Raw genomic sequence first — 72089 nt, 5'->3', positions numbered from 1 at the left:
AACGCAGGGATGAACGCACGGATGAACGTGGTGCGGATGCACGAACAGACGCACGCATGAACGGGCGGATGGACGCACGGATGGTCACACAGACGGACGCATGGACGGACGGAAGCAAGAATGAATGAACGGACGAATGCTTCACCCCACTCTCCGTCATTCACCCCGTGGATATGCTGCCATTTTTTTTTTCTAAACACAAAGTGATAAGCACAGGGCTTTCTGTTCATTCATAGTAGAGTACTAAATTCCTTGAATCGTTAAATACTTTTTGTTAGCACTGTGACGAAGGGTTGACCGCTCATTGTGAACTCGTTCAATGCATAATTTTTGTCAAAAGGGCCTCGTCAAGCGTGAGGTCTACGGGATGGCTTTATGCTCTGCCATTGTAGAGTGCCGAGTACTCTAAATCGTTACCCAGCTTTAGGGGCGAAGCTTCTGAATCTGTGGGTCGCGCGTCCACGATGTATGTAGTAGTAGTGGTAGTAGTAGTCATCCTATTAGTAGTAGGTAGTCATCTCCATGGCAGGACTAGAGGAGTGGCACACGCGCACTCTAGTGGGGCCGTGGCCGCCTCTCATTTAGTCCTTGAAATTTCCGCTAGATGACGGTACTTCTCTATAATGAATATATGATGAAAATATACGAGATGGTGGTACCTAATGTGTTCTCTAGATAGACGAACAGGTAAACTGATGGACGGACGCACGGACAGACTGATGAACGAGTGCACGGAAGCATGAACTGACGTACTAACGGACGAACGGATAGACGCACGGGCGGACGGAAGCAAGAACGAACCAACAGACGGACGGAAGCGTGGTAGGAGTGACGGATGGTTCGCCCCACTCATAAGCATGCACTCCGTGGATGTACAGTGATCTTTAATGACGATAGTCTTCTTGGGGACCTTCGACGCAAAACGTTTGGTCTGTTTGTCCATTTGTCTGTTTGTCCACCCTTAACGCAAACCGGAAACAACAGCACCAGATCCGAACAGCCGACCCAAATTCCAGCGCCCACCCAAAATGCTCAAGCTTCAGCGCTCATAGTTGTGTATTTGTCAATTGAAAAGCAATTATTGCGCATAACTGAGGCACCGTAACATCACGTAAATATTTTTTTATGTATTGCTTTTACTACAAAAGGCATACATAAGCAATTATAAGGAACGTAGCGTTTAGCACTCTGCGCTGACCATGCAACGCTTTCACGAAGAAGCGAGTGTTTCCAACGCTTTGATAATACGACACGACTGTAGCACCTACTCGTCGCCTTGCGTTCTACGCCATATCACTTGTGAGTAGTGCGTGCACATCTGTCTCAGGCTCACGCGCTTATTCTTTCAAAAAAGAAACTGTCAGATGGTGCTCATGTCTCACGTGTGAGGTGACTTGATGCGCTTGTTTGCCTTCACGGCACGCTCGAGGCACTCTAACTACAGTGTCTATAATTATACTGCCGCGCCTCCGGAATACTACTTATAAAACAAGTGTTTCATCAAATAAACATCAAATAAATGTTTTATCGGCTCTCTCCACACGCAAGACTTTCGTTTTGCGGCAACATTTGCCGATTGAATGCAGATACGGGGCCAATTTTTTTCTTGGTTCGTATGTGAGTTCAACATCCCAAAACCAACATATGATTATGAGGGACGTTGTAGTGAAGGGCTCTAGAAACTTTGGTCACCTCGGGTTCTTGAACGTGCACTGAAATCTCGGCACACCGCAATCTGAGCCTACAGCATTCTCGCCTCCATCGGAAAAGCAGCCGCCGCAGCCGCGATTATCCCTCGACCTGTGGGTCAGCAGCCGAATAACCCGCTTCTTCTAAACACTACAGGGTTACAACTTCTCTGAGTTTTGGAACTCTTTTTGTAAACACACAAATGTGGCGACTTGTACGTGCATGTGCCTAATTAGTGCAATGATATGAGCGTTTTTTTACATAGTGCAACCAGACATTTCCTAGACAGCTTAACACTAATAACAGAGCATACAATGCTCTTAATCATAAACTTTTTTTCGAAACACATATTCGTGCTCTTCCGGAGATGAATACAGAGTAGCTTGAAAAACTGCTTTATTCAGGAGAAACATATATATGTTTCATCAAGTGCGAAAGTGTTGCATTTGGCGTCAACGCGAGTGATGGTACAAAGCTTGTCACGTGATGACGTCAGAAATCAACAAAATTTGTGTCCTATCACGAAGACGCCACCGGATGACATCGTTTTTGTGTCAAGTGTGCATCCAATCACGAAGGCTGTGGAAAAGCTTGTGAGGCGCAGAAAGCTACCTGTGCCCCCGATTTTGAAGCCAGTGCTAATCATGTAGAATCCCGAAATATTTCGCTGGGTGGCAAGGGAAGATACATATATGCAGAGCTGTATATTGATCAAGTCTCGCGAATGTGCAGGGGGCACTGACGCCGTAGTGCGGCGATTCTGTCCTTACGTCGTTGGGACGGAATTTCAGTGAGATGTATGAGTACTTTTTTTTAAGTGGTTGCACTTATGCTTACTTATTCTATTCTTATCATGTCCCGCGTCAGTTAGATGAAGGTATTCTCAATTCTCGTGCAAGAGCTGCAGAGTTATTGTGTGTTTCGTTCTCAGAGAGCTCAAGGAGATGAAACTAGAAAAATACACTTGCGTTCCCATTCTTTGATTTTTCAAACAAACTGCCATTTTTGTTGACAACCCAGCATTTGGTAAAACATCACAGGGAAAGCAAACGTGCAAAAGAGCCATCAAAAATAAAACGCAATACAGACACAGGAATCAACTGCACTCCATGTTTGAAGTGCCGCGCTTCGGAATGAAGCCGAGAATGCTGCAAAACGATGCACGACAAACGAAAAAAGCGTGGCCCCCGCGAATAACTGTTCACCATCACCGGAAAAGCATTCATCAGCTTTATTGATGACAAAAGATTTCAGCTGATTAATTTTTTTCATAATTTAGCAAACAATATATGCATGGCATTTAAAAATCATTCGACAGGCATGAAAACTGAGAACACTCGAGCCACGCGTACTCATTAAATCCGGTACAGTCTGCGAGTACACAAGAATAAGTGGCTTCTCAAACCAGCTTCACCGACACAAAAAAACTGGACGACCGTTGCATATCAAGAAGTCAATCACGTGTACTTTATTGTGAGACAGCCGTACGTGATAAAAACACACCTTCTTGTCCCGAACAGAGTTCAAAACGGGCGATACTTTCTCATATACTTTTAAAACGATAGCCTTACTCTTTCTGAAAGAATTGAAAACATTTGCAAGTGAATTTTATGCTCTCGAAAACAATATCAGAAATGCCTTTTGTGATTATTTCCTAATTTCATAAGATATTGTTGCTGAAAATTACGCCTGCATTTTAGTTAGTGCTCCAAGTTAAACTTCGAGGTAATTAGTACTTTAGAGTTTGTGCTTTTGCGGGCTGTCTTTAGGAAAAGCGTACCATCATTCTAGATATCCTTTGCAGAAACAGTTTCCAAGAGAAGTTGGCGTTGTTCTTGTAATTCGCACTGCCCAAACAATTTTGATACTGGTTGCAGTAAACATTTTAAATGCGAAGTTTTTTTTATTAAACTTCAGTGACTTGGACAGTTTCTATCTCTATCTGCTCATCTAGCAACCTACTACTTTAAGCTTTCCAGGCCGTTTCTATAATTGTATTTGTACAATTGCTATGGCATAACATGACTGTATGACGAGCTTACGTGACTAGTCGTAAAATATAAATCATGACATGTATGTCGTGAATATCCTGATTTACATGTCTTGGTCTACCTGCTCTTGTGGTGATTTCGTTCATATTACATGTTGAAAAACTGGTATGGTATGACAGGACTGCACGGCGAACATAGGTGGCAAGCCCTAATGCGGAAATTATGATATCCATGTCATGTGTTTCATGACTACATAATACGCTTATACCTAGCTCGCGGTCATTTCTCTAGCTTTGCATATACCAATTGGGTGTTATGTGACGTCAATCAATGAAGAAGGCATATGACTGGTGCAAACAAAATAAGCATTACATGCGTCTCATGTCAAAACAAGACTACATGCTATGCTCATGGTGGGCTCGCGGCCCTTTCGCTAGCTTCACAAATACATAATTGGGTGTTACAAGGCGTGGATGAATGAAGATTGTATATCACTGGTGCAGACATGATACTCATGGCATGCGTTTCATAGAAATGCATATCATACAGACCTTGTTCTGCAAACTTGCAAGAATATGTTAAAACAAAAATTCAGACATAATTGCGTTGCAGGAAACCCACACAGAAAATCAAGTTCCCTGGCTACAGCACTTTCGCATGCTCATTCGCACCACAATTCCAATAAAGAAGACTCCAACCGCACAGGTTCATGAAATTAAAGACATTGGCGTCAAACACACCGACGTGGAGATAATCCCCACTCGGAAGACTCAACAAAGCTTATACCTGTCCAACCTTTACAGCCCTACGCGGGAGCACTTACACCAATACGCCCACTTCGTCCACGAAGTGCGTCAAATGGTGAACGGCAACCAACTTGTTATAGTTTGGGGCTTCAATGCTCCACACTTGACCTCGGGCTATCACAGCACCACCAAGAAGGATCGCGTGTTCACGACGCTGCACAGCAGCGTGTTCTGACACTGTAGACTGACTTGCTCTATTTAACCTGAGTGGGCAACAGCGTAACAGCGTGTCAAGGAATACAAATCCTGATATCACGTTCACTAGAAACGTGCACAATGCAACGCGGACAAGACTACCGGACACTCTAGTGAGTGACCACCACTTCATTCATAAAGAGGTCAAAGAGGCTCACCGCTCACTCAAGATAGGAAAAGTTCGGCTCACGGACTGGACCACCTACAGGAATGACCTTAATGATGACTCGACTATCGAAGACATTGAAGTCTGATTAAAGGTATTGTAAGTCTTGCTGATGGACATACCCAAATGATACTCTTGAACGAGGAAAAATCCGGCAGCCAATAATAATCATCTTCACCAATGGGAAGCTCGAAGATCGCTTATCAAACGATGGCAACGGCAAAAGCTCAACCACAAACTCAAGCGCCGCATCGCCGTATTCACTAGGCAGGCACAGGAGTACGCCAAAAACCTGGCGAGCCAGAACTGGCAGTCCTTCAGCCACAACCTTCAAGGGACACTGAGCATAAAAACGACTTGGCGCATTCTTCGAGCCCTTATTGACGATACCCACACCAAAACTAATCAAAGAAATACAATTCAGCGGCTCTTGCACAACTATGAGGCCACAGAGCACCAATTACTCCAAAAACTTCAAGCAAAGCTGCGTGGCTCTGCTAACCAGCAAGCTACCTCAAATAATGCTTCTACACCAAGAGAGTACCGAGAACCACCGAACGAAGCACTAGACAAGCCTTTCACGCAAGCAGAGCTTCACGCAGCCCTCACTAAGCTTACGCGCAACACGAGCCCAGGAAAAAAACATAGTGACCCATAAGCACCTACGACTGCTACCGCCCCAGGCGTCGACGGCACTCCTTCAGCACTATACCGAATGCTGCAGGAAGGACGAGCTACCACAAGCCTAGAAACACTCGGAGGTGACTATGGTACCCAAGCAAAACAAGCCCATCTCGAGTGCGAGTGTTCGTCCCATTTCCCTTACGTCTTGCGCTGGGAAACATTTTGAGCACATGGTAAACTAGCGTCTCACCATACACCTCGAAGACAATGGTCACTATCCGAACACCCTGTTCGGCTTCCGCCAAATGCTCAGCGCACAAGACCTCCTCTTGCAGATAAAGGAAGCTGATCTTCTCCGCTTGAGCAAGCCCAGTAAGTCGTCTGTTCCAGCTCTGGACGTAAAGTGTGCATTTGAAGATGTGAACCACGAAGCCACTCTGCGTAGCCTTTAAGATGTCGGCTGCGGTGCCAAAACATACGGTTACATGCTGGCTTTTCTCACTAACTGTATAGGCAGTGTAGGGATCGCCAATATCCGGAGCGAGCTTTTTCAACTCTCTAACAAAGGCAAGCCACAAAGCTCAGTGATATCACCAGTACGTTTCAACTTAGCCCTCCTTAAGCTCGCACGTCTCTTGGACGCTGTCTCTGGGATACATCACGCGTTATACGCTGATGATATCACTATGTTTACAGGAGGTGCAAGCACGGGTGAACAGGAGGACCGACTTCATGAGGCGGTTAACATCACTGAAGACAATCTCAAGACCTGCGGCCCCCAATGTGCTCCAAAAAAGTCTGAACTGTTAGTACTTGCGGCACGCACCCGTGGTAGACTACCAAGCTACGATGCATCTGACAACGACGAAGCACCTGCCTTTCTACAAGGAGTCCGAATACCACAAGTTGAGACACTTGGAGCCCTTGGACTACATATACATAAAAATGGGTCTGGCTCCGCTGCCCAACCCTGGCTGCAGAGCACTGTGACACAGTTCACTTACCTAATGCGAAGGGTGGCTAACCACCTTGGTACCCCCTCTCCTTTACAGCCGTATAACGTACGGAACTCCCAACCTCAGCCTGAAGACAGCGGAGAAACAAAACCTAATCTGCTGACACGAAAGGCTACAAAACTTGCCCTAGGACTGTCGCCAGCCGCCTCCGCTGACCGATTGCTTCGCATGGGAGTTCACAATACGTGAGAAAAACTCACCGAAGCACACCTCATCAACCAGGTCCAGAGACTCAAGCTGTCACTCACAGGGCAAGCCGTCCTTTGACGCACAGGATACGAGACCACCCTAAAGCCCAACGAAGAACGCAAAGACGAAATACTGTCACAGCTCCGAGAATGCCTTGAAATTCAGCAGATCCTTCGAAACATGCACCCTCAACATCACCGAGCAAGGTGGCTCACTAGGGTTAACATGATTCGAAAAACCATGGCAATGACCCGCAGGTGTGATACGTGGACGCAGCCAAATATCCGGGACGTCATGTTTTCGTGATTACCATCACAAATCAAAAAGGCGCGGTACCAGCATCGGCGACTATCCTCGCCAAACACGCGGAAACAGAGGAAGAGGCTGCTATAGCATTCGCCACCCATACGAGTGAGGATCACATCGTCATGTTTACCGTCTCACAAACAGCGGCACGAAACTATCTGAAAGACAGGGTCTCCACGGTGGTGATTAGGCTACTAAAGCGCATGGACAATCCTCCTCCCAACACGAGCATCGTGTGGATTCCGGGTCACGAAGGTCTCGAAGGAAATGAAGCGGCACACACCACAGCCCGCGAATGTGTCAACTGGGCATTCCCATACGAGATCCGAGGCACCTCCCACTCAACAACAGAAGCAGAGGTAAGCGAACCCGTATTACTAACGTGTCATGCATCGCTGCAACACTATCGGCTTGAACGCAGGTCATACCCTCCACCACATCCAAAACTCACAAAAGACGAAGGCACTGACTACAGGCGCCTTCAAAGCAACACGTTCAACCACGGCGTTCTATTGCATCATATGAGGCCAACATTGCACAGCTACATCTGTCCTCACTGCAATGTGGCAGACACTCTGGCGTACCTCCTACTGCAGTGGATAAGACGAAGAAGTGTGTTTTGAATAGGAGCTACTTCTGCTAACTCCAGCGTATTTCAGTCGTAATTAAGTCTGTTGATCGGTTTTCGCTGCTTGCTTGGAGGGGATGGATGTAGACCACCCCGGGCGCCTACCGGCACCAGCGGCGCCAGCGGCGGCCACCTCCAAGAAGTGGATGGGACAAGCGAGTGACAGCGACAGTGAAGATACTCATGCTTACTATCTCAGCAGTGAGGACTTTTCAGATGACAGTTTCCAACCTGTGCTGAGCCGTAAAGCGCAGAGGAGGAACATGAGGACATCCTCATCCTCAACTATTCAAACTGTAAGTGAAGTGCCAAAATCGAACACTTATACGATCCTGTTTCTGCCTGCACTTCCTACCGTCAGCATGAAACGCCTTAACAGACAGTCTGTGTTGAGGTCTCTGCAAACGCTCGTGCCAAATGAGATCACGGACATAAGAGTGAACGCCACAAAGAATATACTGGCTGTTGACGTTTCGCACGCAAGTGCGTTGCGCGTTCTGCGCAGTGTAACTGACTTGGACGGCAACCAGGTGCGCTCTCATGTTCGCTTGGGATTTGGTGTAGTAACCGGCGTGATCTACGACATAGATGTGGCTATTTCCAATAATGACTTACAATTTCTTGTCAAGTCAACAACTGATACTCCAATTGTTAATGTCACCAGGCTAGGCAAGTCTCGCTGTGTGAAGATTGCGTTTAAGAGCACATCACTCCCCTCTCATGTGAAGGTGCGGTACTTCAGACATGCTGTGCGGCCTTTCATTCCAAAGCCTCTCCAGTGCCGTAAATGCATAAAACTTGGACATGTGAGCAGCGTCTACGAGAATTCGGTGGTATGCCACCGCTGCGCCGAGCCCCATGAAGCGGATAAGTGCGTCGCAACTGTCAAGGAATGCTCTAATTGCAATAGATCCCATGAAGCCACATCGAAGGACTGCCCGCGGATTCAGAAGAAAATTGCCATCTTGAAGGAGATGGTACGCGATTACTCATCTCATCGAGAAGCCGCAGCTAAAGTCAGAAGGCGTCGTTCACGTCGACGTCGGTCTTCAAGGACGCCCGCTACCTCCTCGACGCGTTTGCCAGAACCCTCATCAGGACCACCCCCTTTGCCTCCCAGACCACATGCCGTAGGAAAGGCTGCAAAGGACAAAGCCTGTGAGCATACCCTAACTGCGACGGAGTGGCCTGCACTTCAAAGGGAAGCAGCATCAAGCGAACCGAAGGAGTCTCATGAAGGCCAGTCCGTGATCCCGGTTCGAGATCTTTCAAACCAACACTGGCAAGTGACTGCAATTGTGCAATCATTAATTGCCACGATTCGCACGCAACTGAGCAGCATACAATCTCCGTTTGCTAAGAGCGCACAGCAAATACTAAATGCACGGAATCCAGTTCTTGCTAACGTCGTATAAGCACAATGGCTCAACAAAATATCATCTTCCGCACTGAAGTTAAAAGTGCGTCGATTTTTCAGTGGAATGCCAGAGGCATGAAGTCCCGCATCTCGGACTTTCCCCAATTTGTTCGGGCCAATCAATTCCCTATACTTGTCATATATGAACCAAACGTATCAACGCCATATAGATTGTCCGGTTATGAAGCTTTTTGTTCAGCCGCTTGCGAAGAACGAAGCAAACTAATTGTTTACATTCGCACAGACTTGACTTATCTTTCCCAGCCAATAAGTTCAAATGACGACAATCAGTACGTGTGTCTTCGTGTAAAGAAGAATACAGTTTCGTTCACGCTTATTGGTAGATATATATCTCCGTCATCGCGATTTGACTGGGACAGATTAAAAGACATCCTAATGAGGACCGATGGGCCTTGGATCATCACCGGTGACTACAACGCCCATCACATGCTTTGGGGAGCACTAGGATGAATGCCAGGGGCCGGAACATTGTTACATTCGCTTCCGATTAAGACCTTTCCATCATGAACGATGGTACCCCAACATATCTGCGGGGTCTCACGTATGGCAGTTGCCTTCACATGACATTGGTGTCACGGTGCTTCTCTCACAAACTTAAATGGTTTTGCGATATTGAGACTTATGGGAGTGATCACATACCCACCTACGTGACGATAGATGGTATCATAAAAAATTTCTCTTCCGGTGTTGTAATTGGCACTGACTGGCTGATGTTTACATCGCGTGTTGAAGATGCTTGCCAAGAAGGCCTCGCCTGCAGCCTGGAAAATACCATAGCGGAAGCTATGAAACGTCCAAATGTAAATTACCATTTTCGTCTAAAATAACACAGTTTGACATCGAACTGGAAAGATTACGAGCTATACGAAGGAGTGCTGAACGACGATACAGACGCACAAGTTCCATTTACCATCTGAGGGAAGCAAGACGGCTCCAGAAAATAATTCAACGACGCATTTACAAGCTGGAGAGCGAACGCTGGAAAGCATTCTGCGAATCTCTAGACCCTCAAAAACCGCTGTCATATATCTGGAGAACAGTTCGAGGTCTTCGCCCCTCTCCGCAACAACGGCACCCTTTTAAAGCTTTGGCACTCCATCATGGAAAAACAGAACTCGAGGTGGCTGAAGAATTTTGCATGAGAGTTGCCGGGAATATTATGAACGAGAGTATGGACGCCGTGATCGTTCCTGAGACGCGATTACCAGAAATGGACATTTCATTCACCATGGAAGAACTGGAATGTGCGTTAGCCGCTTCTAAACACATGTCATCGCCAGGTCCTGATGTTATTACTTATAGTGCGTTGGGACACCTTGGACAAAAAGCCAGAAAAGAACTTTTAACATGCTTCAACAACTCCTGGCTCAGCGGCAGTGTTCCCCGAGAATGGAAAATAAGTCGATTATTACCCCTTTTGCAATCGGGAAAATCACCATTGGACTTGACAGCGTATCGCCCTATTGCCCTCGCAAGCTGCCTCGGAAAAGTGGTGGAAAGAATGGTTCTATTTCGTCTCGAGTGGTACTTGGAATGATACACCAAATACCCTTCTTTAATGGCAGGCTTTTGTCGGGGCCGCTCCTCCATCGACTGTGTCCTTGACTTATCGACATTTGTTCAGCAAGAAAAAAGTCGCAAGCGCATATCAGTGGCACTCTTTCGTGACGTTAAGGGTGCATTTGATAATGTAGCTCACGATGCCATCCTCACTTCTCTCGCAGCAATGGGCATTGGTGGACGAATATTTCAATGGATAAAACATTATATAACTGGCAGGGGTTTCTTTGTGCAAACATATGAGAGTATAACTGCTGAACATTACACCTACTGCGTAGTACCTCAGGGAGGTGTTTTAAGCGCCACATTGTTTAATGTCGCCCTCATTGGTCTGGTGAAGGTTCTGCCAAAGTCGGTGTGCCTATCCATATACGCCGATGATATTTGCCTTTGGACTGCTGCAGTTACTCGCCCTCAGGTGCGTGCACGAATACAGCGGGCAGCAACCCTCACAACAGCATACCTTCGGAAACAAGGCCTAAGTATATCGACTGTGAAGAGCGCGTTGATGGCGTTTACACGCAAACCAATGACGCCATACCCTGTATACATCAATGAGCAGAGTGTCAAATATGCACGGACGCATTGTTTCTTGGGCATAATAATCGACAGAAGTCTTTCGTGGAGCCGGCATTGTGCGTGCTTGAAGAAGAGACTGCTATCTATTGTGCATATAATGATATTCATGAGCGGGAAAGCATGGGGAACTTCTGTGGCATCCATGCTACAGCTGTACAGGGCCATATTTCTGGGTCTATTGCGCTACAGCTTGCCGGCACTGACTAACACTTGCAAATCCAATACTCCTTCAATGGAGAGTTTGCAGGGTCAGGCACTGCGTATCTGCCTAGGACTGCCCCGATGCGCTTCTACTTATGCCACAATCATGCTTGCCAAAGACCATCCGGTCAGGACAAATAGAGTTGTGGATTGTCTGAGAGCGCACATTCGACATGCTAGCCGTGTCGCCGACCCCCACTTGGCCCTTCTACCCTCCGGAAGACCACGTGCTACGTTTTCAGACGTCATGTCCAAGCATCTAAACAGCATTCCATCAGGATATACGCCAGCTGCGATATTGGAATGTCCTTTGTGGTGCCTCGACCAGCCGCAAGTACGTCTAGAAATTCCGGGAATCAAAAAGAAAAGCAATCACTCCAGAGTAGCATTGAAACAAGCAACACTGCTATTATTACATGAGTTGTACTAGACCGAACGCAGATATACACTGATGGGTCCGTCTCGTCCAGCAGCTTATCAGGTGCCGCTGTAATTCCGGCGGCAGCAATGACAATCAAGTTTAGGTTGTCGCATATGACTACATCTACGGCATCAGAGCTTGCTGCTATAAGGGCTGCTTTACAATATCTCGTCCAAGAACGTCCAGGAAAATGGGTCATATTCTGTGATACGAAGACAGCGCTTCAGAGTTTGCAGTCTGTCGTGCGTAGGAGGATGCATGAACAATTGGTACAGGAAATAAGACATTGCCATCATGAAGCTCTAGCACGAGGGCATGATATTATATATCAATGGCTGCCTGGACATATCGGTATTACCGGAAATCAATTAGCCGACGATGCAGCCTGCTTAGCCCATGAAGGAACCCGTGTAGTCTCGATTCCTTTATCAAGAAATGATGCAGCAAGACAACTTTACCTGCTGGCTCGAGATCTCACACGCACGTGCTGGTCGGCTACCAGCTTCCAAAGGTGTCAATTATATGAACTGGGTTCTTCGCTCAAGCTAAAGCTACCATCACAACTTTCCCGCTTCAATGCGACACTGTTATGCCGCCTTTGGTTGGGTGTTGCATTTACAAAGGTGCACTCCTTTCGCATCGGTATGGTAGACACTCCTACATGCGACTACTGCGGAGCTGAAAAGACCATCGAATACGTCCTGTGCAGCTGCGCTTGCTACGATACACAGATCTGCCAGCTCCGGATGGTTTTGAATCAACTTGACCCCGGACTATTTTGTGTGCAGAAGATACTAGGACTAGGACCTTGGGCATCTGCCTCAGTTGCGCAGAAAGCGACTAAAGCACTGCTACTTTACCTAAAGTCAACAAACTTGAGCGACCGCCTGTAGACTGTGTGTGCTCCCCGAGTGTGCTCGTGATTGTGTGTACCTTCTCGTTTCTCTGCAGCCTGTTTTGTCCCCTTCATTCCTTCCCCAATGCAGAGTAGCAAACCGAATGTGCGTCTTGTTACCCTCCCTGCCTTATTTGCGTCTTTATCTCTCTCTCTTTCTCTCTCTCCTACTGCAGTGCAAAGTAAGCATCTTAAGGCTACAAGCATCAGCACCAGATGCGGACAAAAACCTGCTCAGTGAAGCGTGGGAGGCTGCGATCTCCCTGCCGGACCTGGTAGAGCAGCGTCAACGCGTCGCTCGAGCCCGGCGGGCTGTCCTGGCCAGAGGGCTTTTGGAATAGTGAGCCTTCCCACTTTCCCTCACAAGCTTATTTTAATAAATGTTTTCTGTCCCTCTCTCGGCGTTATACCTCAACGTGGCATTCATTATTATGAAAAGAGAAAAAATAGTACCTTCCAGGTATACTGACAAGAGCAAAACTAATCTTGACCCAACTGAGTATACTGATAACAAACATTACCTTTTTATAGAATCAAGCCACCCTCTCGACCTATAATGAAGTTAACCATAAATTCTAACATTTTTCATGATTGCATGAGAAATAAGTGGATTAATTATCTTAGGTGTGATATTAAAATTACTTAAGGTATATTAGGAAAGAAAAACACGTCAAAACACGTTATCGGATCTTCCAATTTTTACTGAAATTCTGTAAAATCATTCTATTATTGATAACCAGTTGGCCCATCATATCAACATAAGCCAATCTTAGCACTACCTGACAAAAATTATGCACATAGATCATGAAGAGCTCACTTACCACTTCTCCTCCGCACCAGCGACCGCGGGTGCTCAACACTCGCGAGTTAGCAATGTCTCTTTCGCTGCCCGAGACCATCACATGATTGAGGTTCTCACAACTCCCTTCTGTCAATGACAAGTTTTGTCGCTGCTTCAAGTCACTTGTAATATTCAGAAGATGCACAGAAGGATTGCCTTTTCCCGAACGTGGCCGAACGCTTTGCGCAATCATTGTCATGACGAGCCTCTCAGTGATTCGCACTGTTTTGCGACGCTTGTAATACGCAAAGTGTTGTGGTTAGCACTCGAGCAGTGGCAGTTCCTATGATAATATATAAAGAATCTTAATATGCTACTGTTGTCGATATAGTCACGCAGTTGTCGTGGCCTGAATTGAAACGATAGTTATAGCGCGAGAACACAACGACGACAAAGAGACAAGAAGGACACGAGTGCTAAATCCAAAGCTGCACTGAAAACTTGCCGGAGCAAGTATTGTAAATAATGGCAAATTTTCATACAATAAGAGCATGCGTATTCGCGTCTGTTGGAGTTTTTGCAGATTAGTGTTGTATAAATGAACTGCTAAAAACTGACGGAAACACAAAGAAAAAAAAGGACAGAGAGATTACTTTTATCAAGCTTAAGTTCAAAAGTAAGAACGCTTGGCAAAACGTATCTTTAGTGCGGTGAGGCTGGCGCGTGGGATCCCATAGCCGTTATATTAAAACAGGTATATATGGCCGGTGCCTCTGTCATTCTGGACAAGAGAGAGGCAAAACAGTTATGTGATGACGTCAACAGGACGCCTAATTTAGTTAAAATTTGTAACGTGTCAATACCTGTATGTTTACGACAGGTTCAGTTAAGTCAGATGAGACATCGACTCATCACATGCCAACAGCGCTTTTTACAGCCTGTGTGATTGGTGTGTTGATCACGGAAGCAATGCCAATGGAGTATGTGATATTATGATGTCATTGTGTCAAATCACGTTATTTGACGTCATCATCGTGTTACAACTTATGGCTGTTTGGCAACGTCCTTCACGATAACTTTGCATATGACTACCGTTCAAGGACGCGCGAGGAAACGTTTTTCGCAAGAGGGGTCGCTTACTTTGGTCGGCAGTGGGGGCATTGCAGGCCGATGTAGTCGAGTGTCTTTTTGCGTTTTATATACTACAGCGAAATGGAAGGGGGGAGGGGGGCATTGGCCTGGTGTGTCGCCCCCTGGCTACCCCACAGCTCGTGTGGATGCCGATAAAAGCGGGACACCAACAGATAAATTTTAGCTATTGATGAGGCATTAAAAGCTTTCGCCAGAGCAGGTGCATGACTCCAAGAAAGCTTTCAAAAGCTACTGCCTAAACGTTCTGCCTGGTGGAAAGCTATCGAGGGTTTCGCGAGACATCAATACAGAGAAGGGGACGAATGTTATTCGAAACCGATACTTCGTTCCTGATATATATATTATAGCGAAGCCTGCGAACTCTGAATGGGTCGAACTCTTGAGCACGTCCTAGTGGGGCTACCCAACAAGGCCGCCGCTCGCGCTGAGAGCCCGTGCTTGGCCGTGACTGTCACCATTGTATGCTCTTGCTTGTTGCCGGCTAATAAACGCCTTAACAAATTGGTGGAGAGTGCTGCGATCCCCGTCTATGCCTTTGGAGCTACGATCACATACCCTGCCATCTACCATGTCCCACGACGCTTTTCAGCAGACGCCTCCTCCAATGCCACCCCCTTGTTCCGGTGTCCCCAGAATCCGCGATCCACCCATCTTCACTGGCGCTGATGGCACTGACGTGGAGGACTGGCTCGCCATTTGCGAGCGCGTGAGCCTGCCCAACAAATGGGACGAGGACGGCAAGCTGACCAACTTGGTATTCTACCTTAAGGTGTTGCCAGTTTGTGGTACAACAAGCAAGCGTCCGATTTTGCCACCTGGTCCGATTTTAAGACCGAAATGATCAACGTCTTCGGCCACCCTGCTGTTCGCAAGCTGCAAGCCGAGCAGCGCTTGCGTGAACGCGCTCAGGAGGCTGTAGAGTCATTCACCAGCTATATTGAAGACACACTGGACCTATGCAACAAATATAATCACCCCATGTCCGAGTCTGACAACATCCGACACATCATGAAAGGCATTAACGATGATGCCTTCACAATGCTGCTCGCCAAAAACCCCGGCACAGTGGCTGAGGTCATCACACTGTGCCAGAGCTACGAGGAGCTCCGTCGGCATCGTTCGATTACCCGACGCTCTCCACCACGAGCTGCAACACTTGCTGGCTTGAAGGCCAGTTGTGACCAAGTTGATTTGATGGTAGACCTAAAGTCCTTCATCCGTGAGGAAATCGCGCGTCAGTTCTCGCTCCTGCCCTTTGCCCACCAACCGGCTGTTCAAGAATCGGCTACTATCCTTCTCCCTGTCATTCGTCGAGCGATTCAACAGAAAAAAGCGGAGGTAATGCCTGCGTACCACCCCCCACAACCTCCGGCCCCTGCACCCCTGAGTTACGCGCAAGTGGTCGCCAGGCCGCCCCAAGTTCTTCCAGCACCCGCCCCTCTGACCTACGCCGAAGCTGCCGCTCGACCTCCGTCCTTTGAAGCGGGTATGCCCGCTACGTATGTGGACGTAACCCCTCAGCCTCAGCTTCAGTCCACCATGCAGCCACCATTCCGTCCTTCTGCCCTTGCGACATGGGTGAGACCTACCCCGGTGAACAAATGGCGCACACCCGACAACCGGCCCATCTGCTTCTCCTGCGGTTACGCTGGTCGCGTGGCCCGTTATTGCTATCGCGTACAGCCGGATCCAATTTCTTCACCTGTTGCTGGCCAACTCAGCCGTCCTTATCGCGAAGAACCGCCGTCTATGCCACCTCGGTCTCGCTCAGGTTCATCTCGAAGATCGCCGTCTCCACGACGTCGTTCCCTGTCCCACATGCGGCTAAGTGCGGCTGCTCATGAGCGGGAAAACTAGTCGTCGCAGTCCCCGAGGCAAGGAATGCGACGCTATCGCAATGTGAAAGCCCTCAGAGCAGCTCCTCGAATGTCATTGACGTGCTTGTAGACGGTGTTTGTGCATTGGCTCTTATTGACACTAGAGCTGCTGTATCAGTTATGGACGAAAAAATCTGCCGTTTACTTCAAAAAGTGACGACGCCACTATCTGGGTTGTCCCTCCGTACTGCAAGTTTGCATCGTATTCATCCTACAGCAGGGTGCACAGCTCGTGTTGTCATTCAGGACGTTCTGTATGTCGCCCAGTTCATTATCATTCCGGCATGCTCTCACGACGTCATCCTGAAATGGGACTTTCTCTCCCGCCATGACGCCGTCATCCATTGTGCCGCCGCCGAACTTGAGCTCTCACCCTTCTCGCATTTGACGCCAGAAGACAGTCCCTCGACACTGAGCAAGATTCTAACAAAAGACAATACAACAGTGCCTCCAAACTTGATGACGGCTGTGTCTATCTACTGCCCCGGTCTCTCCGACACCATTGCACTAATTTCGCCATCTGACCGCGCTTGCAGCAGGAAAGGGTTAATAGTACCTTTCGCGACCCTGCAGGTCAACCAGGGCAACACTGCTATTTTTGTAACCAAACCGTCCCCGTACACTGTTACCTTGCTTCGAGGGGAATGTCACCGCAGAGTAGAACCAGTCGACGACGCACAAGTCCTGGACGTATCCGATGACACGCGCTGTCCCAGGTCGCGCACCATCAATGCTGTTTCCACTGCTGATTCGTCATCTGCTGATGTATTTGGCCCCTCCATCGCTGAAAACCTTATGACCTTACAGCGTTCCCAACTTCTGAACCTGTTGCAAGAATGTTGTTCTTCTTTCGATGTCGAGCGAAGTCCTCTCGGTCGCGCGTCCGTTGTTTCGCATCGCATCGACACTGGCGCCCATCCACCTTTACGGCAACGTCCATATCACGTGTCGCCTGCTGAACGTCAAGTAATTATAGATCAGGTTGACGATATGCTCCAACGCGATGTTTTTCGGCTCTCGGACAGTCCATGGGCGTCTCCTGTTGTTCTTGTTGCGAAGAAAGACGGTTCTGTGCCGTTCTGTGTTGACTACAGACGGCTCAATAAGATCACTCGCAAGGATGTTTATACACTGCCACGCATCGATGACGCGATTGAGAGCCTCCATGATGCCAATTTTTTTTTCTTCTCTCGATCTGCGCTCGGGGTACTGGCAAGTACCCATGGCTGACGACGCTCGACCAAAGACTGCCTTCGTCACGCCAGATGGCTTGTACGAGTTCAACGTCATGCCGTTTGGTCTATGTAATGCACCTTCGACCTTTGAGCACATGATGGACACTGTTCTGTGCAACTTGAAATGGTACACGTGCCTGTGTTACCTCGACGATGTCATTGTCTTTGGTCCGGATTTCTCCACACATCTCCAACATCTGAAAGAAGTTTTCGCAAGTGTGAGCAATGCCGGCTTGCAACTAAATCTGAAAAAGTGCCGTTTTGCAGCACTGCAACTCACCATACTGGGGTACGTCGTGTCCAAAGACGGCATTCTTCCTGATTCTGCCAAGCTTCAGGCCGTGGCCGAATTCCCCAAACCTGCATCTGTCAAAGAACTGCGTGGTTTCGTGGGCCTGTGCTCATACTTCCGACGCTATATACGAAACTTTGCCACGATCATATCACCGCTGACAAAGCTCGTTGGAAGTAACGGGCCCCTCAATTCATGGTCATCCGAGTGCGAAGACGCGTTCGCGAAGCTGCGCCATTTGTTGACGTCGCCTTCCATTCTACGCCACTACGACCCTACAGCCCCAACGGAGGTGCACACGGACGCCAGCGGTGTAGGCCTCGGCGCTGTCCTGGCGCAGCGAAAACCCGGATTTCCTGAATATGTCGTAGCATATGCAAGCCGTACGCTCACGAGAGCCAAGACAAACTACACCGTCACGAAGAAAGAGTGCCTGGCGATCGTCTAGGCCCTTACAAAGTTTCGACCTTATTTGTATGGTCGCCCATTCGATGTCGTCACCGACCATCATGCACTATGCTGCCTTTCATCATTGAAGGATCCCTCAGGCCGTCTCGCCCGTTGGGCTCTTCGCTTACAAGACTACGACATCCGTGTGCTGTACCGCAACAGACGCCAGCATGCTGACGCTGATGCCCTTTCACGCTCCCCTCTACCTCAAGACGGCGTGCCCGGCTCAGTAACCTCAATAGCTGTATCTGCCATCGATGTTGACATCCTCGCTACCGAACTGCGAAAGGATAATTGGATCGGCCCGCTGATCAACTTGCTCTATGATCCGTCCGCAACACCATCCACGCGTGCCTTGCGTCGTCGAGCTCACCATATCGCCATCCGTGACGGCCTCCTACACCGACGCAATTATACGACCCGATGGCCGGCAGTGGTTCCTCGTCATACCCCGCAGTCTGCGGTTGGAGATATGTGAATCCTTCCACTCTGATCCGCAATGTGCGAACTCTGGGGTATCCAAAACTTACCACCGCATTCGACAACGCTACTTCTGGCGTGGATTGTACCGCTACGTGCAGCAGTTCGTTCGCTCTTGCCTCACTTGCCAACGCCGTAAACCGTCAGCACACATGTCGCACGCCGGTTTGCAACCGTTACCTTGCCCTGACCGTCCCTTTGGGCGCGTAGGTATCGATTTGTATAGACCACTTTCTCTGACGTCGGCTGGTAACCACTGGGCCATCGTTGCCGTTGACCATTTAACGCGATACGCCGAAACCGCCGCTCCCCCTGCGGCTACTGCGCGCGATGTTGCGTCCTTCCTGCTGCATCGATTCATACTGCGCCACGGACCACCCCAACAGCTTCTCAGCTATCGAGGCCGTGTCTTCTTGTCGGAAGTCGTCAAAGCCATTCTGACGAAGTGCCATTCTGTCCACCGCAGAACTACTGCTTACCACACACAGACGAATGGCCTCACCGAACGCTTTAACCGCACCCTCGGCGACATGCTTTCTATGTACGTTGCTGCCAAACACAATAATTGGGATAATATACTGCCCTTCGTCCCCTACGCCTACAACAAAGCCCCTCAGAGCACGACCGGTTTTTCACCTTTCTACTTGCTGTACTGAAGGCACCCGTCGCACACCATGGACACGATACTCCCGTACACGCCGGATCCATATCAGTGTGCACCTATTTCCGAGACAGCCAGGCTTGCTGAAGAGTGTCGTGAGCTTGCCAAGACTTTTACGACGCAAGAGCAAGAGCAGCAGAAGAGTATTTGTGATGGCTCCACCACTTCTGAGCCCACGTTTCTTCCTGGTGCGCTTGTATGACTCTCGATCCCGACCTCTGTACCTGGCCTCTCTTCCAAACTATTCCCCAAATACGAAGGCCCCTACCGTGTCATCAAGCACCCCTCACCCGTCAACTATCTGATCGAACCCGTTGTACAATCTTCGGACATGCGCCGCCGTGGGCGTGACATCGTCGACGTGGAGCGCCTGAAGGCTTATTAAGACCCGCTCATATCAACAAGCTGTTAGGTCGCCAGGCGACTCCCTCTTCGACCCCGGGGTAATTGTGGCGAAGCCTCCGAACTCCGAAATGGGTCGAACTCTTGAGTACCTCCTATTGGGTCCACCCAACAAGGACGCCGCTCGCGGTGAGAGCCCGTGCTTGGCCGTGACTGTCGTCATTGTATGCTCTCGCTGGTTGCCGGCTAATAAACGCCTTACAAAGTATATATATATATATATATATATATATATATATATATATATATATATATATATATTGGAACTGTGTACAGTAGGGGCTACAGACCAGTCAAGCCGCCTGTCGGCAGCTTTTTTTTCACTGTCCTCCATCTGTGAGATTGTACAAAGTGAAAATAAATTTGAATTTGAATTTTAATTAGTGTTCTTTACCATCGTTCACGTCTAGTTATAGCGACAAAACAAATCATCATCGATAGTTCCAATCAAGCCGTCATCCTGGCTTAAGCGATTGGGCGTAATTGCTTTCAAAAAGTCGTATGGCAGTATTTATTTTCAGATACATCGTTAGGATGATAAGTGTCATAGATCATTGATAGTAGCAATAAAGAAACCGCGAGTGCTTGTTACATGTTACATGTACACAGTGGTGCCCTATCAAGCAGACGAAACATACGAAACGGTATTGTTTGCTGGGGTAAAGAAGCCCGTTATCTGATGCTGAGTAGCGGGGCTTGAAGGGTTCTTTTGGCAATGAATGTGACAGAAAGCCGGAACACTTCTGGGTGAAACTAAAGCATATCTCAATATTTTCTACCATGACCACAGAAGGAACGAAGGAAGGAAGAGCCCGGAAGCTTTGGCAAACACCGACGCTGGGGAATCAACAAAAAACCTAGTAGTTCTAAAGAAATACTCTTAATTTGTTTGCTTGATCTCATGAGAGAGATGAAGGAAGAAATGTTAATTATGAGCTAGAGACAATTATAAAGAACCGATATAGAAAACGAAGCAGATATCAGCACCGACAGTAAATAATTGCTTGAATAAATCAATTTGAAAAAAAGGAATTTATGAGTAATACTATGTTTTCTCTTTGAAGCTATAATAAACACCTGCAAGGCAATGGCAACTTCACCGTCACTGAATCCTATGGACAAAGCTTCCAAAGAAAGTAAAATTGAAGTGCTTAACATTAATCTTACGAGGCTCAATTCGCCGTCTAGTTTGATTTCGAGCCATGCGGGATATCTTTTACAATATATCAGAAGGTGGTCAGTCGTCTCAGAAACTCCACCAAACCAAAAATTAGGGGAAGTAGCCAGACCGGCTCTGTCTAAAAGAAAATTGAGATAAGGAGTTCGTCACCCCAGCCTAGTGATCACGACGATAGTTATAGCGCGAGAACAAAACAACGACACAGAGACAAGAAGGACACGAAAGACACTGTGTCGTCGTTTTGTTCTCGCGCTATAACTATCGTCATGCCATACCAACTAGCCCAAGCTGCCACACTTCTTAGTGATCACGACTTCAACTGCATGCGTGTGACATATTTCACATTTCTAACAAGAACTTAAAGGCTGAAATTCTAATCTCTTTATTATAGACAGCAACAAATATTCCTCTAAAACCATTTTCGTCGTAAAACTTTCTCGTAAAATGAGATCTTTCAAATGAAAGGGTAGAACGGAGCATTTTCGCACAATCAGATGCAGGTGGATTTCATCAAGCCACCCTTCTAGAGCTGAAAAGTGTGATTGAAGTACCTGGTCTAGATTGTGAATAGTGTCAGCCGCAGAAAAAAATGGGACGCCATCCGACTAACCATACGTGTACACATCCTGATGTCGTGGCATAGAACTCATTAGTATATTGATTAAAATGGGAGAAAAGAGTGCCCCTTGCGAAATGCCTCTTGTTTGTTTGTACGTAGACGAAATAATGCCACTTTGTAAACAATGGATTGTTCGATATCGCGAAAATTCTGCAATTTATGCCTTAACGTATTTTGTAAGCTTCATATTAGGCCATAAATACCTAAAACTACATGGTCAACGCTGTCATACGCTGTCGCTATCTCTAACGTAACTAAAGCGGAATACGTTTTCTCACACAGAGCTAACTGAATGCGGCTCTCAATATCTGTATGTACCTGCCATATTCAGCCTCCTGATATGAAGCCAATTAGAGGCAGATTTAGAATAATTTTCTTGATGAACTTTAAAATACGAATGTTTAAAACTCGTTTATTCAATTCCACAGAATTAAAGGTTAGCCCCATGAGCCTAATGTTGCGCACTTCACAACCTTTTTCTGAATTTTTACCCAATGGTATCTTCTTGGTTATTTTCCAATCGAGAGGTAGTCATGCCATCCTCATTGATTAGTCCATAACATCTAATAAAAGCTCTTGAGATTCCTTATTTAACGTTTTTAACATGACCAACGCGACTAAGTCAGGGTCCGGAGCCTTTTATGAAGTGCTATATACTACCTTCGTTATTTCAGAACTGGAAGTTTCAACGAAGTCATTGTCACTTGGGACATGATTGGGCGGTGAGGATAACTGGGAAGAAAAGCGCTGCTCTAATCCTCTATTAATGACATCTAACGAATCTTTGATTTTCTCCGTAGACAAAATAATAGATTGTGTGTTCAAATGTATAGTGTCCGTCTGTTGCAGATACAACTATTTCCAAAATACTCTCCTTCAAAAAGAATTGGCCGGATTCTTTTTTGAATTCGCCTTTTGGCACTCAGAGTTAGCATGGTTCAGTGAGGACCAGATACGTTTACTAGCACGTGCATCAATTTCTACATCAGTAGATACGTTCAAGTCAATCACGAGTTCCTTACCATTTGCCGATGAGCATGCAGTGGAGCCATGCCTGCTATCAGATGCATGCACCTTATCACCTGTCGGATTTACCTCATTGACGGTAGGGCATTTTTTCGACTCGAAATGACCAATTGGTTGCGGGGTTGTAAGCTTACCAATTTAGTTGCTTATGACTTGAGCAATACATTCGAAGATGCTGTCAACTAGTTGATTCACCACGTTAGCCATAGGTTTTACTACAGGTACCTCGACTTTTTTTGCAATGCTCGTCTCCATAAAAGTTTGACGTGTTGTTACGGCAGTTTAACCACACTCTCTTCTCTTGACAATTGTCATTGACTATCTCCTAGAGCATCTCCTTTTATCAAATGACTTCGAGAATTTGTAGTGTTTGTTGTCTAGTTGGACTACCTGAGTAGTCAGCAGCATGTTGTCCCCCACACATTAACCACATGTCCTCCTGTGCCGTACATTCTCGATTTGCGTGGTCTACTCAGCATCTTCTGCATCGTCCCTCTGGTATACAGCCACCACACTATGACCGAACCTCCAACAGTTCCGGCATTGTTACGTGCGGGACGCTAATTGACCTACTCGAAACACCAGAGACCACGCTTTAATCTCAGAAGGACATGAGGTGCTAGCAAAAGTCGCAATCACGGACTGTGTTGGGATGCGCTTGTTGTCGACAACTCGATTGCATCAATAAACTTCCACCACAACTGCCACAGAAAGCTTCTCTGACGTTTCGGCAGGAATCAGCTGCGCGTTTACACCTCGTATGATGCCTTTTGTGCAAGGCAGATGAGGTGGAACCAACGCAATAACCGGAATTGATGCAAATAATTAACACTTAAGAAGGTCTCTTACAGATTTCTGGTCTGGCGATCTGCATACTATTCCACAGTGACCAGCGCAACCAAGCTGCCTCACGTCAGTTATGATCTGGTAGTTTGGGGACACAGCATGAAGATGTTCTTGAATGGCCTTGTGTTTATTTAACTCTATGAAGTGACCAACCAAAGGTACTAGCACAATGGGAATGCTGCTCACACACTGCGGAGAAACATGTGAAGTAGAAGGCCATTATGCTAGAGAGAGGCCATCCTCGAGGAACAGTCCTGACCAGGAAAATTCTTGGGCACCATTGCGCCTTCAAATAAGGCACACAAGCAAATGAACCTGGTCCAGCTTTCAATAAAAAATAAGACCCTAAAGATCTCATTGTACGAGAAGAATACTTGGTAACTTAGCCAACCAAACCAGACAGGGAGCTCGCCGAGCCCAAAGCCAATCCTCATAACAGAATGGTCGTTATGCACGCTCACCCTTCGTTCGACGTTCACTGCGAAAGAGTCGACTGATACGAATATTCTTGGAGGGCAAGCGTTTATCTTTCATTTATCATTCGTTGCTTTTGGGATGGCGTGGTAATAAACGTTAGCCTCGATTGCTTTGCTTCATCAGGCTGTATTACACCCCTACCATGCTATTATTTCCTCGAATGAAGGAAGAAAACTTTCCCAGGGCCCATTTTTTCGTTTCAGATAATGTTAATGTAACCAGTAGATCACGAGGCCAAGAAAAGTGTAAAGAACTTTCCTTATACCATTTGAGCAATTTGTAATCATTGTGATGCAGACGTAAAGAGTGCAAATCGTGCGAAGAGACAACTTGCCACCGGTTCGGAGCTAATCGGTGAACTTCTCATGACGCACACGATGGTGGTACCAACTGAGCTGCGGTTGTCACCTCGTCCAGCAGAAGGATATTTATGTGCATGTAATTCCTGAAAGGCTTAGTCAGCGCCACGCTTAGCTTTGTGGGCAAACGGGGAACAATTTACCCTTTCTTTCATTGAATTGATATGCAGTCTAATTCTTTTGGTTGTGTTTAGTAAAGAAACGAGGCTCTCGACGAAAAAAAACGCTTCCTTTGTTTTCAATAAATTACGTTATAATCGGCATTGGGAAAAAAGACTTCGAAGACGCTGACTTGAGTCAATACGTAATGTATATAAATGCGTGTGCTTCCCATTGAAAAGGCGAAGGACTTTTCTTCGGAACCAGAGTACGCTAGATCAAGAAAGGCAAAGGCATCATAGCACTGTGCACATTCTACGTAGCCGCGTCAAGAAAGACGTCGTCTTCATGAAATCAAATCTAAAAGAACATCCAGTAAAGTTGAGGAGACACATCGGTCAGTAGCACGAACTTCTTTGCGACACGTCGTCACAGATTTCAATCTTTGCAAAGTTTCTGCCCTGTAAGATCTCTTTTAAGATATTTAAAGAAATGGCTGTGCTATTCACTGTACGCAAACCCTAAAACACAAGACAAAATAAAAACATATAGCAGATTATTTTAACGCATTTCACGCTTTTACATGTGCTCTTTTCGTCCATTGCTTTGTTTGGCGTCCCCTATGGCGCAAATATACAGAAGCACCATAGTTTGAAGTAAAGTAACACCACTGTTTTTTTTAAACTTCACAAAAGCAACGTATTGTTATGCCTGAAAAAAATGAAGATGAAGGAACTTCGAATGCGTTTCAGGAAAAACCAATCAACAGGCAGAATTCATTGAGTGCCTATCGCCCGATGGTAAATCGCTGAACCCTGCTTTCTGACTCTCCCAAGGTACTGCGACTTCCGTTCACGTGTGGGAAAGTATAAAAGAAGGCGAAACGGAAGAAGTGCTTTAGTACTCGCACATTAGGCTTTGACGCACGGGCGGCAAGCATTGCAGTGACCCCCCTTCGGCAATTTCGTCGGGGAAAAAAAGTTTAGGAGGAAGGCACTACCGGTTTAAATGCACAATAGCGAGAAGGTGCGCCTGCAGATAAAGCGGGCGTTATTTATATGATCCTCGTTAAACCGAGTGACTCACGGCCTCCGAGGGAGGCGAGAGATATTCGTAGTTATCGGCAGGCAAGCTTGACGAGTTTTTGTGCGTGTTATAGATAGCTTAGTTCATGACCTCGTCAGCTTCAAAAAGAAGACGTTAAGACATGTGATCGGGTTTAGAGGAGGAGTTTCAACCCAGTTGGAGTTTGGCTTAAACTTCTAGAATTTAGAATTTATTCACAATGTGTTTTTTTACTTTCACTTAAGGACAGGAAACTATATTTACCTGCTAGACTTTGTTTCCCTAAAGGTATTCAGCCTATTTAGTAGGTACCTGATGTACACACTCTTAGTGAACAACAGCTTAAAACAACGTATAAAAAGCGGAAAGTAAGTCAACTTTTGGATGTCTCTAAATGGCTCTTTAAGCAGCCTATTCAAACGGCTTTCTTTATTGACCCCTGGATATGCGGTTCTTTTTTGTGCAGCCCCTCACGAAGCGGTTTTTTTGAGTGGCCTATGATTATGCGGCTCTTTCATATGCAAGACTATTTCGTTGCCAGAAGGCCCCTTAAGAGTGACGAATCAAACTAACGCATACCATCGACTTGGGTAAGCGGATTTTCAGGTCAACTTTGGGGTGCACCTACTGTCCAGTATACGGCCCAAATATATGCCGTACTTCTCCCAAATTTTTTTAGAAGCAAAAATAAATTCTTGATGTTTGCTTTGAATGGTTTTTCCTTATTCGCTTTTTTTGTTCTTTCATTTCGTGTATAAGATATATATAATATAAGAACACTGCGCAGAGTAGTCATAAGCCACATATCAACCACTCAAGAAGGTACACTTCACCATGAGTATTTGAACCCAGTTCTACCACATAACAAGTAGAGATTGTAACCTAAACACCTCCGCGCCATACGGTATGCAAGGACTTCCGCGGCTTTATTTATGCACTGCGCGTTATCTTGGGCGATTTGATTGACTACTCAAATATATATATATCATTTTTGCATACGTGGGAGACATCGTTCGCGTATATATGCGCCATTGTGTGTTCTCCACCATACGCAAACTCTCGCGGGCAGTCACAGTGAGTTTTTGTATAGGAGCACACGTTTCTCGTCCGACGCCTTGAGCTTCCCTCACACAGGCGTGCAGTTAACATGCACGGAGTTAACATGCAACCATAAACGACGTGTTCCTGAGTACATTTCTATTAGCCAGCATCTCACAGCAGCCAAAAGCGCCCTGATGTGCTATGAGCCGCTAAATAAACGTTGTCTGCGATGTATCCCGCAGTACAATTAGCTTATCGGTATGCATATTGTATCTTCACTCGGATAAGTACGTGTGAAGTACAGTCTCCCACGTTTTTAGCGAGCATCACGTTTAGGTTGGTGCGTTTATGGACACTATTGCGGAGCCTTTCAACCGAGGGAATCACAATATAACACATAATTTCATTAGTGCAATAGATTGGTGTGGCGCAGTGTACAGCACCGGGGCGACGGGCCACCTGTCAGAAAGGACACGCTCATTTCTCCTAGAACGTTGTAGTTGAGTCAAAACAAGAGCGAGCCTACGCATGAAGAAATGCCGTCTTCCGAGCTCGAGGGTGACTTGCTGACGAGTGATGCCACAAAATTATGGTGCTGGGAAGGACGGCGGGTTGATGGTCGTTCGTTCTTGTGGTTCACTCATTGTTGGCAGTTGAAAATAATGTTCTGTCTGCCTCCCGCAAATGGTGAAACGTGATGCATGAACGGCGCAGGAAGAGCACGCACGAAGTCGATTGCATTGCGCGTTAGAGTATATGTTTCCTGCCTAGCGTGGCATCAAAAGAAGCTATCAATGATTTACATCTAATGAAGTCACAATACGGTTCAGCTTTCAAGAATTAAAAATAAAATCATGTTTATTTTTTCAAGTGAGAAGTGCCCCAAAAAGGTTGACTGTAAACACTCCAATACTTGATGGGTGCTGACAAATGTACATAACTGAAAAATAGATATGCACTTGTTTTTCATCTTGAAGGTACATTAAGACCTCGTGGCAGCGTCTAGCAGCAGTCTGGATGAGGGTCTGTGATGTCTCTATGTGGCAGGTAAAGGTTGTTTTCATGTTATACCTGTTGGGGACGAATGAAAGCAATTATTTATTTGGCTACTACTACAAGATGTGACTAGAGCGATAAAAGCCAATATAGCCACATCCACATCATCTAGTCGAGTATGCTTTCAGTTTATTGACAACTTAAAGTATAAACTAAGAAATGCTAAAATATATTGTTTTCTGGCAGTAGCCTTGATTTAAACCTGTTCTAATTATGTCCAGTCAAGCATCATGCTTTATTTGGATCACGGGACACAACATGCAAATCTATTATAATGCAGTTATAAAACAACAGTTCACATTCTCAATAGATGTCATGAGTTGCGAATAAAAGCACCTTTATATTTCACATTTTAACACAAGGAGCACATCAATAAAAGTAGAACTTTACTTTTTCCGGTTAAGCTCCCTTATGTTCCATATCATGCAGCTTTGTGTGCACCTTTGTTTAAATTTCACCTCTCATGCCACATGTAAGCTTTGAATGGTACTGCTGCTAATACAAACTATGCTTGAGAAGGATTCATTTCCCATACCAGCACTATAGCCATACATAACGTATTCTATAGAAGCTCATGCGTTTGTTGCTGTTTTCATTTTCTTGCAGAACTAGCAGCTCATATAGCAGTGGTTATCATAAGAATGCTGACATACACGTCTACATAAGTAGCTCTTATCTTTTACTGCAAAAAACTTCAAGAAATAAACAAGCAATTGGATACGTGCGGGCAAGCATATTTTTGTGCAGGTTCATTTCAAACAGTACCTCGTAGTTTTTGATCACCAAACACTTATATATATTTACTCATTTGTTTAGGCACTTATATATTTATCTATTTTTGTTTACTTCTCTGACATACTGCAGCCCTGTAAAGGCGCTATTGCAGGAGTTGGAATATACAGTGCAGAAACAATCACAACAAAAAGTATTCATGCCATGCGAAGTAAGAAAACAACAACACAAAATACATTCACAACATATAAAGAAGTAAGCTTTTGTTATATAACAATTTATAAGAATAATAGTCACATATTCATTCAGGGTGATTGTTCGAATGTGACAAGGTAAGGAGCTTCATATGTCTATTGTACAGGGAAATAAATAATACATAGTTGTATCAGTGCGTGGAAAGAAAAGTAGCAAGATTGAGCTTGTGGAAGTTACGAGTGAAAGAAGGCATGGCAAATGACAAAAAGGCTGTGTTTCAAATGTGATATGAAGGATTATTTTGAACGAAAATTTTTATATTTTTACACCATGACGCACCAAAACAGATTCTATCTTTAGCTATTGTAATGGTAATGACGGTAACAAGTAGCAGTCGTATTAGCAAAAATTGAAAGGGGCAGGTTTCATTTGAACTGCTTCCAGTCTGAGTTCGTCGGGTTGTGTTTAATGTGACCACACCATAGAGGCATAATCAATAATAGAGCGAACAAGAGATTTATACATGAAAAGTTTATTATCTGTGGGGGCTTTCTGCGCTGTTCGAAGAAGATATACTAGTTGCTTTACAACATGGTAAGTTAATGTGAGTAGAGGGTTTAAAGCATGTTAAGGAAATATAAGTAGAACATGAGAGATCATGAGTGATCATATTTTTACTGCATTACTCCCAATAAATAGCTGATCAATCTTTCTAATTTTTTTTACATTCAGTTCCCATCAACGGACATTGGTCGCACAAAGGGGATCCGCATATTGCACTAGATTTGTACTTCATTAAATTTTGAGAAATGAACCTTGCCATCGCCGTGTTGAGCCTACTGGTTGGCAAACTCACTCATGAGTTCACTAACTCGCAATCACTCAGACTCGATCAGACCGTGGGTCTGAGTGAGTCAGGGTCAGTAATATTCTTGTGAGTGTGAGTGTGAGTGAGTCCGGTTGAAGAAAATTCTAGTGCGTGTTAGTCTCAGTGCGTTCGGCTCGGGAGAAGTTTGGTGAGTCTGAATGAGTTCAAAGTGCGACATGTATTCTTGAGTAAGCCTGGGTGAGTTCCACTTTCTTTTGCTAACTTAAGATCACATGGCCTCCTCAGCATTACTATCAGCCTTACCTGAATTCACATTTATATACACGTCTATTCACAGGTATTTCAAAGCAGACCTGCTCATACATCTTTACAATAGCTTTGCTTAAAAGTGTGAATTACTTAGAGGTTTGTCTTGACCCCCCAAAAACAACTCTTTCAGGAAAGTATTGATAAGTATAAATTAGGCTGTAAACTCTTCCAAAAATTGACCTTACTGGCTATCCAGCCCTTTTTTGATGATACTATGTCGAACATCGCCAGAAGCACAGATTACGTGTAACATTGGTTTAAAGAGCATTGGCATTGTCTTTCACATATTCATTCAGGGTGATTGTCAAAAACAACTCTTTCAGGAAAGTATTGATAAGTATAAATTAGGCTGTAAACTCTTCCAAAAAACTGACCTTACTGGCTATACAGCCCTTTTTTGATGATACTATGTCGAACATCGCCAGAAGCACTGATTACGTGTAACATTGGTTTAAAGAGCATTGGCATTGTCGTCGCAGAAGCTACTTTTCGGCTAAAAAAACTCATGAGTCGATTCAGTTGGCCTGAATGTCATGGTGAGTAATGTCATGGTGAGTCCGAGTGGGTCCGGCTCAGGAAAGTTTTAGTGAGTCTGAGTCCAAGTGAGCCCAAAGGTCTAAATATATTCAATGAGTGAGTACTAGTTAACACGAGAAGTTTTGCCAATCTATGGTTGAGACATATCTTTACAATGAGTTAGTCAGGTCTTGAGTCGAACTTCGCCAGTGTGCTACCCTGGCACTTTTTGATGAATGTGTGAATCTCTTATTTCTATCTTCTTCTGTTTTCTGCCCAAAGCCCTTCCATTCGCCCATTACTCTATAATACTGAGGCATTTACGTGTTTCATTTTGCACTGCTAAGTGTTGGTACATTTCATGCCATGTCATGGGCACCCAGGCCAGTATTTAGTGCATTGAGTGAATAAAGCAACATGGTAAGCTGATGCACACTGAGCAGAAAACGTGAGAGGCAGAACTGTAAGAGAAATTATAGAGAGTATCGTAATAGTAGAATGCAGACACAAGACAGTGAGATGTTCTTCTACATTAGAGATGGAGGACGACTAGTTTGCACACTAAAAAGCAGGCGCACGCATATCGAACAAGAATGAACCCTTGGCTAATTGCTTGCTGATCATTGTGAACCAGTAGCACAACCGCCATTAAAGCGTACTTGTGTCCAGTACGCTCTGATTTTTTATTGCCGAATGCTACAGGATCTGCCATGTCGTGTCACAACTTATGGTGCCGCAGACCCGAGATCTGCGGCTAATCGGCGACACGGACGCCAGTACCGGCAAGAACAATTTTTAAAGAATAATCGTCGGTGCTTGGTAAGCCTGATCAGTGTCTACACCCAGTAACGTCATCGAGAGGGCGCGAACTTAAGGCTTCCTCTGAGTACACTGAAGCAGTGAATCATTTGAAACAAAAGATAACATTGGTCGGTGCTCAGAATACGAAGATAATAAACGAGGAGACCACTATTTTGGGAAGTGAAAGCGCCGACAGAGCTACACTCATCGCATTGAAGGAGCGGCTGGCATCCAGCAATGAGAAGCTGAAAAAGATATCCGAAGAAATGGAAGAGTACATCTCAACGGAGGAGCTCGCGTCAGAATACGTCGTAGCAGCAGACTACGAGGATCAAGCGGTAGCGATACTTCCATGCCTTCAGTGCCGAATTGAGGACATCAACAACTTGCAAAGAGCCGTTGACGCTGGAAAGTCCGCAAGTACCATTCATGCTCCCGCGAACGTCAGCAGCGTGAAAGTCGGTGCTCGCCTACCTCTATTTGAGATCAAGCCGTGTAACGGGAAGATACGTGAGTGTACGTCCTTCTGCGAGCAGTTTGATGGTGCTGTTCATTAAAGTTCGACACTTAGGGAGACAGACAAGTTTCTTTACCTTCGGTATTACTTCAGAGGGGAAGCTGCTGGAGCAATCGCTGGATTCACGCAAGCTATGAAAATGCAGTGCAGCTACACAAAGACCGAAACGGAGAGAAACTGCAATTAGAGCTACACCATTCACGAGCCTTGAGAGACATTCGATGCGTGAGACTGGCATCTGATCTAAAACAGCTGCGCAATCAATACGATCAAGTTCAGATGAACATGCGTGGTGTAGACACTCTCGGGGTGCTGACAAGCAGTTTTTTGCGATCCTCTATGTTATACTCTTAAAAGCACTGCAGCAAGAGATCGTCATTTTTGCACCACTAGCGCAGTATAAATGACGTCATGTTCCGAGCATCGTTTCCTACAAATAAAGAAACAGCCTCATCGTGCCAAGAGCTCAAGGGCTTGCATCAGTATACCTGCATCGAATATGTAAGCCGAGAGCGATCAGGGACACGGGACTCGTCAGATCGCACTTACAAATGCAAGCATGTTCCATCGATTGTGATGCATAAGCGTGTTAGAAATGCACGTGTTTTGAGGTATTTATTGAAGGAAGACGACGATGAGGACAGAGTGATGTTCGTGCTGTTTCTCCTGTGTGGCGTTTGTAGCCTGTGTGGCTTGTATTTTGTTGAAAGTAATTCTTTCCCTTTTTCAACGTTTTGGGTGCTTCGAAGACACCGTAAGATAGCATTTCAGAAATGATATTGCCCATCCAGTCGCCAAAAAAGAGTAAATGTGAGTTTTATCAGTTCCAGGAGCTCGTATCTCTAACCCTAAGGTGGAACTCTTTGATGACAGAGACAACCCGACAGGCGGTGGTGACACTATCTCGACTCGTGACCTATTTCATGCTCTCTAAAAAAGGATCACTTACTACCAACCCTGCTGGAACGATTGCCTGTGGCCGGCACGATGCAACCTCAACCGGTGCCAACGTTCCAGGTAATTCCCGACTTAAGCCACAACACCAGTGCCTTCGACGGCTCTGAAGACGCTCGATTGGCGCGAGAGTGGATCGTGAATATTCGTCGCACGTCTAATTTCACAGTGGTCAGCTGCGTACACGCTAGAAACTGCGAAGGCCCGGCTAGTGGCAGCAGCCATGGACTGGTACCCTTCGGGAAGCTCCCAGATTACGCCATGGAAAGAGTTCGAGACATGCTTCCGTCGAACCTTCATCAGTCAGCCTTGCGTTACGGAAATATGGAACAGGATGCAAGATCATGTTCAGCGGCGCAACGAGAGTACAGCGGCCTATTTCTATGCCAAGGTGCGTTTGTGCCATGAAGTTGACCTCGACTTTACCGACATGCCAGAACAAATCCACACGGGGTTGAGGTCTCGAGGAATCCGCACCGTGCTTTTGGAAAGGCTGCATGACGACGACGACGACCTTTTTCATGAAATTGTGGAGTTCTTCTTGAAATTGTGGAGTCTTCATGAAATTGTGGAGCATATCGTCCGTAAACGGCGGGATATTTTCGGATCTCGCAACTGAAGCTTTGCGTCATCACCGTATTCAGAGCAAAGCCTGTCCTTGCCAAGTGAAGGGACCATCGGCTCGATCCAGAGAGCAGATCGACGCCTGGGAACGCCGTCTGTCAACCGTCATGGTGAGCGAAAATGCTATAACTGTAATGTATGCGGCCACACAGCACGCGTTTCCCTGAGCCTAAGCGTCCGCTTAAGTGTCAGCGTTGCCAAGCAACTGATCACACTCAACGCCAGTCCCAGGCTTTGCTGCTTAACGAGACGAGTGCTGTCAGAGAGCTTCCTTGCACCGGGGCTGGTCATGTGTTGCTCAAGGAAGTGACGTTCAACGACGACTTCACTCTAGTTGGACTCGATGACACAGGAAGTTGCGGTTGCTTGTTTTGTGCGTCAGCGGCGGCACGATGCGGCATTGAGATGGATCAGCAAACGACTCAATTATATGGTTTTGGCAGCTAGCTTGTTTCCGGGACGAAAAACTTCGGTCATTGTAAGGCTAAGTCGAGCACAGACGATGTTACTGCAGAAAAAGTGCCTGTCTTTACTCCCCGACGATGCACAAAAATTGACATGGTGGTAGAACGAACGTTCACCGAACTGTCCAACGTCATGTATGCCAAGATAGGGAGCACGTTCCGCTTGCACCACCTAAACGATTGTCCTTTTTTTTCATTTGGTGTCATCGCAGAAGCCTGAACGACACGTGACAAAGAGAGAACATGAGCTTCAAAAAGATTCTGTGAATTACATCGCTATGTCCAGCGATTGCTCTGTGACCAACCTTCGCGGAAGCTGTGGACGTGATGTTCTTTGTGAGAAGAAGTTAGAAATGACAGAGATTGTAGACGACCCTAAGCAACTTGGTTAGGATGTCAAATTGAAAGAACATGACTGTAACAAGAACAACGTCCAAACATTAGTACCGGCAAGATTTCATTAAAGATGCTTCTTGGCTACAAGTCAAAGTTTTGTAGATCGCAACTTCAGCAGCGTAGCGATACGGAAATGCCTTCGCAGCCAACTCAGGAATTAAGACCACATGTGCGTCTACGTTTAATAAAGGATCGCAAGAGCCCGAAAGATGCCTCCAATCAACAGCGCTACCCTCTAAAGCTCTGCGAAGTTGGCGGAATGGTATTGCTGAGTGAGGGTTCTGTAAACGCCAGTTTTACGATTACAACTCAGCCGAAAACTGATGGAGCACTCGTCGACACACACGCTTTGCCTGCTGGCACTCACCGCGTCAATCACTTACGTACTGAAGAGAAACGCCGATATTCAAAAGCAGCCAACGCCTTTCCACAAAAGGAGTGCTGCCGTTCGTATAAAGCCTTACATCATGATGATGACACATCCGGAGAATCAACAAGATCCAAATTGTCCAGTGGAACATTTTCAGTACAAACGCGTTAAACCAGCCAGGCTCCAAGACTCCGTGTCGTGATTTATATTTTTTTTACCGGTGTGAATCAAGAACTCCTCTGTGCAAAGTTGCTATGATGACCGAAGCTTTTGTGTTCTTATTTTTTAATTACTTTGTGGCTTTCCGCATCGTCAAGCCAGTCAAGATGGCCGAGATATATGACTTTTATTGAGTTTTTGACGTTACAAACTGGCCACTTTTTCAGTGTTGTAATGAATTGACGACGTCAGTGTAGTTTTGTGTTATTCTGTTTTTGTTCCTTCATCTTGTTTTCATATTGTGTTAGTTAGTAGCTGAATAGAATGGCCGAACATTCATACGTAGAATCAGTGAAGAACGCTTTCGGGACAGCATTAACAAGGACGTTAAGTTGCTTCAGGATGGCCGAATCTCGGAAATTCACGTGCCCCGAAAAAGATAGTGAAGGAAGACGACGATGAGGACGGAGTGACGCTCGTGAAGTTGTGGCGTTTAGTAGCCTGTGTGGCTTGTGTTTTCTTGAGACCTAAGTCAATTCTTCACCTTCTACAACGTCTAGAATGCTTCAAAGACTCCGCAAAATAACACGCGCGTACTGAAAAACAGAAACATGGTAAGTGCTTCTTCTGCGAATCCGACAGATATGAAACAGAAGTATGCCATGGTTCTCTTATGTTCGAAGAGGAACTATACAAAATAAGGGGTGCTATAAATGCACTATAGCAGGACACCTAGTCAGAGATTGTAGGAGACGCATCGAATGCAAGTCTTGCAAGGAAAAGCACGCAACAAGTATGTGTAACTCAAACGAAAAGGGAAGAATGATAAGACAATGAGCACTATTACAGCACCTGTTAACGAAACGCAGTCAGATAAAGGTGAAATATCAACAGCCCTAACGAGCTGCCAACTTGACGAAGGAATGCATCTACAACCCTTGCGCTGTTGGGTGGGATGGCGGGAGGAGATAAAATGGCTTGCTACATAGGAGAAATGTTAAACAGCGGCAGCCAGCGCACATTTATAAGTAAAGAACTCTCTGCACGTATGCAGCTAAAACTAACCAGCGAAACGAAGTTGGCAATTAATTCATTTGCGTCTGAAGTACCTTCCCAACCTTGGCTAAGTAAAATAGTCGAATCGCACGTGAGAAGTCAGCTTGGCTAAAAAACAGTTCATTAAAGCTATCAAAATACTCGTAATTTGTCAAGAAGTCACAGTAACCTCTACTAACTGTCCGTTTAGCAAGAACCTACGTGCACTGAAGATATCATTAGCGAATAAGCTTACTATTTCCATGGCGGAAGCTGAGCCAGGAATGAGTTTGCTTATTGGATCAGATCAAATATGAAAAAAATATAACAAGTGAAGTTATTTGAAGCCATTGAATTGAAGGACAAGTGGCTATAAACACCATATTGGTATGGACGTTGCAAAAACCCGTAAAGAAACGGAGCTTTGCTCAATGCCCATCCAGGGTGATGGTATGCGTATAAGGACAGATTAACACACGCAAGAGGAGATTAGCGGTAATCTGCAATCTTTTGGAATTTTGACGTTATGGGCATCTCCCCAGAAGAAAAACAGCTCGCTTCTTCAAGCACGTTGTCGAGATTCGATCATAAAAAAGATTGCCAAAGAAATCGAAGGTACGAAGTTGCAATGCCCGATGCAAGGAACCTGACATACAACAAACCGAAGAAAACTACCTAGTAGCACGTAACCGCCTTCAGAGTCGTGTACGCCGACATTCAACTAAACAGGGCCTGTTGGAGCGATACGATTATGCCATTAGACAATACATTGACTCGGGCCACGCAGACGTAGTCTCAAAAAGAAACCCAAGGAGGAGCGTTCATACTACATGCTGCACTGAGAATTTGTCCATGAATACTCACTCAATACGAAGCTGGGGGTAGTGTCCGATGCCTCATCGCACACTAGAGACCAGATATCGCTGAATAATTGCTTACAAACCGATCAGAATTTGAATCCTTAGCCACTGCAAATCCTCGTGCAATTTCGCCATTACAAGGTCCCAAGGACTGCAGACATAGAAAAGGCGTTTCTGCAGCTTGGTGTTAGTGCACAAGACTAAGATCTCTTTATGTTCTTGTGGTTTTCTCAGAAGTCAAGGTTACCATTCAGGGATGACGACATACAGGTTTCGCGAATGACGAGAGTTGCTTTCAGATCGACGTCAAGCTCGTCCATGCTTACAGCGACCATTCAGCATCACCTTAAAGGATGTGTAGACAACGAGCAGCAGAGAGTGGCTCAACTACTGGCCAAATAAGTCATTCTATGTAGAAGATTTGCTTTTTAGGGCAGATAATTTACAAACAGCTGTATAGCTATATGCTACCGCAAGACAAACAACGAATGACACTGGAATGCCACTCAGAAATTGGACATGTTCTCAAGAGCTGCGGGACTTATTAGACTTAAATGAGCCAGCTCTACCTAACTGCGGTGGACAAATGTCATCGAAAACGAAAGTCCTCAGAATGACGTGGATGAGAGAGACCAATAGCTTCACTTACAGCTCCCAAATTATATTCTTATTCGTGTAGAAGACTGTAGATACAAAGCGCTTTCTACTGCAAGGAGTATCTAATGTTTATGACCCACTGGGACTTGTTGCTCTTTTTGTCGTGCGAGGAAAGATCTTATTTCAGCAGTTGTGGGTTTGTAAAGTCAACTGGGAAGAAGAACTGCCAGATAATATATTACGGCAGTGGAAGAGCTGGAAGAATACTTTGGTTTACCTTCCCAAGGTCGATATCCCCCGACGTTTGACGTCAGAGGTAGATAATATTTGTGACGATCAAATACGTGTCTTTGGGAACTCCAGCACTAAAGCTCATAGAACGTGCGCACATGTTCGCACTGAGCTAGCTATTAGTGACATCAGCGCGAGTCTTATTGCTGCGAAGTCAATAATCACCCGATTACAGCTCCTCTCTTTGCCCCGCCTCGAGCTAATGGGAGCACTAATAGGCAGGACATTGCTGAGATATGTAGAAGAGGCATATGCCCCCTTTCCTGACAGACCACTTTTTTTGTGGACAGACTCTACAATTGTACTGAATTGGATGGAAGCAGATTCACGGAAGGAAGAAGTTTTTGGTAAAAATCGAAAAAATGAAATCAATAAGCTGCAAATCAAATTGCAGCTGGCAGCATTGGCCAATGATAGAAATCCTGCAGATTTGCTAACAAAAGGTGAATCATTGTGGCCTGTGACGTGGCCAACGCCTTTAATGTACATTTTTCTACTAGCCTTGCAGTTCCCTCCTCCTCATGCTATGTACCTCCGTTTCCTCACAGTCCTCAGTCGATGTTTCTTTTTCTTACTTGTCATTCGTAAATGTCCTCAATTATTTCTGGATTAAAAGCTACCGGAGCCGGGCTAGACAACATCCCCTCAAAGCACATTAAACTTGTAAGATCTCTTATAGCGCCTATATCAAGCCTCATTTTAACCGCTGTTTGAAAAGCGTTGATTTTCCGGATATATAAAAAGTTGAGAAGGTAATGCCAGTATTTAAAAAGGTGTTGCCCTCAGCATGTGCAATCAAATGCCCCTATCTGTCCTTCCCTTCCTGGATAAAATTTTGGAAAAAACTAATTGAAGTACGAATATCTAAATATGTGGGGCGAATTTGACATACTTTCTCCTTGTCAGTATGGTTTTAGGGCTGGTGTTTCCATTGATACTGCAGTTGCTTGTTTCACTGACAAAATCAGATTATTCATTGATAATGGTAACCTCGCAGGATCTGTCTTGATCGACTTTACTAAAGCGTTTGATAGTATAGATCATTTCATCCTATTTCGTAAACTTGAGTACTATGGCATGACAGGTCCCGAATTAACGCTATTACATAGCTTTTTCCTAAATAGGTTTCAGGTGCTCTCGTTCAAAAATTTTTCATTCATTTCCAACCCCATTACCAGAGGTGTTTCACAAGGTTCAATTTTGGGTCCGTTATTATTTTTAATATTCATAGGTAATTTATCACGTTGCCTCAATGATTCTTCTTGTTTACGCTGATGACATGACTCTCTTCACTCATCACTTGGATTTAGCGACTATCGTGCCAAACCTTTAAGCTGAATTTCATTGCCTAATGACTGGTGCAACTAGAATAGATTATTCAATAATCCTTGCAAAACCTGTTTTATGCTTTTTCATTCACCAAACAAGAAAGTAGCTTTCATTCCTCACCTTTTTGTGAACTCAGTAGTTATTCCTTTAATTGATCACACGTCATTTTCAGGAGTTGTAATAGACACACACATGAAGTTTCAGCAACATATCAATTCTGTTTTTAAAAACACTTCATACGGTATCAGGGCATTGGTCAAGTCACGAATGTGTTCTAACATCGAAACACGGAAGGCATTGCATTATGCATTCATACACAGTCATCTCAGTTATTGCATTACATCATGAGGTAATGCACATTCAGTGCACACTTGGCCGTTAAAAGTATTTCAAAAACAAGCAATGCAACTGATAACTTTCGCTTCACGTCAAACGCCATCATATGCGACTTTTTGCTAGCTTGACGTATTACCCACCTCTAAAATGTACGTTTAAAATGTGTCTGTTTTGTTTTTCAAGATTTTCCATCGCACTCTCACTATCGACATATTTCCTATTGCCTTGTTAAATAAGTCCAATAAAAGTAGATTCGCGGTCGCCCATTACTTGTTATTACCTAAAGTTCACACTAACTATGAAAAAATGAACATTGTTTTTTCATCAATTTCATTATGGAATTCTTTATCACATGACATAAAATACCTAATGTGCATTCATGTTTTTAAGACAAAGTTGAGAAAACTCTCTATTAAATGTGTAACTGCTGAATTTTGTGAATTTTTGATATCTTGCTTTGTTTGTAAAATAAGCTCGGAGTGTTTTTGTGACTTGCTCTTTCGTAGTTCGTATTTTAGCTTTTTTTTATTAACATAGGAGGTCCCGGCTGCGGTTTACTACCTTGGGACCCCCTCCCGCATACTTACTCACAATGTACTTATATGACGCTCTTTCGTCATATGAGTACATCGTTAAGGGCTCTTTCATCTTGTATTCCAGCCTGAAAGTAGTTTTTGACTATAGACAGTGGCGCGCATCCGGGAAAGTGAATTTCCAGAACCAATAGTTCATAATCGTGTGATATTTGTTGGCAAACTAAGTACTGATGCTGATGCTGATGACCTCTGATGGATCGCGCTTACCCACAAAGGGGGATGGGCCAAGAACCGGGCGGCAGGATACCTAAATGAAACTAAAATTAAAATGAAGCCAATCTGAAAAAGTAGCTTAAAATAATACTACCAAAAAACAAAAATGTTTGCTGAGCAAGTGGTCAAACCATCTTTTGGTTTCGAACGACATAACTACGAATTATAAGCTAAAGATCTGAAAAGGTAGGGGTTCACTAGCACGGTAATCTTTTAGTTGCGTTGATGTAATCAAACACAGCAGAGCATGCATCCCTGTGGCAGTAACCAAATGAAGTTCCGCCAAGTGATAAAATCACTGGTAGATTTACTTGTACTCCTAGCTTTTGTAATGGGGCTACTAAAAATCTTTTTCTCTGATAAGAATAACGATGACAGAATAAAAATAAATGTTCAATTGTTTCAATTTTGTTGCACCAAATGCATAGTGGAGACGCCTTGAGCCGAGCTTTGTTAAGGTAATAATTTAGTTCTTGAACTGCACAGCGCAATCTGGTATAAGTGACCTCGAACTGGCGAGATACACACCACTGTTTATTCCAGCAATAGCTCTAATGCTCGAAATCTTTGAATTTATCTAAATTAGCTTTTCCCCATTGCAGGCAAGCATTTCGGAACCTTAGCGCTGTTACGTAAGCCGTATCTGGCAAAACTGGGATGGTGGGCCCACCCAGGGATACTGCTGCTAAAGAGTCCGCCATTTCGTTCAAATATAATCTGCGATGGCCTGGTACCCATAGCAAATGCAGTTTTTTACGTTTTTCGGTACTAAATGCCGAAACGTATTCATCAGCTCTGAATTTACTGCCGCAGAAAGTGCATTACAAACTGATAATGAATCTGTATAGATAACTGCTAATGATTCGCTTGAGTGCAATTTGCGTAGGGCAAGAACAATGGCCAATAATTCTGCAATGAATACGGGGGTATAATCCGGGAGTCGAATCGAAAAGGACCAGTCCAAAGAAGGAGAGAAGATGCCAACCCCAGCCTTTTCTTTTGACACAGATGCATCAGTCGCTATGATATTGCTTATCTCTAGGTGAGCTAGATAATCTGCTAACTGGTCATTTAAATACCTATATGCCAATTGTTTCGCGTTATGAGAAAATATATCATCGAATTGTATGCTAAGCATTGACTTTAGGTTGTGTATTGGACCAATATGGTTAATTTTTACATTCAGTTGCTGTAGTAGCGCTTGTGCAAATACTATTTGCGGAGTGTGTAGTCACAACCAATGTGTTTCAAAAAATAAAGCTGGTTCTTGACTGAAAGCGTAAAATCAGAGTCTTTCGTGTGAACTGTATATCCTTAAGAATGCTTGCACAGTAAGAATTTTAAACTTATTTAGCAGAGAAGGTAGTCGAGCTTCCATATACAACACGATAATTGCAACAAATTTTGGTAGACCCAGACACAAACGCAACGCTTCTCTTTCCAGCAGTATGAGGGGCCTCATTTTATAAGCTGCGCTGCCAGAAAATAATACACATCCAAATTTCATGATGGGCCGCATATAAAGTTTATATATCATTATTAGCACGTCTCTTCTTAAACCCACTTTACGCTTTGCGAGCTTCCGTAGCCACCCATGGCCCGTGTTGCCTTGCAGTACACATAATCAATGTTACTTCTCCGAATTAATGTGTGACTACATATGACGCCCAAATATTTAAGAGAATTTGCCTGCGGAATGAGCTCATTACTGTACATTAACGAGATGTTGATAGGCTGCAGAAAAGAGAATGCAGGAAGCACACTTTTCATTACGTTTAGCGTCGGATGAATATTTTTAAGCCATCTTTTTATCATATTGAGATAATTTTGTAGACTCTGGTATACGGATTGAAGGTCGGTATTACTTGCAAAGAAAGCCATATCGTGCACGTACACATATAACTGAATATCCTTAGTTGATGGAATGGAGCTTAAGAAAATGTGAAATAAAACTGGCGACAGGACAGCCCCCTGTGGTACGCCGCGTGTCTGCCTATATCTATTCGACGAGTACCCATCTTTAAATCAGTAATATTCTCTCCCTCTTAAAAACTCTGATACCCACGAAGTGATGTAGTTGGGAAAGTGGTGATATTCCTTCTGTTTTAATAATATTGAATGCTCAACCCTATCGTACGCTTTACCAAATATAGAGTAACTAATGCACAGTATTGGCGCTGACGCCAAGCCAGTTGTATTAGCCTCTCTAAATCAACATGCGCACACCATATTGAGCAACCGGATCTAAAACCAATTTGACTGGGGTTTAGTATTGCGTTATTATTAATATATTTTATTACCCGGGCATTCAAAACTCTTTCAATTAGCTCAACCAGGTTTGACGTTAGTGATATCGGCCTTACATTGTCCAAGGCGAATCCTCTTTCCTGTTTTTAAGCAGGAAAAACTAAGTTTGTGGAAGGTGTTGGGACTTACGAAAGAAGATGAAGCAAAGGGATGGTCCACTACACACGTGTTCTCCTTCTTGGAATTCTCTGACACCATTTAAGCGTAGTTGTGTCCAGCACACTCTGAGTTTTTTTTTTTATTATTGCCGTGGGCTACAGCATTGGCTATGTCGTGCCGCAACAACATCGCCATGAGAAAAGCTTCTAGCAGCTGCATTTTTACCACTTCTTACTTATGCGGAAAAAACCTGCCGGTTTACGAAGAGGTGAAGAGCGTTGAACCTAACTTAGGACGACGCAGTGAGCTATAGAAGTATATATGGTACGCGTATGTGGGACCTTATCATGGGCATGTAGACAGCAGACTGGGCGAGCGAAAAGATGAGTGTTAAGAATACCTTAGTTCTGTTTAAAAATGCAGTGAGAAGGCGAGATGAATGTTGGCAGATAATGGAAGAGATAAAGTTAAAGAGGCAGATGAGATTCATAGGTTTTTGGGGTTAACGTGAGCGCAGCATGCACAGGATAGATTTGATTGGAGAAACATTGAAGTGGCATGTACCCTACAATTATCCTAGTCATTCCTTGCAAAACTAGAAAGCGAAAGTTTGAGTGTAGGATTGGTACACAGTTGGAAATATGTTTTTCATGTAAACGTATCAGTATATAGAAAAAACGTGTGCCAAGAGGAGAATTTAGGGTTTAGCATTGGCGTTTTCAATGAATGTGACATCGACTTAGTTCTAGGTAAATAACTCATTTATTACTTAATTATTTATCTAAAAATGCGAAGCTTTTTCTAGCGTACACTGCAGGTACTTTGTTCTACTATCTATTCATTTAGTCGCTCACACCTGGGTGCCCTCGTGATAACCCCCAACTTGCGGTGATCAAAAATAGAATGGAAGGGTAAGATGCTTTCAGGAATATGACTCGCGGTTCTTAATATGTATAGTGTCACCATCCCGTTGCATACGTCATCAAACCTTTCCGCCAAACGCGCTGCACATACACGCAGCGGGTAGGTGCCACGGGTGAGTAACAGTTTATATCAAACCGTGAATGGTGAGAACAGACAAGGATTATTTTGACGCATGAGTCCTAAGAACATGCTGGCATCAGCAGCTTTGGGCCGACGAATGTAAATTATTAATGTCTGCGTCCATGCAATGATCCATGTAATATTTTGTCATACAATAATTTGTGTCACCGTCTTTGCAAGAATTCGGTGTGGCACCCAAGTATTCTACCTAAGCCACACCACTTCTTCGAAATACTTTTTTAAATGAACTCTAATGTTCATGAAACGTCAATTGTGGTAGCAAATCTGGCAATATAATTTTATAACCATTAGATATGTACTCCTTTCATACCGCCGTCATTTCGGGTTAACGTCAATTGTTGTTACGCGCCATTCGCTGAAGTCGATTTATGAACCGAGTCCAGAGCTACCATCCTAGCAACCAGCGCTTGATATATCCTTACCGCTTATGGTGTTGCTAATAAGCAAGCTGCTGTTGCCATCGTTACGCAACTATAAATAAGTGATTATAATAAACATACACCCTTTTTTATGTATCTGTGGGAGGGCATTAGTACATGATGTTACACATCAGAAACCATGTCGTTTAAGAATAACTTTAGTGCCTCCGCGTAACGTTTTGCTATATAAAAAACTTACAGCACAGTCACCTTCTATCCCCCCGCTTTGCATAACATCGATTTCAAAGTTACGTGTTTTGTGCCAATTTAAGGGGCGAAGCTCCTTAAAGTGGCACCCGTTCATTACTCGTCGTAGTCGTTGTGCGTAACCAGTCTTACGTTTTGACCTGCAACGTGGTGACAGTGGGAGATTTCTCCTGTACGTTGTTGATCAATACAAAATTTGCAGCGTGCGCGTTAACGAAAAGCCGAATTCTCCTGTCTCTAATTCCCCATTAGCAGCTATTGGCATGTACATTGAGCGCTATCTGATAAGAAATGGTTGCTACGTTATACTCGCTGGGCCTTGGTTCTAGAAAGGTTTACCGAGCATTGGGCCGCAGTGTCATGAAAACAGTGAACTAGTATATAATATGAACTCGAAGAGGTTAAAGGTGGAAAGTAGGCACGAAGCGCAAGCCGTACGAAATCGTGCGTGTGCCACCTTTCGTTTAGTCCTTGGAATGTTCGCTTGGTGGCGGTGCTTCTATATGCGGAATATATGAAGAAAAGATGCGAGATGGTGGTACTTGGAGTGTTGACTAGATGGAGGAACGGACACATAGACAGATGCAAGGACGGGCGCACGGATGGCTGCATGGACGAATCGACGCATGGATGGACGCAGGGGTGGATGCATGGACGAACGGATGCATGGATAACATAATCCAAATAAAAAAAACATTCTGATGGGCATGCATGTTCGAGCACTCGTCGACTCACCGCGCTTTGAGGCGTCGCGAAGCCTTTTAGCGTCGTAGGCTCACTACTGACTAGTGTGCCTTTGGACTACTTGAGCTAGCCGCGGTCACTGAATATAACTTTTTTCGAAATACCGCTGTTCATACTGTACATCCTAGGAAGCCTCGTACATCTACGCTGTCAAGCCGACTAAGCTATTGTCTATCCAACACTGTTGTACTAGCTACCGAATGAAACTAGCAAGTTCCCTTTTTTCTAGTTTGATCTGCAGAATTTTCTCAAGTATTGTAATTGCACATGTCAAAGTGTACAAGTTAGATTCGCTTGCTCAGCCGATAAATTAAGAGAAACGTAGGGGCACTTGAAAATTGAAAGAAGTGAATCTAATTTTCTGTACAAATTTACGAAGAGTGCTATCTAGTAATGAAGCGGCTTCACAATGTAACTACAAACCACCAAATGTAAGCACCAGCTGCGTTTCGAAGGTTCGATCATGTAGCTGGTTCTCTTGTTAGCAAATACGTCCATACTTACGCTTATAGTGAGCTTAATGGACGCACTACAAATGGCACTCTTGTATTCACTTTCCAGAAGAGCTGGTGAAGGCACACGAAGTTTGTTTTACCACTCTCACGGCTATGCCATGGAGTACCAGAGGTACCGAGACAGCCGCTCACCTTCAGCCATCGATTATGTTTAGGAGACGTTTGCGAAAAGTCATGTTTCGTTGTGCGGGTGCTCACACCATTCATGTTTGCAGGCCAAGCAGATCTCGACAGCTCCTTTTTGATAGTTACAATGCCCGCCTTAACGCTTCGCTTCATTCACAATGAAAGATAACTTCAATTTCAACAGCAACGTAGCCGAAGCTATAGCAAATCCACCAACAAAAGTTTGCAATTTGGTCCTCATTGCAATTTCTCGCGTGCGAAAAAGAACTCAGGTGATGTCGCGTTTTGAACGCGTTGCTGGGTCGGCAGCGATCCGCCGCAGCGATCCACCGCAGCGAGCCAGTATGAGGGGCGACCTCTCATATTGGCTTTTCTATAAGATGAATAAAATTTGTTTGAGACATTAAGCGTGTTAAAATAAAAAATTAAGAGAGAGTGAAACTTTATTCAACCACGGCCGGACTCGACGCTCCTTCCGCACGCTCCTTACGACCTTCTACGACGTTAAGCACTGGTGAGCGAGAATCTCAATGGTATATTTGGTATGGTCAATGAAAGACAGGGATTCTTGGCTAGCTTACAAAACTTGCACGCTAGAGTGTCTACCCTTTCGTTGCCTTCGAGGTCTGCATGTCATGGACACCAAATCAACGAGTAATGTGATACCTCCCGTTACCGTTCTGAAACACCAACAAGTGTGTTGCTTAGTTGCTGAAAAAGTAGCGCATTACCTTAAACGACGTTAACTGCAACGCGTTACCACCAACGCTGCTAATCAACAAAATAACGCCATGACATAGCGCATATGGACCTACTAAAACCTTGCTGCAACTGTACCATGGTTTTTTGCCTATAATGGCCCAGCATAGCTCTTTTTAGGGGCAAAGCTCCTTAAGGCGTGGGTCTGTGCATTCCTTGTATGTATGTATGTAGTAGTACTTAGCCACCCCTGGCACATACTCGCTCTAGAGCGGGTGCCAGAGGGGATGCGAGATGGAAGATGCTGGTACTTGGAGTGTTACATGGAGGCACAAATAGGCGGACCGACAGACTAGCTGACGGACGGACGCATGAATACGCGCGTGGATGAACGGATGGGTGAACACACGAACAGTCAGACAGACATATGGATTGACGGAAACACGGACGGACGCACAGTCAGGCAGATTTACATGGACGCATGGAGATTTACATGAACGCATGAATGAACGCATGGACTGGCTCGCGGACAGACGGAAGCAAGAACGAACAGACGGACGGAAGCACGGACGGACTGACGGATGCATCGCCGCACTCATCGTCACTCACTCCGTGGATATGCTGTGAATTTTTTTGGAGGGGAAGTAGATGGAACGGACAAACCAGGCAATTTAAATAAGCAGAGAATACTGCTGATGCGAAAAATACATCGATAAGGCAACATAAGCTATGCGCTAGTTTTGCCATTGGTGGTCAGTGTCTAATAGAATGCTTTCTTCAAACGCTGAATAATACTACAGTTATAGGTTCCCTCATACTTTCCTTAGATTCAATATCTGTGGCTTTATTTTGGCGTTAGTTAACCAAAAAAGAACCCTGGTTCGCCTCCTTCTGCTGTTCAAAAAAAAATGGCAGCATATTCACGGAGTCAATGATGGATCCGTCCGTCCATTCGTTCTTGCTTCCGTCCATTCATGCGTGCGTCTGTGTGGCCGCCCGTGCGTCCATCTGCCCGTCCGTGCCTGCGTCTGTTCGTGCGTCCACAGGTTCATCGGTGCGTCCATCCCTGCTTCAGTCCGTGCATTCACTCCTGCCTCCGTCCATGCGTCCATCCATCCGTGCAGCCATCCATGCGTCTGTCCATGCATCTGCCTGTGTGTCCATTCGTCCACCTATTCAACACTCAAAGTACCAACATCTCGCATCTTTTCATCATATATTCCTCATATAAAAGCACCGCCATCCAGCGGACATTCCAAGGACTGAACGAGAGGAGGCACACACACACACTTTCTTATGGCTTGCGCTTCGTGTCTACTTCCCACCTTTAACCACCTCGAGTTCATGGTATATGCCAGTTCACTGTATTCATGGCACTGTGGCCCAACGCTCGCTAAACCTTTCTAAAACCTAGGAGGTTACTCCCAGCGAGTATACGTAGCAGCTCTTTTTTGTCAGATAGTGCTCAATGTACGTGCCAGTGGCTGCTAATGGGTATCACAGCGTGCGCGTTAACTAAAAGCCGAATGCTCCTGTCTCTCATTCCCCCTTAGCAGCCATTCGCATGCACATTGAAATGAATAAAACTTTATTTTCGTATTCGGCATGTTTGTGGTCCGGGCTAGACCGCACAAGGACGTGCCGGGAGACCTTGTCTCTGTACAGCCTCCCTGGCCTGCTGGATAGCCCATTTTTGGTCTTGAACTTCCGAGCTGAGCAGCACAAGTCGCCACTGCTCCCGGAGGACCTCAGGAGATCTTGTTGATAAGCTGGGGCATTCCAATAATATATATTTGCAAGACGCCTTTCCTGTTACACATAGCCTTCATTTATTGTCCGGGTATAAGTTTGGGTGGCTCCTGTCGAGGTGCGCAAGGTTCGGGTAGCAGTTCGTCTGTAGCTGTCGGTATTCCGATCCTTCTTGCCTGTTTAGACTAGGATGAGGGGCGGGAAAGACGCGCCTTGCTTCTCTGTAGTGTTGAATGTATTCTGTGTAGCTTGCAAATCGGTCTTTGTGTGGTACGTCGGCGGCGCCGCGAATGATCATCGAGCGTTGTGGTCGGGTTGCGCGGCGAGTTGATTCTCGCGACAACTCATGAGCCAGCTCGTTAGGATTGGGTGTATCAGTCTCTGTGTGCGCCGGGAACCATACGAGGTATTCCGGTTCATCTACTTTGTGTAGTTCTTGGTTATTAACGAGGATTCTGAGGGCTTGCTGTGACATCCGCCCTTGCGTAAAATTTCTGATTGCTACTTGCGAATCGCTCAGTATGATTGAGTGGTTGTTGGAGGTGATAGCCATGGCTAAGGCTACCTCCTCCGCCTCCTATATATTGTTTCTTATGACAGAGCACGTGTTAATACAAATGCCGGACGTGTCAATCACGACAGCAGTGTGAGCTTTTCGTTCAGGGTATGGGCTAGCATCTACAAAAAGAGATTTACTATTCCTGCCGTGTGCTTTGAGCTGTGTTTTTGCTCGGTGTTTTTTGCGGTCCGTAATGATAATGGGGTTCATGTTTTTCGGTATCGGGTTAGAAATGATCTCAGCTCTGATTGTATTAGGGATGTCATTTTTGACACCATGTTGTGCATGGTTCATGATCCCTAATCTACTCATTATATTTTTCCCGTTTTAGTTTTACTGAGCCTTTCAAGCTGGGCTATCCGCTGAGCTTCTATAATCTCTTCAAGCGTATTGTGTAGTCCTAGCTGAAGAAAAAGGTCTGTGCTAGCATACTCAGGTATTCCTATCATTTGTTTGTAGACCTTCCGGATGAGTGCATTTATTTTGTTAGCTTCAGCTTTTGCCAGTTGTGGCCTGCTGCTACATACGTTATGTGACTTATGACGAAGGCCTGAATTAGACAAATTGTGTGCGTTTCTTTCATACCTCGGCGTTTATTCATGACCCTGCGAATCAGTCTCATCGCATTCGTGACTTTGGTTTTTATTCTGCGTATAGTCTCGCCGTTGGCACCGTTAGCCTCGATAACTAATCCCAGTACTCGTATTTTTGGAACTGTCGGTATAGCTGTGCCCTCCTGTGTATGAATCCTAATTTCCTCATATTGTCACTTGTTTTCCTCTGACCTGCGTGGTCTGCCTCTGATTGCTGGCCTGTAGAGAAGTAGTTCTGATTTCTCCAAAGAGCACGTGAGTCCTGTGCCTTCCAATTATCGCTCAGCTGTGCCTATTGCTTCTTAGAGTCTCTCTTCTATGTAGCCGTCACTGCCATCACTGACCCATATTGTGATGTCATTCGCGTAGATAGACTGATATAATCCAGGGATTTTATTTAACACTTTCGGTAGTCCAATCATGATTAGATTAAAGAGCATTGGCGATATTTTGGAGTCCTGTGGAGTACCTCTGCGGCCCAATTCTTTAGATCGGATGTAAGGCCTCCTAAGCTGAGCCTTGCTTTCCTGTTGGTCAAGAAGTTTCTGAAGTAATTATAGGCTCGCTCACCCATGTTTAAGCTCGATATTCGGCTGAGAATTGTTTCATGAGCTGCATTGTCAAATGCTTTCTTGAGATCCAGACTGAGTATGGCTCGTGTGGATCTTGTGGGGTAGTCTATGATTTGGTGTTTAATCTGTAGCATGGCATCTTGGGTGGCTAGAAGACGATGGAAGCCTATCATCCTGTGTGGGTAGCACTCACCATCCTCAAGATAGTTGTTGGCTCTGTTTAAAAATGCAAGTTCCACTACTTTTGCTACGCATGACGTTAATGAGATGGGTTGGACATTTACTTTGTTGATTGGCTTTCCAGGTTTTGATATAAGCATTGTTCTAGCCTCTTTCTACGCGTCGAGTATTTCCACTTCTGTCCAACATTTGTTTATATATCCAGTTAAAAATTTTATGGATTCTCTGTCCAGGTTACGTACAGCTCGGTTGGTGACTCCATCGGGTCCCGGTGCTGATTTTACATTTAATTTGTGGAGCACCGCTCTAATCTCTGCTACCTCAAAGTTTTCGTCCTTGTTGGGGTTGGCTTCGCCTGTATAGTTTTTGTGTTGTAGTGGCGGCGATTTCGGCATGTAGATGTTTTGTAGGTCTGTCATTGGCTGTTCCTCGTTTCCTTTGTATTCGCGTGTGAGACGACGGATAGTGTGTCTCTGTTCAGTTTTGGTGTTGGTGGGATCTAAAAGAAACCTTAGCGATTTCCACGTTTGTAATGTTCCAATTTGGGTGCCCATGTCCTTAAATATCTCCGCCCATTGTTGCTCACACAGCTGCTTGCAGTGACTTTCAATGTCTTTATTGAGCTGTGCTATCTTTTTCCGGACTGTTGTGTTGTGTCTTTGCCTCCGCCATTTGTGTTGTAACGCTTCTTTAGTTCGCCACAAGTGGATTATTCTGTTATCGATGCGCTAAACTGGGATATCTGTTTCTACTTCATGTGTGGCTTTCTTGACGGTGTGTATTATGCTCTCGCACCATTGCTGGATATCGTAAGGATGTTCGGTAATCGTTTTTCTGATATCCCGAAATTCATCCCAGTCAACTAGACGTCTCGTGTTACATATGGTCGTAATCCTGTCGCTATCGGTGAATGGTACGTGTGTTTCGAGTATGCGATGGTCACTTCCTAAATCATCAGATGTATTGTGCCATGTAGCCCCCGGGGCATTCTTGGTTATTGTAAGATCCGGTGTTGTGTCTCGCTGGGTGCTTGTAGCTATGCGTGTGTGTGCATGCGGGTCTGTAATCAGAGTAAGCTGTTCATCTTGTATGCTCTGCCTTAACCGTTTCCCTTTGGGGGTGGTGTAACCATACCCCCATGCCTCGTGTGCGGCGTTGAAGTCCCCTGCTATGATGAGCGGGGCGTTGCCAACTAATATCACGGCTTGCCTAAATCGGGAATGAAATTGTCTGTGATTTGATGGACTGCTATATACGTCAAGAATAAATGTGCTGCTCCCTTTTTTTCCTAGATTGAAGTTCTGTCATTATAAGGTTGTATCCACATTCTAAATTATGGGTTCTGACCGTAATCTCTCTCCTTACTAGTGTAGTGAGAGCTTTATTTTCTTCTTCACGCTCGGTACTTACTGACTGGTATCCTGGTAGTGTGGCGAGGACATGCGTTTCTTGAAGTAAAATAACATCTGGCATGCTACCTTGTCGGATGTACTGCTGAATGACAGATTTTTTAGCCCTGAATCCTCTACAGTTCCATTGCCATATGCGGAGTTGTCTTTTACCACGCCTCACCATCGCTGTTCGTTATTTGTGGGGAGGCATGAAAATAGGTGGGTGGATAAGAGGGGTTGGTGGTTTTCTGGGAGTTGCCTGCAGGGGATGTGGTGCCTGCGGTTGTTGGTGAACGTTCGCGACTACACCCTGCGTTGCGTCCTCGTTCCAGCATTTCTACCCTGGCTGCTAGTGCCGTCAGATCAACAGACGTCTTAGTGGTGGTTTCCGGGATAGATAGGAACGCGGTTAATAGCTGGTTGTCCAACCTTGTTTGTTGCGAGATGCTTTCTTGTTTAGTGCTTGGGGAATCTGTAGTTTTCTGTGTTTTGGCCTTTTGTTTTAACGGAGGGGTAGTTATCTCCATGCGATCGTCGGCTATGGGTGTTTCCTCCTGCATTACAGTATTAGTTATATTAGGGCTTCTGGGTTTGCCGCATTCACGTTCATTAGTGAGGAGTTCTATTTGAGCTTGCATCTGTTCTATCATTTCTTTCACCCGTCTGTTTTCATCTTTCAACCGCTCTAACTCTTGACTGTTGTTATTGCTACCGTTATTATTTTTAACTTCCTGAGGTCCCTTCGGTCGCAAGCCGCGTACTCTATCTGCCCAGCTCACCTTGTTTGTTGGTCCCTAAGACGCCAATCCCGATCTGGAACTGGGGTGGGAGCTTGCAGGGCTGCGGTTCCTTGAACCGGAGCGGGATCTTGTTTGCTGTCGTTTTCCGGGTCTCGATGTCGAGCGCTTTCGTGGACGTCCTCTTGGTGGAGACGAGCTTTGCCTTTGATGTTCTCGTAGTCTGGCCCATTGTCTCTGTTTTACAATGTAAGGTTTTTTGAACCTGGCCGTGTAGCTTTTATCGGCTGCAACGTGGTCTTTTCCACAGATTTGACAACTAGGGTCACATCTGTGGTCGTCTTTGGGGTTGTGAATGCCGCAACCAGCACAACGTTTATCTTGGGGGTTGGGGCAAACGTCACTTCTATGTCCCAGTCTGTTGCACTGCTTGCAGTAGTCAATTTGCTTGCAGTATAGCGTGCACGGTATTATTACTCCATCATAGCATACACTGGAGGGTACCTTGTTTCCACTGAAGAGCACAATGACCGTTGTAGTATTCTCCAGTCGTTTCGCTGTGATCATGCTGGGGTTTCTTTCAGTGACAAGGGCCGCCCTAATGCTACCGGGCGTTTCTTCCAGTGGGATTCCTTTAATGATACCCTTGGATGTATCTTCTGGCGCTGTTTCATACGCTGCCACTTCATTATTCTTGTCTCGTATAAGTATTTTCGTGATTTTTCTGTTCTGGTCAGCTCGGTCGGAGTCTGGTGTGCTCACTATCATGATGTTCTGTGTCTTGTTGGGGCATATCACGTCGAAGTGCCGGAATTCTGGTGGTGTAGCCACGGCTTTATGTATGCCTCTGGTTATATCGGTTGGGCCGAGTGCGGCTACGCGTAGGCCTCCTCTCGGTCGGATGACAATTTTGTAGTCTCCCGCTGGCAGCTTGGGCATTCTGCTCGCTTTTTCGATGCGACTCATTCGTCTTTCCTGCGTTTTGGCTTGCGTGTTACGAAAACCGGGTTTCACCTTGTTGTTATCACAATGGACGCCATCAGTGTCCCTGACCGATTCATGTCCGGGCTTTTGACGACGTCCGTAGTAGACGGTGTGCCAGCCTTCTTCACTCTCGGTAGTGGCTGGCGGTTTATCATGATCGTGTTGTACGTCCATCGTCCTCGAATCAGCAGCATTGTTTTGCACGTCGCCTGCCGACGCGGTGGATTCCATTGGGTTTACAGCACCGGCTCCCTGAGGAAACCAGCCTGTTTCGCGAGGCTTAACAGCGTCTCGTATGGTGTGCACCGAGAAAGGCCGTAAAAAGACGAAAAACAGTTGGCCCACCTTGTCTTTGGTATCCTGAGAATCTGGATGACGAGGCAAATTTTCTAATATCACTCTGAGAAATGCACGTGGTGATTTTCACTGCGAAGTTGATCATGAAAGCAGGAGCCGACGTGAAGCACGTCTGCACTTGTCGGCGCTCACAGCGTCTCCTCTCCATGCCCATTGATCACAATTTTTTTTGTTCAACAACGCACAGAAGAAATCTCTCACCGGCACCACCTTGGAGGTGAGTTTTTACACACTACAACGCCTACGAGGGACGAACGGGTGCCGCTATAAGTAGTTTCGCCCCTGAAAAAACTGTCATCGCTGTGTTGCTACTCAAGCATTCGTACTATAACTTGACCGTGGTTTTTCCTTCCGTGTGCGCCAGCTGGCTGTAATCACTCGTCTCAACGTCACGCCATAGTCACTGACATGATCCAGCAAGAAGCGCGTTCTCTGTGTTAAAGCACGAACAACATGACTACATGCCACACTCATGATGCGCTCGTGGCCGTTTTGCTCTCATCAGATATGCCAAATTTGATACTACTTGACACTAATGAATGGCGAAGGTATGTGACTAGTACAAACATGATAATCATGAGATGTGTGTCATGTGAGAAGATGGTCACATGCCACAGTCAAGGCGGCAATAAATTTCGGCATGACGTGGTCCGCGTGCTCGCCGGCGTTCATTTCGTCGCGTCACGCCATCGTTGCCATGCCAGGCGCCGGTCCTCCCATAGTACCCGCAGGCGCCGGCCGCGCTGCGTTGCTTTGACAGATGCGCGTCTCAGCACGTCTGGCATCCCTCCGGCATGAAAAAAGGCAGGCGCAGTGTTGTCTGGGTAACGCATCGGCGCGATATGCAGCATGTTGCATTGCACGCCAGTTGCCGTCAGGCCGCGCCGACAGATGCTGGGCGCGCCTGGCGTCAGACTATAGAGTGCTCCTGTTTTGCTAACGCAGAGTCGCTGTGCCCAGCGTGCGCACACGTCAACGCTACATTGGAGTATATCGGGCCCTTCACGATGCGCTCATGGCCATTTCGCTGGCTCCACATATACCAAATTTGGTGTTACGTGACGTCAATGGAGGACAAAGCCTATAGCTGGTGCAAACTTGATAATCCTCACATGCGTATCATTTAAGAACATCACAACATATATGCCATGAATATAGCGGGCTCACGGCCATTCCGCTAGCTATGCATATATTAAATTTGGTATCACGTGACGTGAATAGATGACGAAGGTAAACGACACAGCGAAATATGATCATCATGAAACAAAAGTTATGTAAGGCATCATTTACCTTCACCTTGTAACGTTGTGCTGAATTCATAGTGACACATCAACATTGTTCATTCGCACTTCGCATATCATCGATTACTATTATATGAGGCATCTGCCATTTTTTTCTGAACTGCGACCACTATTTAGTTATGCAGTGCATGTGTGAAGGTCAGTCATTTTACATAGACGTTAATGCAATATAGCAATATAACTATTCATTGTGTATTTTTACCGGTAAAGAATCGTCAGATAAACACAGTCTGAATTAGTGCTATTAACTCTCACTTGAGTGAACTTCGAGGAATTGAACGAAGTAGAACACAGAAGTGAAACATTGTAACTTCTTCGAGTGGGGCTTATTCAGTGGTGACGTAACTGTCAGATCCACACAGATACACGTACCTAAATTAGGCATGCGGTAGTAGTGTCACTAAAACGAATTTCCACGAGAATTCACACAACAAATCAGTAGAAATCTTGCTAAATAAGACAAGTCAAACGGGAGGATTGCAATTTTTACAAGAATTCGTAATCGTCATTTGCACTAGAACTCTTAAAGACCGATGATGATGATGATGATCCGAACATTTTTTCTCCCAAAAAAAGGTTCATGAGCTGGGGTTTAGACAAGAAGGCGAGCTGAGGCAGGTAGGTGTGATCCTTCATGATTGACTACGTTTGCGTAGAGATAGGGCCCGCGTCAATATTTCGGAAGGCGAGTTGGGAATTACTTACGATTACCTTTGTTGTAGGGTGGGGTCATTGCCAAAGCAATTTCAGCCTCTTCGACAAGTGCTCTATTGGTGGAGTGAACCACACTACATGCCGTGCTCCACGCCAGGGTGACAGCTACCATTGTTGTTCGATGTGGGTGTTGCGAGGCGTCTGTGTACGTGACATTGGAGTGATTCCAGAAGAAACAAAAAAATGTAGGGAAGAATAGGCATGGAGGTCCAACACTTCAGGAAGCCCTATTTGCTACCCTACACTAAAGGACGCGAAAAGCGAGATTAAATTATGGAGAGGAAAAAATGTGAAGAGATAATACCACAAAACACAGCACACACAAACATGCCGTCAGTTGGGAGATTATTTAGACTCCAACCAAAAGTCTTGAAGAAACCTGACGTTTCGAAACCAACTTGGTTACTTCCTGAGTGGTGACTGCGGAGGCTACGTACCAGCTGCGTCTTCAAAGCATTCGCGGGGGAATAGTGACCCCTCTCTTTCTCTCTCGGTTTGCTGTGGAGCGCAGCCCGTGTGTATACACTGGGGGAAGGGTTTTGAGAGAGCGGTTGATGTTATGGGCTGTCCTCAGTATGTGCCACGACTTGAGTAACAACCTTCTTCTCCAGTTCGGCTTGCTTTCAAGGATGGCCGTCGCTTCGAACTTTATCTGGTAATCTTACGTCTCAGCATGTTCGGCGACTGCGCTGCGCTCTTTGTAGAACTTCCGCACATCATTGGCGTGTTGCTTCAGTCGTTGCTGTAAGTTTTTTGTCTCGACGATATACGATGAGGGGCACTCAGTGGAGGGAATTTTGTAAACGACACTGGGAGCCCTGTCCATTGTTGGCCGGTCTTTTGGTTGGAGTCAAGAATATCTTCCAGTTTCATACCCAACCAGACAGACTTCTGTCAAATGTTTACATTCATGCCGTCGGTCACATGTCCATTACGTTCGCGTAATGGACAAACGGCTGTGATTGCTGTTACAAGCGCCTGTCCAATTTAGTTTTTCTTTGAAACTGTAGAAGTGATTTGGTCGCCTTCAGCTGTGATGTCCACTATGGAGGACATTCAAGACTACCTTCAACAGACATTCGTCTATTGTCACTATGCGCTAGAAAAGAGGCCACTGACTGTCACTGAATATCACATGCGAAGAACCAAAGCTGCCCAGAGAGTTTATGCATGGCCTCTGGCACTGCTAGCTCCAGCCTGCGAAGTTTCTAATATATAGTAATGCCTCAGCGAGAAATGTGAAATTCGAGCCAACTAGCCATTGTGACATTTTTGTTGCACTCTCCATCTTTCGGTTTTTTAAAACACTGGAAACAATTTTCAAAGCTGATAGCTGTGCGTACGTGATTTTCATACTCCACTCAGCCGCATTGCCTCGTCTGAGTTGTGCACTCCTTATGCACCCCTTATATATGCGCCGCTTATGTATGCACCCCTTATGCATGGGTGTTTCAGGGGCTGCACGCAACGGCTGCGCCAGTGCTGCTGGGTGCGAAACTTCATAAAATTGAGCTCCGAAGTGAGCCCAAGTCAAGTTTCTTCATATAAAATAGTCACCCTTGAGATTTTTTTTTTTAATTTGAAAGACTGCCGTTTGGCATAAGGGGCAGACATAAGAACATCAGAAACTCATCCGATATAAGAAAACAACTTCATCAACGATCGGTGGAATGGTTCCTTTATTGTTGCTCCGGAGGATGGCTGGGACGGTAACTGGTTGCTCGGCGATGACGAAGACACGCTTGGTCTAGGCCCGTGCATGACTAGAAGAAGTGTGTCACATTCACTGCAGTTATAGGAGCTTCAAAAAACAGGCACGTGCATCCATATCTTCGAGGTAGTGGTGCGGCCAGTGGGTGGTCAAAACCGGCTTAAAAGCAACCCTAACTCGTAGTCTTGTAAGGACCACCTCTTTTAAGCGGGTAGGCCTCTTTAACTAAAATTTTTTGCATAGAACGCAAAGCAAGAAAACCAGAGATTTTTAAATGGTTCCTATTTTCAAATATTCGTAAGACCAACGTCCGTACAAGTAACAGCTTACGATACTCACAAACACCTTCTTTACAAGTAATATTTTGTGACTAGCTGGCTTCCTTGAGCTGATAGTAGTACTGAAAATGGCTGAAAATTGTTTCCGCGAACAACCGTCCCCACCTATGTGATCAAAACCCCAGGTCCTACATGCAGCAGATAAAGAACGAAAGACCGCAGGTATTCTAACGCTATCAAGAAGCCGGTGCGTAATATGTAGGTTATAAGATTCAGTGTATCTTTTTTCTCAACACAAAGATAGGCCTAGGGAACAGTGCATTTTAGAGAGTTGTTGACCAAACTTGGCCACTAGTCAGCCGTATCCCGCTGCATTAGCGCCACGGCGACAGCTTCCATCCACATCCAGAGGTTTCCGCCATGGCGTGCTGTGCAGTGAGGCAGTGTAATTAGCCCAGGGTACCTCTGCACTCTGCACAAATGAGGTTAGCGCAGAGGAAAACGGCATGGCCTGTAGCGAGGAGACCATGTCAACACCGTGCCCCTACTAATTTCACCTCTGATTGAATTATTTTCTCAAGGCGAATCCAGCAGTTTGTTGGCCATGGCTTCGTAGCATCGGTTTGATGTGGGTAACGTAACCATGTTTGTAAGAATATGGGGGGGGGGAAATGCAGGATCTCAAGAGTATATATGCGAAGGTCGGCCATATTACAATTTTTGTGAAGAAAGCGCTCTTTTTTAATGTTATTGGCTGGCGATTCACGTCTCATGCATTGAAAAAAAATTGTTTTGGTGTGCTTTAGAGTACTTGTGCAGCAAGAAATCCGAGCCGGTATGAAAACTACAATTAGCTACTTGCGCATATTACCACATTTCACTGAAATGTATTACACCTCTGAATTGAAATTTCTTACAAATATTCACAACATGTGAAGTTTTTCGTGTTCTTGGTTAAAGGTGTGCATTTCCCTTTACTTCTTTGTCACTCACCCCTCTGACTGTATTGATTGCTAGGGTTTCATCTGCCATAATTTTCACTTATTAGCCCCGCCACGGTGGATGATTGGCTGAGGGCAATCAGCTGCTGACTGGCAGCTCGAGCGATCGACAGCTGACTGCAGAAACTACAATTTTTGATGGAGGCTAAAGTGCTGTTGGCCCATGTGCTCCAATTTGGGTGCACGTTAAAGAACTTCAGGTGGTCGAAATTTCCGAAGCCTTCCACTACGGCGCCTCTAGTAACCATATGGTGGTTTCAGGACGTTAAACCACACATATCAAGTTTCACAAGAATAGTTTGATCATCATTAACACCAGCCTGACTACGTCCACTTCCGGACAAAGGCCTCTCTCGTGTTCTGACAGTCAACTTGGTCTTGTGCGTGCTGCTGCCAATTTGTACCCGCAAATTTCTTAATCCCATCTGCCCACCCAACCTTCTGTCTCCCCCTAACCCGCTTGCCTTCTCTGGGAATCCAGTTAATTACCCTTAATGACTATTCGTTATCCTGTCTACGCGCTACATGCCCGGCCCATGTCCATTTCCTCTTCTTGATTTCAACCGTGGTATCCTTAGCCCCCGTTTGTTCCATAATCCTATCTGCTCTCTTCTTGTGTTTTAAGGTTACACCTACCATTTTTTCCCAGTGCTCGCTGCGTCGTCTTCAATTTAAGTTGAACCCTCTTTGTAGGTGTTCAGGGGTTCTGCTCCATAGCTAAGTACCGGCAAGATGCGGCTGTTATATAGCTTCCTCTTGGGGGATAGTGGCAATCTACCTGTCATGATTCGAGAGTGCTTGCCAAATTTGCTCCACTCCATTCTTATTCTTCCAGTTACTTCAATTTCGTGGTTCGGCTCTGCGGTTATTGCCTGCCTAAGTAGACATAGTTTTTTACAACTTGAAGTGCACAATTACCAATCTCGAAGCGCTGCTCTTTTCCGAGGTTGTTGTACATTACTTTCGTTTTCTGCAGATTAATTTTAAGACCCACCTTTCTGCTTATTGGACGACGGTGGTTGTCAATACCATCCACTGCGTACAAGGAAAACAACACACGAAACTCAAAGTGCCGAAAGAAGTAAAAATGCACTAGCAGTCATCAAGCAGCTCTTAATGGGCTTGAATTAACTCACAACCAGCCACGACACCAAAGTATACCGCCGTGGCGGCAGGGTCTAAGTAGCCCCATTTTTCCTAAGAGTGGTCCTAAGGATTTTCTCTTAGCCACGCTGTTTTTACGCAAAATTTTGCTTCGTGAATCAACTTACGAGCACATTTCGGTGACGTAAGCAAATATAGCAACTGTATCACCATTGCTGACATGTTCCCGGGCAGTGACCGCGCGCTTTATTGCAGCGGCCGATGTGACAATGATAGCCTCTTACGACGTTTTTTTTTTCGTTTTGTGAATCGACTTACGCAACAAAATTTCTCTTGCGCAATAATGTTTTTGTGAGTGAATTTTGTGAATCCGGCCACAGAACAATTGTAAATCATGTAGAAGCAGTAACCGCTTCCTTATTTCTGTGTCGTGACCCAGTGACTTCAAATGGCGTAGTATATGAACTTGTGTGTTGACGCGATTGCTTTTGGTCTGTGCTCTCAAATAATACTGCTGCTCTCTGGCGACGTGGAAGTGAATCCTGGTCCAACAAGAAGCAGTGAAATAGCCGCAGTCTTAGATTCTATTCAACGCATCGAGGACTTTTTAGAAACTATATGATCAGAGATAGACGGCCTCAAAACTGCCCAAACTGCCCAGGAACAACACATTTCTTCATATACCAACCGAATTGAAAACCTAGACAAACCAGAGCCCCAAACTAGTAACCCTAGCAATAACGATTCATCCCAGATAAGCCGTGAAATTTCTGTGCTGAAAGCCGCAACTATGGACGCCATCAACCGCTTACGACGCAACAATGTCCTCTTTTTTGTTATAAAACACAATATTAAGGAAACATTGGCAGAGTCGGAACAAAAATTATCCACGTTTTGCGCCGACATGCTTAAAACTACTCTTGAACCAGGTGCGATGGAACGCGCGCACCGAATTGATAACCTTTTCGGAAAATAAAACTCGATTGTTAAACAAGCCCACTACAAAACGAAGGAACGCATTTTGAGCAGCGGTCGCATGCTTAAGGACACGGACTTCGCCATTAGGGAGGACTTTGCAGCTGCCACCCGCATTGCGCGGTCAAAGCTGTTGCACTTCATCCGCCCCCAAAAGTGCGCATTTAAACTGCGTCTCGACAGACTTCACGTGGACAAAAAGTGCTACATGTACGACCAGAATGCTGACAAAATTGTAGAAATATACAAAGAGTTTGTGCTTGCCATAGCTGATGACTCTCAAGGTGTGAGCAATAAAACCACCGAGAGACGCCCCTCGGTTAACTCTACCTCTAACTCTCGACCAAGCCGGTCATCAGTGCTAAATATAAGTGTTGCCTTCACTATTATATGAAGCGTGCTGCCTAAACTCGACAAACTACACAGCTTTGTGGAAGATGTAGAAGCCGACATTGTCCTTCTGACGGAAACGTAGTAACACGAAGGCGTTCTCGACCACGAAATCTTCGTCCAACAATGGCTTCGCTTTATATCCACATGACCGCACTAATCGTAGGGACGGAGGCGTGCTCATGGTTATTAGAAATTATCTATCATCTTCTCTTGTCACTCATGATGACACATTAAAATTAACTTGGGTGTGAGTCTCGAACGTTGCCGTAAAGGCAATTTTTGGCATCTGTTACCGACCGCCTGACTCTGAAACAAGTTTTTCCATCCACCTTTCAAATTCACTCACCCGGATTAACGACAAGTTTTCGGAAGCCCCTATTTTACTTTACGGTGATTTTAATTTCCCTCAAATAAAATGGCCTTTACTTTCATCCCCTAGAGCAACTCCGTCGAACGAATTCAAGCAATTCCTCGATCTGACGCTAGATTTCAACCTACACTCACTTATAACATGCCCCCCAAGAGGTGATAACACTTCAGATCTTCGTCTAACGTTAAGCCCGGATGACATAAAACGCACAACAGTACTCCCTGGATTCAGTGACCATAACCTTATCCACAAGCGCATATCACTGGCTCTGATTAGAAAGTCGCCAACAGACAAAATTATAACTGATTACAAACGAGGAAATTTTGACACTATCAATGATAAACTTGGTTCCTTTCTTGACACTTTTCGCGGATCGTATCAAACCCGTTCAGTAGACGCGCCCTGGCAGATATTCAAAAACACTTAGAAAAACTTAGAAGAAGAGTACTTTCCAACCACCCACGTAAAATCAGATTCCAATAATCATTGGTTCAACAAACAAATGAAACACCTCTTAAATAAAAAAAACATCTCTACAGGACCACCAGTCAATCCAATAACCCTTTAGCACAAGAAAATACCACCACTGCGCCAGATATATATTCAGGAACTACAACAAGTCAAAGACAAATATTTCTTTTGTAATTTACTATCTATCCTCCGCTCCAATTCTACTAAATTCTGGCGCATGCTCTCTCACAAAAATCTAAATGCTAACATAAATCTTCTAGACCCAGACGGCAAACCAATAGACACAAAAAACCTTGCCACCGCCATAAATGACTACTTTTCGTTTATATTGCCACGTTCCATTTCCCAAGTTTTTGTTATCGTTTCGAAACACCACACGATTCTTGGCGCAAACCGCGCCTGCAGGTTTCGAGACGGCTCCGGACTGTAGTAGATCATTTCGATAAGATCAAGCCCACTGTGCGAACGGTACAGATTGTTCTGGAACCTACGCCACCGCCAGCGATAACGCTAGAACATTCGACGGCAAGGGTATAAATGCCGACGCGCTTCGCCGCTTGTCAGTTGTTGATCGAAGGCCGACGCTGCGTTCGCCGCTATCTGTGCAAGACTGCTGCTGTAATTAGACTTTCCCTTTACCGGGCACAGGTTCGCCCAAATAAACAGTTAAATCCCAACACGAAGTTTCCTGTCTGCGGCCACGTCACGACCCCGTGACATCTGGTGGAGGTGCTGCTTCGTTCATGCACCGGACGCCCCCGTCAAGCCGTGAACCCAGGCCCGTCGCGGAGAAAACACCAACGCCAACCAAGAGCAGCGAACAAGCCGCCGACAGCAAGGGCTACCACCGGAGTACGAGCTTCTACAAGACAAGGCGTAGAAGACCAAGGCCATGACCGCGACTGCAGCGACAATGACAACCGCAGCGTCCCAGCCCGCGATCGTCATTCATCAACCCAGGGAACCACCAACGTTCCATGGCTCATCGTTTGAAGACCCGGAAACCTGGCTAGAAACATACGACCGTGTGTCCGCCCTCAACCACTGAGACAACGAAGAAAAGCTGCGTCGTGTGTACTTCTACCTAGAAGACACCGCAAGGACCTGGCTAGAGAATCGGGAGTCCACGCTCCGAACGTGGGATGTCTTCTGCGGCGCATTTCTGCAAACGTTCGCGAGCGTCGCTCGCAAAGAGAGGGCCGCTGCTCTACTCGAGACCCGGGTTCAGCTACCAAATGAAAAGGTTGGAATTTTCACAGAGGAGATGACCCGCCTATTCCGTCACGCTGACCCAGACATGCCTGAGGAAAAGAAAGTTTGTTTCCTCATGCGAGTGGTCAAACAGAAGCTCTTCGCGGGACTAATGAGGAATCCACCGAACACCGTCCAAGAATTTGTATCCGAGGCGACCATCATCGAAAAAACGCTGGACATGCGCACCAGACAGTATAATCGTCGCCTGACTCCAGAATGCGCTGCTGCTCAAGCCAGTGACTCCGACGACCTGCGTGAAACGATCCGAGCGATAGTGCGGGAAGAGCTGAGCAAACTGTTGCCTTCGGCGCAGCCTCAAGTGGATTCGATCGCCGACATTGTGCGAGAAGAAGTCCGGCAATCGCTTCGACTTCCCAAAACACCACCGCGCGAGCCAGAAACTATGAGCTACGCCGCTGCAGTGCGCCACAACGCTCCTCCCCGTCCACGCCAAAACGCCGCCCAGTCGCACTTCCGTCGCCAGGCGCCACCGCCGCCACCACCCCCAAAGACGTCCTACCGTTCCCCAGCGGGCCAGCGCAGTGCACCGAGGAAAACGGACGTTTGGCGTGCACCTGACAACCGACCGCTCTGCTACCACTGCGGCGAGGCCGGGCACACATACCGCCGTTGCCAGTACCGACAGATGGGACTGCGTGGCTTCACCGTCAATGCACCGCGTCCGCAGCCAGGAGATTGGCCACGTGACATCGCCGACTACCTGGCAGGAACTCAATGGACACCACTAAGTCCTTCCCGTTCGCCGTCGCCCAGCCGCCGCATGTCACCGCACCTTCGGCAGTACTCTGGCCCAAGGCGGGGCCGGTCTCCTAGCCCGTATCCGGGAAACTAAGGGCAGCAAGCGATGGAGGTGCGGTTGCTGTGCGACGAAATACCGAAGATCCTCCGACGACGACGCCGCCGCGACGGAGCTTTTTGAAAACAACACCAACCAGGCAAAGCCCTGAAGGCAAAAGCTCACTTACCGAAGGTGGCCGGACGATGCAACATGGAAGCAGCGGAACAAGCCGACGCAGCCGTGACTCGACGCCACACCCTAACTGTAATGCGAGACGGCGAACTAGCGACCTCGACGTTCTTATCGACGGCCACAGTGTGACTGCTCTCGTCGATACTGGAGCCGACTATTCTGTCATCAGTGGGTCGTTCGCCGCAAAGTTAAAGAAAGTTAGGTCAGCTTGGAAAGGCCCTGAAATCCGCACAGCCGGAGGTCATCTCGTAACGCCTGCAGGAATCTGCACAGCGAGAGTCACCATTAACGGCCGTATTTATCCTACAGACTTCGTAGTCCTACAGCGTTGCTCGAGAGATGTCAACCTTAGCATGGACTTCTTATGCCTCCATGGTGCTGTCATCAACTCAAAAACAAAGTCAAAAAGGTTTCCACAGAAGCAGCCCTACCGCCGCGCTGCCGTCAGGACACCATGCCTTGAATGTGCTGGAAGAACAAGTCACCATCCCGCCTCGCTCAAGCGTCATTATTTCAGTCGGCGCTCCTAAATCACCTGACTTCGAAGGCGTCGTTGAAGGAAGCGTCATTATTTCAGTCGGCGCTCCTAAATCACCTGACTTCGAAGGCGTCGTTGAAGGCAGTCAGCATCTGTTGGTCACCCAAAATATTTGCGTCGCAAGAGGTATTGCAGAGCTGCGGGGAGGCAAAGCAACGGTTATGCTCACGAATTTCAGCAATGAGTACAAACATGTAAACAAAGGAACAGCGGTCGCATACATCAAAGAAATTGTCGAAGCCACAAGTGCTTTCGCCCTCACCGATTATGCGGAACCTGCTCAGAGGAACCAAGCCCCTCCCATAGCTTTCGACGTCAATCCTAGACTTCCGAACGATAAGCAAAAACAGCTCAAGGTCCTGCTCCTGCAATACGAAGATTGCTTTTCGTCGTCATCGAAACTTCGGCAGACCCCAATCACGAAACATCGCATCATAACCGAAGAAAATGCCAGACCACTCCGTCAGAGTCCGTAGAGGGTTTCGACGCGAGAACGTGAGGCCATGAAGAGACAAGTTGATGAAATGCTGCGGGATGACATTATCCAGCCGTCCAAGAGCCCATGGGCATCCCCCGTGGTGTTAGTGAAGAAAAAGGATGGGACCCTACGTTTCTGCGTCGATTATCGCCGCCTGAACAAAAATCACAAGAAAGGACGTGTATCCTCTCCCACCAATAGACGACGCACTTGATCGGCTCCATAACGCCAAGTACTTCTCGTCAATGGACCTCAAGACTGGCTATTGGCAAATCGAAGTCGACGAAAGAGACCGAGAGAAGACGGCGTTTATAACACCGGACGGCCTCTTCGAGTTTAAGGTGATGCCCTTCGGCCTTTGCTCAGCGCCTGCAACTTTTCAACGCGTTATGGATACAGTACTGGCAGGATTGAAGTGGCAGACTTGCCTTGTGTACTTGGACGACGTCGTCGTGTTTTTCTCGAGTTTCGACGAGCATCTTCGGCGCCTTGAAGCTGTACTTCAAGCCATCAAGACGTCCGGACTCACACTGAAGCAACAAAAGTGCAGATTTGCGTATGAGGAGCTCTTGTTTCTGGGGCACGTTATCAGCAAGTCTGGAATTCGTCCCGATCCACGGAAAACAGCCGCCATCGCCGACTTCCCGCCGCCCGCTGACAAGAAGGCCGTGCGCCGATTTCTGGGCCTCTGCGCCTATTAAAGGCGGTTCGTGAAAAACTTCGCCCGCATAGCCGATCCTCTCACTAACCTTACCAAGGCCGACGTGGAATTCAAGTGGGAAACGCCACAGGAACACGCTTTCCAGGAGCTTAAACATCGCCTGCAGACGCCTCCGTTACTTGCCCATTTCGACAAACTCGCCGAGACAGAAATACATACTGACGCAAGCAGCGTAGGTCTTGGCGCCGTTCTCGTGCAGAGGGCTGACGGACTTGAAAGGGTTATTAGTTACGCCAGCCGATTGCTATCCAAAGCAGAAGCAAATTATTCCACAACAGAAAAGGAGTGCCTCGCCATCATCTGGGCTACGTCGAAATTTCGCCCTACGTCTACGGCAGGCCCTTCAAAGTTGTGAGCGACCACCACGCCTTGTGTTAGCTAGCCACCTTGAAGGACCCTTCAGGTCGCCTCGCACGATGGAGCCTGAGACTTCAAGAATATGACATTACTGTCAATTACAAGTCCGGCAAAAAACACTCCGACACTGACTGTCTCTCTCGTGCGCCTGTCGACCAACCACTACCCGACGACCCGGATGACGACTACATCTTGGGAACGATAACTACCGACGACTTCGCTGAACGACAGCGTGCCGACCCCGAACTTAAGGCCCTAATAGAATACCTCGAAGGCAGGACCGCCGAAGTCCCGAAGGTTTTCAAGCGCGCACTTGCGTCGTTCTTTCTATGAAACGGTCTTCTACAAAAGAAAAACTTTTCACCGCTTCGAGCTAAGTACCTCCTTGTGGTGCCTTCAGCTCTGCGACCAGAACTCCTGCAGGCCCTGCACGACGATCCGACGGCAGGGCACCTCGGTGTTTCTCGCACGCTCGCGAGGATACAAGAAAGGTACCACTGGCCACGTCTTACCACCGACGTCACTCGTTTTGTGAGGACATGCCGGGACTGTCAGCGACGCAAGACACCGCCGACAAGGCCAGCGGAACTTCTGCAGCCAATTGATCCACCTTGCCGACCTTTCCAGCAGATTGGTATGGACCTACTGGGGCCGTTCCCGACGTCGGCTTTCGGAAACAAGTGGATCGTGGTAGCTACGGGCTACCTCACCCGCTACGCCGAGACAAAAGCCCTGCCAAAAGGCAGTGCATCCGAAGTAGCTAAGTTCTTCGTCGAAAATATCGTCCTACGTCACGGCACCCCGGAGGTCCTTATCACCGACAGAGGAAAGGCATTCACTGCCGACTTAACTCAAGCGATCTTGGCATACAGCCAAACAAACCACCGCCGGACGACAGCGTACCACCCACAGACCAACGGCCTCACCGAGCGGCTTAACAAGACGATCGCCGACATGCTGTCAATGTACGTCGATGTCGAACACAAGACGTGGGACGCCATTCTTCCGTATGTGACCTTCGCATACAACACGGCGGTGCAGGAGACGACGCAGATATCTCCATACAAATTGGTCTACGGAAGGAGCCCGGCAACGAAGCTCGATGCCATGTTACCCAACGTCACAGACGAAGAAAACCTCGATGTGAGCGAGTACCTTCAACGCGCCGAAGAAGCCCGACAACTTGCGCGTCTTCGTATCAAGAATCAACAGACGACCGACAGCCACCGTTACAACCTTCGACGACGCTTCGTGGAATACCAGCCCGGTGAACGTGTTTGGGTGTGGACGCCGATACGCCGATGTGGACTAAGTGAAAAGCTTTTGCGGCTGTGCTTCAGACCGTACAAGGTGGTTCGACGTCTCGGCCCACTTGATTACGAGGTTGTCCCCGACGCCATTACGAACTCTCAACGACGCCGATCGCGACCTGAAGTCGTCCATGTCGCGCGCCTCAAGCCGTTTCATGCACGTTAACAAACTGAAACAGTGTCTTTTGTATAATTGTTGTATTGTAATTTATTCATTGTACTTTCTTGCATTATTATTGTACCTTCATTTTTAGTTAAAGCATCGGGACAATGCCTTTTTTTCAGAGGGGGGCAATGCCACGTTCTATTTCCCAAGTTTTTCTTATCGTTCCGAAACACCCCACGATTCTCGGCGCAAACCGCGCCTGCAGGTTTCGAGAAGGTTCCGAACTGTAGTAGATCATTTCGATAAAATCACGCCCACTGTGCGAACGGTACAGATTGTTCTGGAAGCTACGCCACCGCCAGCGATAACGCTAGAACATTCGTCGGCAAGGGTGTAAATGCCGACGCGCTTCGCCGCTTGTCAGTTGTTGATCGAAGGCCGACGCTGCGTTCGCCGCTATCAGTCCGAGACTGCTATCTGTGCAAGACTGCTGCTGTAATTAGACTTTCCCTTTACCGGGCACAGGTTCGCCCAAATAAACAGTTAAACCCCAACACGAAGTTTCCTGTCTTCGGCCACGTCACGACCGCGTGACAATATTTTCTACCCCTAACACTGCCCAGCCCACACGACTACTTACCCGTTCCCACGGTGCTGTGTTCCCCAAAATAGCATTTAACCCTGAAGGAATCGCAAAATAATCACTGGTCTTAAGATATCTTCAGCCCTAGGATGTGAACAAATAACCCCCAAACTTTTAGTTAACACCGTCGCTCTGGTTAGTGAGATTCTTTGCCGCATCTTCATGCAGCCCATTGAAACAAGTGAAATTCCAGACGATTGGACGATAGGCCGAATAGTCGCGATCTTCAAAACTGGAGAACGAACTAATCCAGCAAATTACCGCCCAATTTCTCTGACTAGCATTCCCTCTAAATTACTGAAACACATTATAACTTCTCACATCGCGACTCACCTTGAATCAACAAATTTTTTTATAACCACCAGCAGGGTTTCTGAAAGCACTTCTCATGCGAGACCCACTTGGCCGAGTTTACCCACGACCTACTAAAAAGCATGGATGATAACCTTCAGATGGATGCCATATTCCTTGATTTTTCCAAAGCTTTTGATCGCGTGCCACATAATATACTACTTAGCAAAATAATTCACTTGGCATTACCCCAAATATTGTCTCCTGGGTTGAACACTTCCTCTCTAACCGTAAAGAATTCACCTCTGCTAATAATCATAACTCCTCTTTAACTATCGTATCGTTAGGCGTACCTCAGGGCAAGGGCTTATCACCCCTTCTATATTTATATTCATAAATTACCAACCCACAAACATTAAAGCAATTCTACGACTGTTTGCGGACGACTGTGTCATATACTTCCCCATTCACAACATTGAAACCAGCACTAAACTACAACAAGACGTCGACACAGTTGCGCTATGGTGCCAAGACTCATCAATGCCGTTAAACCTAACCAAGTGCAAATCGATGCCATTTCCCGTAAGCGCGCCACAGTTATCTCGGTGTGCACATGTACCCATCTCTTTCACTTGCGCCGCACGTGCGCTCTATTTGCTTAGACGGTCTGTGCACGCTTGGATTTCTGCGTCGTAATCTAAAATCAGCATGTCCTGACGTAAAAAACTATCATACTTAACATAAGTACACCTAAAGCTCGAAAATGCATCGTCATTTGGAATCCATCCCAGGCATATCTCGCTAACGAACTAGAATCAGTCCATAACCGCGCTGCCCGCTTTATAACCTCGCAGTTCTCCAGAGAAATCAGCGTCACCGCACCAAAACAATCAATCCAACTACCAACTCTCATGTCCCGCCGCCTGATCTCACGCCTATGCCTCCTGCACAGTTTCTTTTTCCGCCCGAAATCAAGACACGAACTTTTACAGCCTCTTAACAGAACTTCTTCTCGCATTAACCATTCTATCCCAATTGCACCAATCAACGGCCGTAGATCTGCAATGAACGACTCCTTTTTCCTCCAAGCAATTACCCTTTGAAATCGCTTTCCCGACTCCGTAGTTACCACACCTGACTGCACATCATTCCGTGCAAGTTTAGAATCCCCCTTTGATTCCACCCAGCAACCCATGGCTGTAGATATATCCCACCAGCGTAATGTATGCATAATTTATTTGCCATATAGTTTGTACTCATTTCCTGAGTCAAAAGTTTCTTTTGTTTATTGATTGATTAGTTGTTGTCAATCTGGGCCAAACTACCATATGCGTGTTTAGGACTGTATTGTTCTTGATAAGCTGTTCACATTGAATTGTACACCCTCACAGCGTATTTGTTGCCCCCCCCCCCTTATGTAATGCCCTCGGGCCTTTAAGGATGCAATAAATGGAATTAGTCCTTGTGCAGTAAGAAATGTCTGGATGTAGCAAAACTGAAAACCTAATTTCAGTTCATTGGTGCAACATTTATGTCACTACTAGATTTCTGAGTCAATGAAGCGCTGTGCCTTAGCTATATAAGGTAGTCACGAAATATAATGCACATTTACATTAGTCTATGTATGTTTATTGCTTTTTTTCTCAAGAAATTAGGCCCACAAAAACAATAAATAAAAAGTGGGCTTGGTGGTTTCGCGACAGCTCTAATTTACTTTATAGTAAGGTTCAGTAGTCCGTGACATACTACTTAGAAACGTGGGTCCTATAACTCGCCGAGTAATGGGAGTGTAAAACCAGTCTTTCTAAGATTTCGGGCCCAGACTTTGGGTCCGAGTCACTGCAATGTGTAGTGATGATCAAACAATCTCTGCCTAAAGAAATCCTCCTCCGCTGCCAAACATGCCATACCGTCTGTTTTGTCTAAGAGATATCATTGTATCAAGAAACAGGCAAGCTGTTATCACCTCACAGCAATCTCCTTTCATTCGAGAGACTTTTTGTGAGTATTTACATGATGACTTTGACGAACTACTGCAATAACCACCTTGCCAATGCGTAAACATTAATATAAGCAACAACCTGACTTGCGAAGGCTGAATTCATATTTTAAGCTTCTATCTGACCTTGCATATTCAGCTTAGCTAGTTTTTTTTCTAGTAAGTACTTTTTCGGAAGGTCGCCAATAGATTTCGACCTAGATCAGAGTCAATTTTTTGTCAGTGTAATGAATGGACATTAATTCATTGAGTTCAGTGAAGTATCCTGAGACTCGGCGATTGTTACGGTACCTGAATGATCACCTCTCCTCCACCCCCTTATGTGGTCCCTGATATCTGCATCGGCGCCACAACGAGACAGAAAGATGACTGAAAGAATTAACATTGCCACCCGGACGCTGACCTATGAGTGCCATTACAACGCCTCCTTCATTTCCATGCCAGTGCAAACGCGCGCTTTTCAGCAGGAGCCGTCGGTCTGTCTTAATTCAGGGAGTGGTCGTGAGGCGGCGCTATAAGAGGGGTTGCACTGCTCGTGTCACATGTGCGTACAAGTGCTTTTCCCTGAAAATGCGACGGACTTGTTTTTTACACCAATATCATACGTCTGTAAGATTCACTGCTTTCTGCTGCTTCTTTCTGGCTCGAGACAACACCGCTGCCGCATCACATAGCAGCGTATGCAGAAACGTTGCAGTGACGCTTCCCCATTGGTTGCCCGCATAGCGCCACCAACGGCGACGCGCTATCTCAAAACGCCGTATATTTCACAGAGGCAGCGTCACTGCCAGTGTTGCGAACACGCGGAAAGCAAGACGCCGCCGCACAGGTCTGTACACAAGTGAACAAAAAATTACTTCATATGATTTCCGCCATGAGACACTGCATGAGGGGTTACTCTCCATCATGCCCGCAAAGCACTCCTGAAGGCTAGGCGATGGGAGAGAGCGGGAAAGGGCTAGAAGAGGGTCTGGTGAGTACCTGGATTGGGCGAATCTGGCTGGCAATGATAAAACAGAGGAGACGTTGGCCATTACCCGCCAAGAATAATGGTCACCTCTGAATAATTTTATGGCCAGATTTTACTTTATTTTATCTCACATATTCACTGCAATGCAAGCAAAGACTACAAATAGCACTCTATATGCAAATGTAAGTAATTGGAACTACTCGGAGCTCTGTATAATGCTTGAAGAGCACGATATATTTCTACTAAAATATTACCTTTAGAACTTCTTTGTATAAAAGCGTGAAGATTGAGCTGTGAGTGTTTGTTATAACTCTGCTTATCTCACCTCTGTGAAGCCATAATGATACAGGTAATTAGTTTTGTCATCAACAGTTCAAAAAAATTGTGTCATTTATACCATTACAATGCTATCATGTGGGCTACTGATATCTCAATTGCTCACTCAATAGCGTAATGTTTTACTAGCGATTTTTCAGCTCTCATTATTGATTATTTAATTAGTTATTAAATAATATTTCATTTATTGTACCCCCAGGGCCCGAAGGCATTACAGAGGAGAGTGGGAATACGTAAGAATACTGAGAAGAAAAAAGAACGAAAAAGCATCAAGGAAAAAAAACTACCGAGTGGATGGTAAAAACTCACATCAAAGCAAACAAAGCAGCTGGGGCGGGGGTACAAAAAACCACTTTAGTAAAGAAAAACAATAAACAAACAGTAACACACATAAATATATTGACGAAATAGCATTCGTTTTATGCAGCAAATAATATCAGTTATGTAAGCGATGTTGAGGGAAGGCCATTCCAGTTGACACAATTCTGGGCATGAATGAATGTTGAAAACATTTAGTATGACATGATGGAATTTCAACTTCATTGCGGT

The sequence above is a fragment of the Rhipicephalus microplus genome, unplaced genomic scaffold (genome assembly GCF_043290135.1).
Source record: "Rhipicephalus microplus isolate Deutch F79 unplaced genomic scaffold, USDA_Rmic scaffold_17, whole genome shotgun sequence".
Classification (NCBI taxonomy): domain Eukaryota; kingdom Metazoa; phylum Arthropoda; class Arachnida; order Ixodida; family Ixodidae; genus Rhipicephalus; species Rhipicephalus microplus.
The sequence above is the reverse complement of the archived record's forward strand: the minus strand, read 5'-3'. Positions refer to the sequence as shown.